Consider the following 64,165-nt stretch of genomic DNA (forward strand, 5'->3'; position numbering starts at 1 on the left):
GGATTCTATGATTCTATGAATCTATGAATATTGATTTCACACAGGTTATATAGGAAAGGATCTGAAGAGAATAACTGGATTTATGGCCTGAGTATAGGTGTTAAAAAAATCTGTGCAGGGAGAATCTGTGCAGCATTGGAGATTTGTTTATTTAACTAGACATAGTGGGAAACGAACTACTTTGTGCTTCATATTTTGTTGAAACTGGACTGTGGCATCTTTTAACTATGTTGTGTCATTGTTATGTGTTTGATTACTAATCAGTGCAACAATATTCAGACTTTTGTGTACTGTGGTAATTATTGCATCTCATCTTCGTAGGAAACATCAGGGGATAGAGTAATATTAGTAGTTTAATTTTCTTTTTCAGTTCAGGATGAGCTATATTGGAGTGTGAGATATTTCAACAAATACTGACACGGTGTACTCTGTGATATGCAAGTCTAACTCTGATTTCCATTTTAGTGCTAGTCCAATCATATGTCCAGCCAAAAGCAAAATCTGTCCCAAATTCAAATCCTAGGATATCCCAACGTGTAAATAACTCAAAAAAAGCATGTAATTGTTATAGATAACACCACCCTGAGAATTTGAAATGTCTCTCACTTTCTTGTCTTATGAAACATCCTGACTTACTGTTGTCTTTCTCATTGAGCCTTGCATAGAGAATACACAATTTCATAGATAAGAAAAGATAATCTTCTGCAACATGAAGCCCAGTGCTATAAAACTAATGTTCAGGAATTGATTTCTCCATTAAGCAATGGGGACAGCTGCCTGTGATTCTGGCTGCATGTTTGGTGGTCTATTACTAGCTGTTGGTCAGTATAATTTTGAGAATAAGAGTTTATCTTGGTTTTAAGTCACAGGAAAAGGTCTACTAAAAATAAAAAGTCAACATTAGAAAACCAAGTAAAGGGGGTCTTGTTTAATGAGAAGTGAGGAGCTGACAGATGTCACTATTTCCTTACTGTGACTATGATTCATCAAGATGGATTAGACCAAGGTAGCATTTTTTCCTTTACTAAAGGAGTTTCTTTGTATAGAATCAAGAAGTACATCAGTAGATGTTTTTCTGAGACATTCAGTAGTGTTGGTATTTTTTCCTGTCAGTAAAATGTAGCAGTGAACACCAATCCCCATTTAATAGTTCTTTTCTTTCCTGTCAGACTGAGTAGAGCAAACCATTGCAGGCCATTTGTTTCTGCATCTTCCCTGAAGACCTTGCTCTGACTCCCACAGAGATTTTCTCTGTGAAATATCTATGAAAAGCTTCTGGAGGAGTTGATGTGACAGCATGAACTGAAGTACTAGAGTATATATAAGTCACACTTTCAGCTTTAGATACTGTTTAAACTGAACATAACCATGGGTTTTAATGGCTAGTCAAAATTAACGTGTATGCTAAATTAAGTTGGGGAAAACTTGAAGGAATACTGGAGGAAAGAGAAATGTTTCACAAAACCTCCTCTAGTGAAAAGCTTGTTGTTTGACAAGTTTGAGGTCTCTCCCACTGCTTACTGATATGGTATAGTAAGGTTCATAGAGGTAAAACATCCATTCCATTGTGTAACAGAACTAGGAGACTTGTAGACTTGCTGCATGTAGACTAACTAGAGTGATCTGCTCATTTATGTTGTTTTGATTTAATGTTTGCAGTTTCCTAGTATAGGTAAAAATGCAGCTTACAAACCTCAGAAAAAAAAATTACTTTTTTAGAGACTTAAAGGAATGCAAACAGCTACTTCTCATGGAAGTATAGGGTGTCTAATAATTATCAATGACAACAAAAGTGTATGTAGTTTTGCATGTTCTCCAGGGAGATAGTTTTGTAATGTATGTGGAGCGTTGGATTTGCAAAGTAGTTAAAGACTTCTCTACATGGTAATGTATTAAGGTACAGAACCAAAAATGAGCTTTGATTATACATATATATATATATCTCTGTAAAAAACACATGCTTAACTTTTTAGGTGGATTTTAATTGGGGTACAGATGCTTTTTCCTCCTCTACGCAGCATCTAAACACTCTGTTCAAGGTGCATGTAGTACATGCCTCTTGAAGTTTGTGTGAACCAGGTGAATTGCAGGTAAAAACTGGTTTAACAGGGCAGCTGGGAGCATGCTTGCTGCAAGAAGAAAACTCCTTAGCAGAACAGAGGCAACACTGCTTGCTGATGCGCTGGGTATAATTCTGAATGTTCTGGAGTCTTCAAGGACTCCAGGTGTAACCTGATCAGCACTCAGTATTGGTAGATGTGTTTTAACATGTTTTACGTCATGTGACAGAGAAAGTGTTGGGGTTTGAGACCAGTCAGTGAATTTCTTTGTGGTCACCATGTTCTTAGGAGCAGGCCATGGGACAGCTTCTTCCAGGTGGAACCAAACAGTGGACTCAGAGGTGACCTGATTTGTGAGATCAAACTACTGTATCTCACATAATTATTAAAAATACATATTACAATCAGGATCTTGTCTTTTTTTTTTTTTTAACTACAGCACTAGTGCTTTGTACTGAGCTGTTGTTGAGCTCCCAAAATAATGAATTCATCTTTGTTGTGATACAAGAAAAAACACGTCTAATGTTTTGCACTAAGAAATTTTCCACTCATGCGTTTCTGGAAGGCAAAGCAGAGTTTTGTCTTCCAATGAAGCATTTCAAATGCAGTTTAATTATTTTTATTTGGGTTGTTATATTTTAAATTAAAATTATTTTTACATTCCTGTTGGGGAGAGGTATTTTGAGATGTGCCTGTCCCTTTGGCATCTCAGCAGTGAGCTAGCATTCAGAGAAGAATGTAGCCTTTAGCCTTTTCTTTTAATCAAACATCTGAAGACCCAGATGCCAGAGGGTGAAATATATGTATTTTGTCAAACTCTTTCATCCTTTTCTGGTTGGATTACAAGTTTAGTTTGTAGTTGAATAATGTAGGCTCTTTTGTCTTATTGGATGTGTTTTTGGAACTGCCTCTGTATCTTGAACAATGACCATTTTATTTTTCTCTAAGTGAAATAATGGTAATTATGACCTGGGAGTGTGCACTTGCAGGCTAGAAAGCAAATCGCATCCTGAGCTGTGTCAAGAGAAGCGTGGCAGCAGGTCAGGGGAGTTGCTTCTCCCCCTCTACTCTGCTCTTGTGAGACCCTACCTGAAGTACTGTGTCCAGCTCTGGGTCTCCCAGCATAAGACAGACATGGAACTGTTCAAGCAGGTCTGGAGGAGGGTCACGAGAACAATCAGGGAGCTGGATGATCTCTCCTATAAGGCCAAGGTGAGGCAGTTGGGGTTGTTTAGCCTAGAGAAGAAAAGGCTCTGGGGAGACCTTACAGCAGCCTTTCACTACTGGAGGGGGACCTACAGGAGAGGTGAGAAGGGAGCGCAGTGATAGGTCATGGGGTAATCGTTTCAAACTGGAAGACCCTAGATTTAGATTGCATATTGTAAGAAATTCTTCACTGTGAGTTGTGGTGAGACAGTGGAACAAGTTACCTTGAGAAGTTGTGGGTGCCCCCTTGCTCTAAGTGTTCAAGGCCAGGTTGGATGGGGCTTTGAGCAACCTGGTCTTACTGGAAAGTGTCCCTACCTATGGCATGGGGGTTGGAACTAGATAATCTCTCAGGGTCTTTTCAAGCCTAAACCATTCTATCATTCTATGATATGATTCTGTCTATTAGCATAATTTTTAAGGTGATGTGGGTTAAAAATCCTACAGTCTTTTTTTTTTTGCATGAAAATGCTCTCAGTGTGGACTGTTCTAAGCAAAAGATCACTGTTTACAGATAACTACAAGGGAGTAGACAGGCAAAAGGAAAAGATTAAGGTAGAAGTGGACCAGATGAGCATACAAGTCTGTTAAATAATTAAAAAATATACCATTTTATACTACACACAAAGTAGTACAACATTATTAAGAAAAAAGGCATTTGCAGAAATCATACCGCCCAAAGTTGCCTTTAGTTGCCATAGTTAGTAGAATGAAATTGCGTAGCATTTTGTTAAAGTTTAGTGGGACTTAGAAATCTCTTATTCATCTTCTAGAGGAGCATTGAATCTATTTTCATACCTGATCTTAATCTTCAGAGTACTGTCATTCTCAGAAGGCAAACAAAGATAATAAGGCAATGAATGATTAAAAATAGTCAAAAGTTACTGAACTTCAGCAGTGCTCTAAAGCATATGGTTTCTTTTTTTGTGGCTTGCTCATTTAACTAAATCAGTATCTGATCATTACTTCAAAGTAATTCTCACAGAAAGAATTTGGGAAACATTGTAAAACAGAAAACAGCCATCCCATGGGAGAAAAAAGACTGCTGAAAATTCAGAGAAGAGAAGCTGCCAGAACTGCCCCTGCCTTCTGCCTGAGGAGGGTTTTACAGCTTGGTAAAAGGGGCCAGAGGCAAGAGCCTGAGAAACTGGTGCTGCTTTTTAGGGGTGTTTCAATCTGCTCACCTCTTTGAGCTTCTCAAGAGAAGAGAGCAATGAGGCTGAGTTAGACTGCAGGCCAATCTAGCCCAGGATCCTTCTTCAACTGTAGCCAATTAAATGGAGGCTTAAGGATAGAATATGGAGTAAGATTGTGTTTTTGTTTCTTAGCTCTTAATTTTTTTTCCACGTGTTTTCATTACCACTTTCTGAGCCACTCTTAAAATCTTGGCATTCACAACATTCTTTAACTCTTACTTTCATGATTAGTTGAGTGACTGAAGTACATTTTTTTTTTTTTTTCCGTTCCTTTTAAACCTGCTGCCTATTTTTTTGCCTCCTGTTTTTGGAATTAAGAAAGTGAATAAGAAATGCAGAAATGAGTACCTTTTCTCTAGTCACTGTCTCTATGCTACTCATCAATTGTCTCTGTCATATCCTCTTCAGTCATTTCTTTTCTGGTTTTAAAGAATACTTAGAAGTTACTCCAAGATTTGTTGTCTGTATTGTGGTAACTGTTTTAGAGTCCATCATCATGTATGAATATTCAACCCGTGTTACTTTGCATTTCTTAAAATACATTTTACATGAAATTATGACCAAACGACCTCTAAAAGTTCTTCTGGCCAAAGTAATTCTGTGATTTTTAACCCTATTGTACAGCCACCTCAGTTCATTAAATCTTCTCGCAATTCCTTGCAAGTAAGAGTTCTTTTTTAAGAAATAATTTTGCACCTTCTGCAAGACTATATAAATTTTTACTTGCATCTCAATACTGCTTATTAATTTTTTGAACAAGGGAAGTCCAAGCATGGATTCCTTTGGAAACCACCTTCTTTTGAAAAAAAATTCAACCTTTTACTTCCTGTCTTTTTGCTGCTTATTTGTCCAAGGGGAGCTTTGCCTCTTATATGAAAACTGGAAGAGAGCTGCATAGTCCTGTTAAACTTACTTTGCTAATTTGTATTGATATATACTCTTGATCCTGGTGCTCATTGTCTACTTTAGAGAACTGATTTTCTTTTAAAAAGTGTTTTTAATCTTTATATTTATGCATATATTTGCAAATTCTGTTTTTATAGTAGGCTTTACCAGTCTGCCTCAGACAAACATCAGATATGTTAGGAAATCTACTCATTACAACTGAGTTGCTTTAAAACATTGCTGTCACACTTCACTTCTTATTTCTGTGGTACTATTTTAAGAAATAGGTTGCCAATCATAAACTCAGCAATTTAATATTTGCATTTATTTAGTATCTAGTCTTTCCAAGTAGTGACAATTTAAAAATTGATCTGATTGATTTTTTTTCAGCAGAATTACTTAATTCAGCCCAGTTGTTTTAACCCTTTGATGTGGTTTATTCAGGAGATAAGGTAAGGTACCTTTATAAGGGATTGAGAGAAAGCACTCGAGTACAGCCTTCCTTGCTGCTCCTGCAGATAAATAGAAGACGTGTTCAGTCTTGTACTTTTCATAACTTGCATTTCTTAAGCTTTAGTGAGTAAGAGAGAATTAAATACTAGCTTACCTACCTGATACGTTGAAAAGGGGCCTCATTTCTACCAACCTTAATGGTTGTTGTTTAACCAGCCCATTTGGAATAGGAGATGTGGTGAGGGGAGAAAGAAAGAGCACTATGTATTTTAGTTCAGGTGATAAAGCAGATTAACTGTTCTTGGATATTTTTCTTGGGTTGTACAGTAACAAATTGCGTAACATATGACATAGCCACAAAAGCTGCATGTACGGATCACAGCTTCCCTTCCAAAATAACATCTGCCCCCTGACAGTAGCAGTCTCCTTGTAGCTGAGAGTGATCATTTTGGTACAGTAGAATCCACTTGATGCCACGACATCTGCCATTTAAATGTGGGGTTTTGCTGGTTGTTTGTGTGTGGGTTTTTTTTTGTGTGTGTTGTTTTTTTTCCCCTCTTCTCTGTAAGAACCTATAGTTTTCTACCCTTCCCACTTTTTGCTTGATCATGGGGAGAAAAGAGTATAGAGAAGAAAGGATCAAAAGGAGAAGAACATGAGCCTTAACAATGGAGACATAAATCTGAGTGCTCTTGTGCCTTGTGTGCTGGTTTTATTATTTGTCCATTTTGGTGGTATAGATTTAAATCCTGTAATGTTTACGTTGCTCTGCACGTGTCTTGGGCTTCTGAGAAATGCTGAATGATCGACTAAGCTCAAAGAGCTGATGCTGCTGTATAAGTGTGTGAGGGATATTTTTTGTCAGGGCTGTATTTCAGGGAGGAAGAACCAACTAACTCCTGGTGTTCTGCTGGCTTCAGTTTTGTCTCTGATTTCTTTTTGAGGTGACTATAGGCTGTTGCCACAGGGTGTGGTGCCTTTTTTTCTACACAGCTGTTCTCTCATGGCTCTTTCTTCTTAATCTAATGATCATCTAGTCACAGGGCTAAGTCACTTCAATGGGGTGTTGCAAAACTGACCATGGAGGTGATGGTGGTAATGGGGAAATAGTGATTTTCATTCTGATTGGGTTGCTGAACCAACTTGGACCTGAGGCTGCACAGTTAGTGGGGGTGTGACAGAATACACTCATCCGTCATTAGACAGAACATCAACAGTATCCTTTATCGCTTTAAGGTTTAGTTTGTCCTAACAAATTAACCACTCTTTGCTGGAGTGTATTATCTACGTTCAGAATGGAAACAGAAAAGAGAAGGAGAACCTTCACTGTTTTGAAGATGACTATATGAGGGTTTTCTTGGAGGGAGAGAAAGAGGTAAAAAGATTTTAAGATGGAGTTTAATTATTACAATGGAACTGGACTTGATTTTATTGCCCGTGATAATTTACCAACCTTGATTTTGCCACAAAGATGAAGTGATCATGGATTTTTTAAAAAAATTAAAATATTTTCATTTTTATCTCTAAAAGAACACCTGTTTGCAGCTTATTTATTCATCATGTGATCCGTCTTGAAGTTAAGGATTTATTTATATGTAAATAGAGGAAATGAAGCTATTTAATTTTTACAACAAGTTTAAAAATTTTGTATTACAAATTGAAAATAGTTTTCTTTGATTAAAAGGGAGGAAGTTTGGAGAAACTTTAGTGTGTCAGAGTGGTATGTAATTTTTGATATGCCAGTCCTCATACAAAAAGAAAGTAACTTGTAAATCAAGACAGTGAGATCAGATAATATGTAAGATATATAAATTTTTATACTCAGTGGGTACTTAAAACGTGATCTGAGTGCATGTACAGGTGGATCAAGGGAATGAGGCTATGGATACTAGAGATTCATGGAAAAGCTGGAGGTGTCACAAAATACTCTTCCTTTTGGATTTCCTACAAGTTACTGTCATAGTACCAGTGCTTCAAATGTGCAAAGTATGCTGCGTAAAAACAAAATCAAGTATGTATTGTTTAGGGATAAACAATTTTAACTACCTTGTGGTAACACTGAAATATGTACTTTTATAAGTAACTTTTTTTCACTTTTATAACACAAATATTTTGTAATGAAAGCAAGTGTTGTTTTCTTTTCCTAAAGAAGTTATTCACTAACTTGTACAAACCAGAAATCAGTAGACATACTTTTTAAAAACAGATCTGTTTCAGCCAAAGCAACAGTGTCTTTTTTTTGTTGCTTAATATAACACTTTAATTCTTGGCAACATTCAGCTACAAGTGCTTCCGTGCAAAGAAGGTCTACGTGTCCTGAAACTTATTTGCGTGTGGGTTAAGAATTGTCAGTTCAGAAGTAAAAGAAGTATCTTCCATAATCACAGTAGAGGCCACAGCAAAGAAAAATTGCTCTCAGAGGAAGATCATGCGTGTTTAATGAGGAAAGCCAAAGGATTATATAGCGTTACGAAGAGGGTGCATGCAGGCAAGATTATTCTGTCATTTTTGGAACCTGACTGCTTTGCCATTTCTTCATGTTATGTAACAGTTTAAAACTCCTCTCTTGCCAGAGAATTTACTTCTTGTAGGTACCAGAAATGGAGAGTAAGGTCTTTAATCTTACAGGCAGATGCTATTAGTCAGTACTGCGCACAAAAGCAATTGCATGAAGGATAATTTAAATTTCATCTTTGCAATGTGTGATGAAGAAAATTTCAGCATGTGTTCAGCAAATTTTTCTTCGAGACCTGTGAAAGATTCTAGGTGGCCCAAGTGTGCATTTTCATTTTGTGTGAATTTCATGTTGTGCACAGTTGCCATCTTGCTGTCCATGATTATTTTAGTGTACTAAATCAGTACAATGTAGTGTGCAATGTATTCAGCGGGATGACTTAATTCCATTTGTGCTGAATAGACTTGTTGAGACCTAGGGCTGCCTCCTGTCATGCCATGCTTTCAGGCACACTGTAGGTGAGATTTGACTATCATATTCTTACTGCAGTATCTTTATTTTTTAGAAAGGACAAAGTTTATGTTTATTGATACTTAATTGACCAAGTTTTTTTTTTTTCTTCAAAAGTATTCAGTCTGAGAATGTTCAACAACACAAAAATGCCTAGGTTCTGTACAAGATTCATGACATTTCACAGGATTAAATACAGTCTCCAAAGTGGGGCTCTTGTTCTCAAGCCTTTTTCCTCTTACTCCTTGCTGCACAATCATCCCTGGACAGGTAGAAGGTAATATTAAAAATACTTCTGCGGAACAATGGGGTTTTTTATCTTTCAGGATTTGTCCCTTTTTTGCAGACCCTTTTGCTTCACATCATCTACTACTGTCTGGACACACCTTCATAGCTCACCTATAGTATCTGCCCAGTGTAAGTTGTTAGCTCCTCAGGGCAGATACTTGTTTGGACAAATACACATTTTAGAATGCCATACCTATTTATGGCACCACATTAAAAGATGTGATAATTATCAATGGTTAATTTTCATACCTTGTGCTTTTACAAAAAGCAGGGCTTTGTGTACAGCACTTTTAAATTCCTGTGCCAAAATTCGTAGTTTGCTCAGTTTTAAGGAAGATAATTAAGCTTCTAAGTTTTGAGGCCACTTTATTTTAAAAATTTATATCTTACAGTTCACCTACACTGAAATGAGATTTCATTACTATGTCAAAAGAATTGAAAGCTGTACTTTTGAAACCTGATTTATTGCTTATTCACATAATAAGACATTTAGCACTCGGCCATTCCTAATGTCTGTTCAGAGTGCTGCAGTATTCTTAACGTAGACCATCCCCAGATCTCTTACTCACAAAGATAGCTGCCTGTGTCACTACATGTAAGGACTAGTTGCCTGAATAAACATGTGAAGTTGGAATTGTACAAAACAGGAGATCTTGTCCTTAACGCTTGTTGGGAGGAAGACGTGCAACGAAAGGGAAACCAGGGTCTGTCAGCAAAGGAAAAATCATTTTCACTGTAATTTATCACAAAATACGCGTGCCTGTGACCATTATAGTCAGTGACCTTCTTAGCTCTCTTCTGCTTTCTTTAAGTGCAGTCCTGGAGAGAGACCACTTTTTTTGAGAGAGGACAAACATCAAAGATTTAAATGCCAAGTACTTGGTTTTGAATATAAATAGTAAGATGTGACCTTGGAATAGCACAGGAATTTTCTGTTATTTTAAACATCCTTTCTTGCATTTTCAGTTCATGGTTATACATCCTAGGGTATGCCCAGGTTTTCTAAATTAAAGTGCTAAAGTTTCAGTGTTAATCTTAAGAAATCTATATTTTTTAATATATAATAATTATATTTATAGAAATTGACAAGTGCAGCTGGAGCTAGTGATACTTGCTCTTTCTAACACTTGGTGCTTGACTTTTTGCAAGTGGGATCGTTTATTGCCACAGTTACTTTTGGATGTGCAAAAACTTGTACATATTTTAAGAGAAAACTGAATCCTGTCTAGGACAGCTGCTGGAAGTGTTTGCTGTGCAAACAGGAATGGGTTGACATTTGTATGTCAGTAGATTCTGTGGTGTACTGAACTAATTCTTAAATTGCTTTTGCTCTATTATAACATTTTGTCCCCTGACTTCCCAAAATGTTCAGTTTCTTTTTCTTCTGTTTTGAGAAAAGGAAATGTAAACCTGAGGAGTGAATCTCTGAGAGCTGTAAGCAGAAAAATCCTTAAGGGCAAGAGAGACTAATGGTCATGGGTTATCTAAATAATGATAGGTTCATTCTTTTCCCAAGAGGCAGCCCTAATGTCTTTCTGTTCTTAATTTTAAAAACATGGCTGTTCAGAAGTGTGTCTGCAGTGCCTATTTTTTCTTGCACAAAGGCAAGCTTCTAGATTCCTTAAAGTGAATGTTACCATGTGCCAAATGTCTCTGCTTAGGAGTTAAGTAAGAAAATGCCTTCTGTTGGAGTTATTTTTCTAAATAAAAATAAAATAAATTCTTAAACTTCAGTCTGAATTCTGAATTTTCTCAGCTAAATTGCTTATTTCTGATCAAAATAAATGGTAGCTGTATTTACAGGATCGCTAAGCTGACCATGAATTTTAGCCTTGATTTGGAGGACTTACTAACTTAGAGCTGCTATTGGGAGGGGACTGTCCCCTTTTGTGAGTGTCAGATGTTCCCATGCTGCTGATTTTACTAATGCTGTTCATATTGTCACTAAGCATAAAGAGAGTTATCTTCAAATACATTAGCTGAAAAACCATTTAAGCCAAATAATGATGTTCAGAGCAGGAAAAGATGCCTGCTTGTCTATGCATTGTTCTTTAAGAAAAAGAACCTACTGCAATGTAAAAAAAAAAAAAAAAAAAAAGTGTCATTTCAGAAGTCACCCAATTTAAAAAATGCAACTATGTAAATTGAATAACATAGCTAGACTTATTTTCCTTGTAATGAACTCCTGCTAGGGTCTGAAATGTAGTTCCAAGTTTTTTGTAGATCTTAACTGGAAAATGGAGACAGGGCTACTTCTCAGGGGGCTTTTTGCTAATGATCAAGTCTAGAAAACTTGAAGAAGCAAAAGGACTTCCTCAGTTGTAGTGTTTTTCTGTTTCTGGTAACAAGTTGTTGATCAGACTGTTAGCAGACAGATTTTTCCTCCCACACATCTTCATTTTAGTTGATGGTTGACCATTTTTGCAGAGGTCTCTGCCAAGAATACAGCTTATACACATAGCACTAAAGAGAAATAGTGGAAAAAATGAGTCTTTGATTAATTATAGAAGATTTGATGATTGTAAAGGACTGGAGGGAACCCCAAATGCTGCTTCAGTAATGTTTTTAAGGAGGTACAGTGGTAGGAACATCTGAGAGAGGACAATCACAGAAAGCAGGGCTAGGACTGTAAAAAAAAAGAAAAAAAAAAATGTCTTCAGTAGTTTTATTTGTCCTATAGGATGACAGTCTCTCTCAATTTTCTGTTTCTGTGGGAGTAGAAGGGAAATGTGAATGTTTGTCAGTTGTGGTTTGGAGTGCATTACAAATTTGTCATCTGAATTATGATACAGTGAGGATTTTGGTCTCTCCCCGTGGTGCTTGTGTTCCTGACAGAAAGCCCTTCCAGGGCTGATCTACTTAATCTTTCTGCTACATAAGCAGAAGCTTAAACAGAGTAAGGCTCATAGTAACTGTTAAATGTTATAATAATCAGCCTTCTTAAGTTTTTTGACTTAAAAATTTTGGCAAAATTGAGTCGGGCAGCAAATTCAGGCCTTATTTTTAGTCATATGAGAAATAAGACAGTTAAACACACCAGCTAAAGAGAAGCCAAACAAATGAGGTATTCATAACTGGTTCTTAGGCACTGTCAGCATTTCAGTCGTCTTGCCTGAACATAAGGCTTATATGCAATATCTGAAATCAGAACTTTTAATTATGGTGACATAGAAAAATAATGACTTAAAACCAGGATAATTAAAAGTTCAATTAAAATATCTTATTTGAGGCGTGTCTATGTACTTATTAGTTTTGCCTAATGGTAATTATTTAAATCATTGCAACTCTGAAGAGTGCACTTAAAAGACTGGCATGTTCCATGTATGTGAGTTCTGTAATTTGTGTCATAAATACTTGATCTAAAAGTAAAAAGCCACCCCACATCTATTTTCTTTTGCATTATGAATAGACAACCCCAGAAACAGGGTGTGTGTTTTGTGTTTTGTGTGTAAGTGATCATGTAGTGGTGCTTTTTTTTTTTTTTTGTCCCCTCACCAGCTGAGAAGTCCTTCTAGACAAGTTTTCCTTCTGTTGATAACTGTACAAAACTATTGACTTCCACTGGTTGTGGAGATAGATGACACTGATTAGGAATTTAGAAGCAGCTGTTTTGATAAATGCAGGAGAGGTGAATCGAGTTTACTGTCAATTATACAGCAAAATCATTAGGAACAGGAATTTTGAACACTGAAGCTAGCAGAGCTGATTTGAAGAACGTACAGAGAATACCAAAGAACTTGGTTTTCATAGAGTCCATGCTCAGAGTAGAGCTTTTCTTTAACTTTTAATAATATTAGTATTAGACCAAGATGTTGCCAAAATAGATGGGAAGGGTGATGTTTTTTGTCTCCAGGAGGCTCAGATTGTGGGTATAACTGTCTACATGCTCTTCTCAGTTCTGTCCTTTTCAACCCGTCTGGCTTGGTTTTCTTTTTTTTTTTTTATCATAACTCCTTGTTAATTATCTGCAGATGTGCTCTTTGATCTGAAACTTTCACCATCTAACTTTTACTTAACATCAAATTTTGTATTTCTTCACTTTTATTGAAATGTAAGGTCTCCTTTGCCTATGTGTCTTTAGTGTGTGCTGTTAAAATGATTTGTGACACTGTAGGTCACTGTTCAGACACTTAACCCAATGAGACAATGAGATACCGCCATGGGTTACTTTGCCCTTATTTCCTGGCTGGAGGGTTGAAGGTGGCTGGAGATGCACCTGCTCTGCAACTTCAATTGGAGTATTTCTTCTGGTCTTTGCTGTGGAAGACTTATCCCTCACTAAATATCAGTGTGTTCCTCAGCAGAGCTACATTCCCTTTTTTTTGTGGCTACAAAAACATAAAACAAAAGCATCTTCAGAGTGTCCAGATAATCAAAATGCTCTTTTGATGAAAGAAACGACAGAATTAGTGAGACTTCATGTCGTTTCCCATAGGAAAGGCAAATATCATTGTGCTGAGATTCTGGAAACACTGTTATGGCCTTGTCAGTCTAAAATTCTGTTTCGAATTCAAAGCCTTATGAAATCGGGAGGCTTTCTTCCATTACATTAGTGTGTTTTTTGTCAGGTTAGAAATCTTTGGTTGATTAGGCTCTATTTTCCTTAGAGAAAAAGAAAGTCTTCCTTCTAGACTCTCATTAACCAGAAATGGATGTTTAATGCAGACAGAGCTATATAGTATATCCACAAATTCACCTTTTAACCTTGGTCTTCTATACTCTGTCATTATTCTGTATGTTGAAGTGATCCCTGCCCAAAGTGTAAACCATGTTCTACGCTGCTTGGAAATCACAGATGCTGGAATCAGTTTTGACAGATAGAGGTCATCACAGGCCATGCATTATGCATGTTGTTAGCAAAAATAACATTTTGAATCTCTACATGAAACTCTGAGGGTTATTCAGTGCTGTTCTTGGATGCAGAGCTGTTGTAAGGAATGCGTGTAGCTTATTTATAAGTTCTCATCATTTCATATGTAATGGGTATTCTAACTTATTATGTACTACGTTAATTCTGAAACGTAGCCTTCCTCCTTGACTTTTAACTATGGGAGTAACTAGTTAAATGTGTGATATGGCTTATGAAATGTTTTTTTTTTTTTTTCTGTAATGTAGCCAAATTGGTGGTTTGTAAACTCTGACTCCAGCATGCTTTCTACTTCTCTAATGAGCTACAATTTAGATCATCAATTTGTGTTTAGGTCTGTGACCCAGATCTTGGCTACGAAGACTTTTCTAGGAAGCTAGGGGTTTTCCTGGTTTTCACGTTGAAGTAAATGTCAACTGGTTATTGGTGGAATAATTAGATCAGTTGACTTTTTGATTTCGTGGTTGGGAACTGCCAGACTGGTTTTTCATCTTTAAATTAGGAAGTTTCCTGACAAAAGCTTTCAGCCTTGTGGAAATCTGACCTCATGGAAGCCAATGAAATTGTTAACATTCATTATAATAATGCATGGCTGAAATCCTGACCTTATCCTTTGTATTGGAATTTTATCTGCTTTTAAATGTAGTAAGGGCTAACAATTTTGGGGCAGGTATATTTCCAGAAGTTTTCTGCAGTTGTCAGATGTTCTGAGTACTGAAGCTATACATATTGCAATGGCAGTGTCTGTAATGCTTCCTCTATTTCACATTTCAGTCACTAATGCTAAATGTCTCTATATTGTTTCTATCAATCTGTAATTACACTTAAAACACTTCAAGGTTCTGTAACGTACCACTTTTTCTTGCCTGCATTATTATATTACAGCAAATACTCAGGATTCTTAATGAGTGTATTTGTCATGAAACCACATGCCAATTAAGACTGAAATTTCCAGATAGGTGAGGAAAATATTCTTGATCTTCCCTTTCTGAATTTCAGTAAGGCAGTTACTATGCTGCCTAGAGAAATTGATCTGTTATGAGAGGACGCTAAAAGAACTTGGCTTCTTTCACCTAATAAACTGAAGGTTAAAAGGGGTGTGATTGCTCTCTATTACTGCATTATGAAAAGAAATGCAGACGAGGAAAAGGACTATTCAGACTGCTGCCTCTAGATGGATATAAGCTGCCTGTGAACTATTTTACACAGGAAAGTAGAAGACTTTCTACTTGCTACAATGTACACCATCTCAGTGTTAGTCTGCCAAACTTTCTGAGTTACTAGCATGGAATGTGTAGTTATATGGTGGAAAGAAAGTTGAGTACTCTTTAAAGCTCTTTGATTCTCTACCTCAATTTATTAACTTTTCTGTACCCCACTTCTTTTGTCTGTGCTTGATGGTTATGTAAGGGAAGTTCTGTGAGAAGAACATTTATCTGTGGGGAACATACCTAGTTCAGAATAGTATGTTCTTGTTTGTGATAGATTGATTCAAAGTTTTCATGTAGTCTTGTTTCTGGAAAATCTGATTTAAAACAGAAAAGAAAGTTTAAAATTATGTAACACGGACAGGTCCTTTTGATGATGTTTTCATACAACAAGGGAAAAACATCAGTTGCACATTCAGTGCTTTTGATCAATACAGGTTGTCTATACACATCTGGTATTGCTGATATTGAATTGAATATATTCTCTGTGACTAAAACACTCCTGGAGAGTGAATTTACCTTCAGTTGTTGTTCTTTGGGGTGGTACTCAGAATCTGAGTCAAATCTACTGTGTGCTTAAATTAGAACCAGAAAATAATTTCCCTTGTTCATACATGCATCTTTGATCAGTGGCCCTGAAGCTAGCAGATGGCATCATTAGTGAAGTGGGTGACTGAAAGCAATACAGTAATTAGTGAAGTCACAGTGTTCTTCTGTGTTATTGCAATTAATCTGGGAATCCTAGCCACGTGCCCTTCTTATTCCGGACGCTGGTTGACGCAGGGCTGGTGACGGTGTGTATACATTGTGCTAGGCAGTGTGTATTCATAGCAAAGGCAACACTGAGCGAGAAGAACTCCTAAGTAGACCAAAGGCAACAATTGGATAAAAGTAGCTAGTAAAATTACAGTAGAAGAATAAAATTTGTTGATAACAATAGTAGAGAGTAGCTGTACAAAGTCAGTGCTGTTTTGTCCCACTTCCTGTAGGCAAGTTTTAAGAGGGCATCTGAAGCAAGATAATGAACTCGAAGACCAAAACCTTGTAACTTGAAAGCCTATTTAAATGAATAGGATTATTTCTAGTGATGTTAAGAGGTGCTAGATCAAATCTTCCAACGTTTATCTGTCAGGGGACTTTCGTAATCAAAATTGCTGTAGGAATTTACAGAATTAAACATATTGGATTAGACACAGGTATTCTAGGCATGATATGTTTTGACATGATTAATTCTGTTTTAACTTTTGAATAATCCTGCTAGTTGACACAGAACAATTTTTTTTTTTTTTTTTTTTTCCCCATTTCCGCATGTTCTCTTGGCCTGGTTTTCAGAGATGTTGATGATCATAATAACCAGTGCAATAGAAATATGAAGTCCTTTTAGACCTGTTTATGGTTAATGATTTTATCAGCATAGTATTTTTAAAAAAAACACAGGACTTGCAATGAAAAGTGTGTGAGAGTATTTCTGATGACAGCAATATGCAGGTGATGTTTTAAGTATATTGTATCTGCACGCTAGAGATGTGATAAACTGAATCACCTGATGCAAGGTTTCATGACATGAGTAATTTTTTGTGCGTTTGTTTCAACTTCCAAATATGTCTCTTAAGTGCTTTACAGTTTATCACATATGCAGACCTGTCATTTATGTTATATTGAGGGAATTGCCTCGCATTAGGACTAAGTTGTCAGCTTTGCGTAGATACTTGTATGCAGCATTGTTTCTGTTTGCCGTGCAACAGATGCAACATTTGTTGTTGCTGAATCAGTAGTTGAAAGTATGAGAACCTTCAGCTTAGAAATAAAGCAAAGCATAGTACTTAGCTAAGTGGACTAATTGCTTATTTAAAAGGAGCACCTGATTATTAGTATGGCAGATAACGTGAAGAAATAGTAAATGTTGGGTGTCAGTTGGATTGAGTAATCTAAAAGATGATGTTTCTTTGCTTAATGTTCATTAGCACTTTGGATTAGTATTTATTCTCAAATACAGAGAGTAGTAATTATTGAAGATGTTGTCTTTCATGTTTCATACAGTTTAGAGGAGATCAGAGATATTTGTATTTCTTGCTACTTAAATTGCAGCAGTGATCTTGCAACAGAAATAGGTCTTTTATAGGCTTGGTGAGTCTTGTTAGAATTTTCATTATGACTGTACAGCAAGAAACTGGTTAAATATAGCAGCTCCGCTACCTTGACTTTGCATGCATCCACTCTTAGTTGTATTTGTTAATATACATTCTAACAATCTTACTGAACCAAAAGCTTTCTAGCGAAGATTAGAAATGGATATGCCTACTTATTTGTAGCAATTTTTAACACCGTATGTGCAGTTAAAACAGGGAAATTATTATAGAAAGTTTTATTTAAAGATAGAGACTGAGTTAAAAATAGATCTGTTCTGTTAAAATGCTACTTTCCTTGGCAGTATAAAGAGTGGAAAAAATGCTTTTCTAAAAGCTTTTAAGTCTTTACTATGTTTGTTATTGAGTGGGTGGTACATCACTCCATTTCAAGTGTTCTTATAATATTACAGCACTCTCTTTTAATGAAATAAACTAGCTGCCCATAATGCTTTAAATTTTTCTTTTAAAACTGCATTATAGTTATAAGAACATGGAGTTATAGTACACACAGTTTTCTCTTGTGGCTGAAATCCTGCTGCCCACCCCAGATTTGATACATGTTTGTGGAAGGCTATTCAAGTGCAGTTCCCAACAGTGATATTGTCCTTTATACAGGCAGAGAGACTGATCTTTGGGGAAGATATTTCATTTCTCAAGAACTGGATTGCTCCCTTTAAAAAAAGAAACAAACAAAAAAAATAAAAAATCACAGGTCAGCTGTCTAGATGTAGGCAGTATTGGTGTGGAAGGACTGGTGTGCAGCTAGAGTTCTTGTCTTGAAAATGAAACCTTAAACTGACCCAAGCTTTGACATGTATCCAAAAATATTGTCAAAACCTGAAAATTAAAAAAAGAAGTCTTTTGAGAAGGCTAGAAGGATTGTCATCCTTACTCTCTTGGACGTGTTCATATCACTAACAGGCTTTTTCTTTAATATTGGTGTAAAGCTGATGAGATCATCCATATTGGTGTATTTCAACACAATTTTTGTCTTGAACTACAAAGAAAGCCTTAATATTCAAACCTTATGCAGAGCCAGTGCACATACAGAGGAGAGAGCCTCCATAGATGCAAAATCAACTTTACTCCAAGAAGAGGAGAGGGCAGAGATGTTTTTTCAAAGTAGGCTGGACATGCTATAGTAGTAAGGCAGTGACTTAGTCATGTACCTGTTAAAGACGTAGTGTCTGTTTGTCGATATTGCTTTTGTAGTCTTCAGATTTCATAAACTGTCATTAACTAAGCATACATGCTGACTTATGTTCTGTTTTGTTTATTTTGTTGTTTTTATTTGTTAATTCAGGTTTACCAAAAATGCAAGTCATTCGGAACTACAGTGGCATACCACAGCCAGAGACACAAGATGGTCCACCATTGCATATCCAGACTGGGGACACTATTGAACTAATTAGAGGAGATGCACATAGCTTATTTTGGCAGGTATTGTATCATTTAGCAAATGGCTGTACTCCATTAGTCCCAGATATTAAATTCTTTGTGATATATTGCATTTGTAACTCTCTTCCTTTTTGACTGACAAAAGAATATCTTTATGGTTTACTCCAAGTAAATCTGTAATATAACTATTTTTACTTTCAAATTGTTGATAGTTCCTATATTGTGTAAAGCTTCACTCTTGCAGCCTTAGAGTACAAGTCCTGGTGAATATATCTACAATAACATGGCATTGGTAGCAGTCATTCTAGTGCAATTTTAAGAGCTAAGGAGAGGGTTTGGCACATAAATATCAAAATCCTGTGAATTTTCAGCCACTCCTTCTCTAACACAGCAGAATGAAAAGCTATATTGGCAAAACCCAATTCCAAATAATATATTCATAGGGGAGAGAAATAGCTCTGTAAAACAGAAACACACCTAAACTTTTTGATGACCTCTCAAGTCAAGTAAGGACTGTTTTTTATGAACATGGGAAAAGCGTATTCTAGTGATGGCAAAATTCAGAATCATGTGATTCACATGACTATTACTGTTACTGAGAATTATGAACAGATTCAAAATGCTGTCTTACATTCACTTTAAAGATAAATGCATTAAAGCATGTCTCATTTTCTTGATTGTTTTCTGTATTGTTCATACTAGAATCCTGCCTACTACAGATAGTATTGGATAAATCGAAATAGAGCTAACTAGAAGAATTTTCAGGATATTAATAGAGTGACAACTTGGAAGCATCTGATGTTGTCTTTTGAATTGTTCCAGTGTTTGTCTTTGTGATTTTCCTTTTTCTTTGAGAGTGTAATAAGTTAATGAATACAATTATAAAAACTACTTGTTCTTTTACATCAGTTAGATCATGTGGATTTTTTGCTGGCCTCAGTTAGGATTGAATCCTCAGCACTGAATCAGTGAACGCTTTATTCCTATGCTGCTGTATCATCTTGAACAGTATTTAAATGGGGGAAGTCATAAACAATAGAATTGCTTTAGATATGAAAAAGTATGTAAATAACTGTAACCACCCTCTCTGCTCCCCTGTAAAAAAGACCCAACAAACCAACCCACCCCGCAGAACCCTCCAAACCTGTTTTTTAGCAGATATATAGTGATATTTCACATCACTAAAAATAGTTTCAAACATGGTTTGGCAGATTTTGGCCTATGTAGTTTTATATGTAGAGCTTGGTTCTGCAAGGCCTTGAGTTCTGATCCAGAGAGGCGTTTAGGGATGCTCTTAATCTGGGACTAGCTAGGAAGTAATTATCTGACTGATACTGTTAGTACAAGCCAGAATTACTGGCACCTTGTGGGACTAATTCTATTGCCATGTTCATATACATCTGTCAACTCTATTTACTGAAATTTGTCTTAAATATTAGTACCTATCATACTAAAGAATTCATCTAGAATCTCACTGTGTTTAACTAGCAATAACTGGAAAGTTTGTGAGGCTTTATTCCAGAAGCCTTACTAATAGATTTGAATCTTAATGGAAATTGTCATCTCCATTAGCATCATCCAGGAATTTTTTTTCTCTCAAACTGTCTTGTCACAGATTGCTTAGTACAGATTTTTATAGGTCTTGTAACATCTGTATTTTAAAATGCATATTAAGAAAAAAAACCAAACAAACCTGTGAAACACAATTTATATTAAAGTATGTAGGTTTTATTCCAGAGGCGTTTTAATTTCTAGCTGACCAGCAAGATGAATACTAAAATGGATTTTTAAGTCATCTGTTGCTCAGTATAGCAATGCAAGTGTTTGTAATAGATAAATGTGTAGTTTAAGTGTAACTTTTCTGTTCTTTAAAGTATATCAAACAAGCACCAGAAGTTTCTAACCAATGCTTAAGCGATAGATTAAGTGTGATCAAATGTGTTTTCATAGATGGTAAAATTCTGCTAAGCTAATGTTTGAATGATTGTGTAGCAGTTGTTGTGCTAAGTTCTGTAGTAGCTCAAGAAGGAACACACATGAGAATCTACTTGTTATGCAGAAAACAGAAGCATGTGGGTTTTTTTAAGAAACGGTAAATGCTTTTCTGAGAGGCAAACTGAACAATCAAAGAGACAGTAAGATGGCTGGGGTAAGCATTTCTGAATTCCATGAATGTGCTTTCTGCCTTTTTACTGGTATCATACAAAGTCTTTCTCCAGACAGAATGTGTAATACTAGGGGAATTGATACTGTCACAAGTTATTTTACTCTCTGTGGTGAACAACTAGTCTTATGCTGATGCTCATGCATCCAGTTGTGCACGACTACATTTCTTTGCTCAGTCGAGGTGCAAGACCTGTGCTGCTTGCCTAGCTGGTGCTCAGCTAACATCACCTGCAGAATGAATTAAAAAAAGAAGAGGGCTGGGGGAGAGAAGAGAAAAGTTTGTGTTTTAAATGGAAATTTCAGCCCCCTTAACCACAGCACTACTAGTTTTTATAGCTGTAGTAGTGCAGCTTTGAAGTAGTCAGATTTTTATTATAGATGTGAACATTTCTCTCCTCTTCTGAGTTTGGTTTGAGTAAATTGGCACCTGCTTAACCTGAGGGGTAGGCTTTCAGGGGTGCTGCAACTATAACATAATGTAATTCTAGTTTCACAGGTTTGCATTGCAATTACCCACCATCCCCAGGCAATCATGTGTCTCAAGTATGCCAAAAGAATATAGATATTTCCTGCACTGATTCTTTCCTTTTTCAAAACCAGCTTTTCTTTGATGCAGATTAAATCCATATCAAGTAGTAGGTATTACAACGTACTTCCTAATGCGTCAGTAGTTAGTGGTCCTGCTGTAAACAGCCCAAAAGCATTAAGTATATCGTAAATATACTTAAGATACGAAATTGAAACATCAGGGAGGCAACACTGTAAAAGTGCCTCTTTTTTTCCCTTTTGGTTTGTAATTTTTTTTATCTGTCTCATTCTTCGGCAGACTTTGCAGTAAACAAAATTGGGTGAAGGACATGATAATTATAAATTTTAGCTATTCTGGCATTCTAGTTCTGTGTATGTCCTATTAAGTTAATAGCTAAGTAGGAGGCAGAAGTCTGGGAATTTAGGGTAAATATATCAAATGGCTTCAGAAAGTCTCCCGCTTTAAAACAGCTGCAAGGTCATGAATCAGCCTCTAGTCTTGCAGAGAGCATCAGTGAAAGGAAGGGACTGAAGGGTTTCATTGACCCTTTTATATATGAATTTGTATGTATGCACACACACATAATATATATTAATATAATAATTTAGAAAGACAATGTAATGGTGTATACATAATACACATTTTAAAACTAGTTCTGTCCAGTCCTTTGCTTCTGCTTTTGTGATGACCATAAGCCATAGGAAATGCTTACTCAGCAAACAATAAGCAATCAGCAATTAGGCAACATAAAGCAGAAGGAAATCAGTAGAAGTGATATATGGCGGCATAATAATTTTGCTTCTGTTAATGAATTGTTGGATAGATCTTAAATTTTGGCATCATATCTGACAACTAGTTATGGTTTTGTGTATCTGATACCAAGCACTGATAAATTTAGTTGAGATTTGTAAAGTAAACAAAATAACCAAATCTCCTAAGGATATTATCAAATTATTTGGATGAGCTCATTACTGAAAGAGCATTTTGAAATGAGCTGTTTTCTTCAGCAGTGTGTAACTGGTTCTGTTTAAGGAACAAAGCCACCCGCAGTTACCTCATGTGAAACTTGTCTTCAGGAGACAAAGCCTTCCTTGGGTCGTGTCCGTGATTGTTCCATTCAGGGTATTGCTCAAAACGCAAAGGCAGATTTTTGTACTGGTCCCAGTACTTGGGGATATTTTGTGTGACGAGTGTCTATGAGCATTCTCTGCTGCTGCTTTTGCTTTGGTCTTGATGCCTTGTCCATAGAACATATACTTGACTTGTAGCCTCTCCTAGCCCAGCAAAGTGACACATCAGCTTCAAAGAGCAGCATCTTTCAACAAATGGTGACATCAGAGGAAATTGTAGGATTGCTGTTTGGGCAGAGAGTATTTCTTAGTGCTGCACCTCTCATGTAGGTCTCATGATGTGGTTTCTCACAACTTCTTTTCAATAAATATTCAGTGTCCTCCAGATGATTAATTTTTTTGCTGCAAGTGCCATTGACTTATTGCTTACAGAATACTTCAAGTACATGAATGCGTTTACAATGCAGCTTGTGGATTGTAGTTCAGTTTCCGTATTCTGAATATGTACACATTATGATATCTCCTTGTGATAATGATTTCACTAGGACAGACCACAGCTTATCTCATAACCTTTGCTGTTCTGCTGGGTTTTTAAGCTGTGGTTCATATCATCGTGGACTGCTAGTAGTATCTAAGCCAGGTTGTGTAATGCTTGACTCTACATATTGTCCTGATTGGTCTGATCTTTACGTGCTACAGTTTTTTTTCCACGGCTGTAATGTGGCTTTATATTTTAATTTTCACTTGGGGTCATAAAAGCTCAGTTTGGTATAAATCAGTGGAAGTTGAAACATTTAAATGCCTGCAAATCAAAACTAGCTTTCATTGGAGATGTTGAGGTTTGCAAATATTTCTGGAAAAAAAACAATAAGAGATAAGACTGTAACCATCCAGACTGTATTTCTGATTGCAGGAGAAAGCACTATAAACATGAAACACTATTGGACATTTGAAATTATGTCCCTTTTTTCACTTTGAAAAGCTAACACAGTGATCTGTCCCGGAGCTCTTCAAAGTTTGATCTTTGGCTGCTTTCAAGTTGTGCACATGTGTTACTTGATGTGTCATCTTGTTCAGCTTCTTTCACTTGATATAAATATTTCAATGTCGCATAAGCCCACAATGGCATGTGGGCACCTACAAAACTAATGTTCAGTTGTGAACATTAGTTCATAAGCTTTTTCTCATTAATAGATTTTATTCAGTGGCTGGTCTTATTGACTGTGATATCACTTGCTGTTCAGATGAGATGAGTATTGGAAATAATAATTAATATTGTCCTCTTCCATCCCAGACGTTCTATGATTTTATGAACTCCCATTTAGATGGGAGACCATGTCAGACCTCTGCTTGTAAGCTAAGTCTGCACTTCTGAAAGACTCATGTTTTGGGAGTAAATAGAATATATGGATGCAAAGGGTAACCTGCATTCAAGCAGATAATGGGAAAGAGGGCAAGTAAGCTTTGCTGAACACAGGTTCAGATGTCTAAGATCATTGCTTGTTAGTGCATAATTATTTTTTTAATATAATCTCTGTTGAGCTGCTTACAGCTTAAATACTGCTTAACGTTTTTTTCCTCATCCTCCTCAGCATTCTCTGTGTATTTGGTAAAGATGGCACTTAATGTCTGTGTGTGACAAACTGTCATGATCTCCATAGGAAAATGATATATGAGTTGATTGAGTTTCAGGCATCACAATCAAAGGATGTTTTCATTTTTTCATAAAATCTCATTAATTCTTGCTTTTACTTTCAACTCCACCCTGTTTGAAATGGCTAAATTCTGGTTTGTGTGGTGCTATTAGGGTACAATTACACATTTAGTGTTCCAGAAACAAAATCAAATAAAATAGCAAAGAAATTCCCTGTCTATTTTGGAAGCACTCTTTCTCATTTTAATTTTTTATGTTGCAGGTACACCATTAAAAGAAAAAAAAATAATTCCTAGTATTGCAGTGCTTGTAAAATACTTATTCTTACTGTTATTGCCAAATCCAAATGCTGATAGTACATTATGTGCTTACAGTGGGTATATAAAATTTAATTTAGGCTAGGCAATTCTGTGGTTTTAAAATCTCTTAATTGAAAACATTTGTTTGCCAAAAATCTACTTTTTGATGCTTTCATTTCATGTATCTGTGTTCAGAAATTTTAGCTATGTGCTCTGTTCTGCTTTGAAAAATGTGGTGAGCATGTTCACAGCCAAATGTTTACTAGGACTAGAAAGGTGTTCTTATTTTACTGTTCCGTCTGGCGGAGGACGTGTTCTTTAGAAAAGCTGTGTGGTGAATTGTGAGCTGCTGAGGCATGGCTCTGTGAAGATCAGGTCACTCTTGTCCCTTGGAAGCCCAGAGTAAATGGGTGGTCCTTCAATTTCTGCAGCTGGTCTGCCAGGTGTGTGGGTGCATCTACAACATGTTTGGAATGTGTCTTAGAGAGTTGATCTTTAATTTGGTCAGTATTCTAGCACTCACCCAATTTCCAATGATGTGCATCACTTAAGGAAACCCTTAACTATAGAACTTTGTGTTCTGAATTGGCTGAAGGATTATTAGCTGCAAGCTTCTGTTGGAGTTAGCATGATTTCTCAGGTGCTGCAACTGCCACCAAATGATGGTGCAGCTCTTTGGAGGATCTGTAATGTTGCAGTGTGGCAGCTCTCTAGACTAGAGTAATGCCAGCTGAGAAGGAAGCAACTTGAAAGGAGATAATTAACATTAATGAAGATATTGGACACTGGCAGGCATTGACACAACTGGAAATCACAACCCAGGCTCTAAGACCCCTTCTTGCATCTCAGCTCTCAAAGCTCTCAGGTGTCTCAGCTGTAATTATTGCTTAATTATATAAATAGAAAAAGCCTGACCAAAACAAAAAAAAACCCAAACAAAGAGAAAAATTAACCAAAACAACACAAACCACACAACTGTTCAGTAACACTTTGTTAGAACAGCATTTTATTTTAAAGACTCTGATATACTCTTATTGTCCTAAATCCCTGTGCATGTGTTATTATTTAATGTTAATCTCTATTATGTCTCAAAAAATGGATAATTGTGTGGGTTTTTAATTTTTTTTTTTTAATTCTAGGGCAGAAATCTAACAACAGGAGAGCTGGGATTCTTCCCAAGTGATGCAGTAAAGCCTAGCCCATGTGTAAGTACAACTGTTTAATTCTGTTTGTCATCTTTGAGAAAAACTGCCTAGTTCATACCATTGCTTTATTAATCTTACCTTACAAAAATCACGTTTTCTAGTTCCCTTGTGTTCACATGATATGTTCAATACTGCTTAAAATACAGCATTCTAATACTTTTAGTTTTTGAATTTAAATAGGACATGTCAAGAAAACGTGTTTGAGAAGCAGATTTAGCTTTTGGGAATATTAATAAATTGAACTGTCTGAATTGTTTCCGGAGTATAGAACAAACACATTTTATGTGTAATCCACTTTCTTCCTTCCCCAGCAGTAAGGTGAGAATGCTGTGGTTCCAATCTATTCTCCCCAGTCACTTTGCGTTAGAGAGAAGGATTGCGCCCTATGTAGTGAGTTAAAAAATGCTTAAGAGTACAACTCGTATAGAACTTTGAATTCAGACTGCTTGATAAATGCTCTCATCTCTGGAGGTCCTTACATGCCTTTTATTTCACACAAGGATGTGCTCAATCTATAAAAGCTCCAGAGAACAAAAAGAATAATTATTTTATAATATGTACTCAAGAATTTTGTATATGGATGTGATGATGGATAAATATACTGTACACTCGTGCCTTCATTCTCTCCCCTCTATAGCCCTGTTTATTATACATTACTGTATGTCTATTGGTTGAGATAATTGTTGTAAACTCATAAACCCAGTGATGAATCATATTCCTTACTTTGCTTTAAGACAGTTTGAACTTCTTTCAAACTGATTCACAACAGTTTGACTTATTAATAGAATTGCTTCAATTAATTACAGCAATCAAGATATGCTACTTAAATGGTTTATAAGTGGGTGGAATCAGGTATTAGTGGTTGCATTTTGGTATGCCTTGGAGGCATGTGTTGTGTCTTACGTTGTAAAATATACGTGGGATCCTAAGTATAAATACATTAGTATATCTTGAGACATCTTTAGTATCCTATATTTTTAGAATTGTGTTGGATGTGTAGAGGGATGAACAGAATATTTGTAGTTACAAGGTACGTTGGAGTGGGTGAGAGAACCTATCTGGGATAAAGATGGGAATGTTACGTGAACTTAGCTTGCTTCCATCCACCCCTTGCAAAGCTGTGGACTTCCCAAGCTGTGGTGTCACTGTCCTGGACACAGGTAGTGTCTGCTACGTATTGACCTTAAATTCTTGGAACCACCCAGTCAATTTTAGTGTAGTATCATTGACAGCAACTGTAGCAACATTTTAAGAACCACCCCTATCCTTTAAAGCAGAGGAAGTGGAGTGTCCACAGTTAGCAAAAATACTCGTGGAGTGTTGTGAAGATAGCTTTCTAGTGATAAAGCTTCCTGCTAAATTTAAAACATAAAGTTTACAGGAGTGTTGAAAACAATAACGTTTTACAGAATGAATAAATATTATTCATTAAATGTTACCAACCAGTGTCCCGATCAGAACAAAAAGATAAATTGATGCTTCACCATTCTTAACTTGGAAGGATGAAATATAAACATCTTACTATGATAAATGATGTAGTTAAAGATACTGAAACATCAATCAGATTTTAAACATGCTATAACTTTCACTGTTATTATTAAGTCTAACAGTCTTTACAACCAGCTGATATAAAAATGCCCAGAAACAGCATAAAATGTAAACATCAAAAGACTTTAGGAATGAATATTGAATGAAAAACTGCTGAGCTCCAGAATATCTATATACCAAACTTCTCACAGATGTACCTATAAAAATTTTTTTTCCTCTTTGCAGTAAGTAGTATGTGTCAGCAGACATTTTTTTTTTTTTTTTTTTGTACCATATGAATCAAGTCTGGTTCTTCCTAGCTTTTCTCCAGTTTTCTCGTTCTGTAGGGGCATTGGACACATAGCACAGGTTGAGCCAAAGCCTTTGGGAATAACATTTGATTTTATACTGTTTCATAAAAATGAACACTTGAGAGATAAATATATCTCCATTCAAAATTAATGAAAAGGACTGCTCATCTATTGTTTAACTGCTCTGGAGGATGGCATTACACCACCTTTGTATTTTTATATCCTTTCCAATGTAGTAGAACTACTTGACGAATTAGGAATATTTTCTAAAAAAACCCTGTTCTGCTGACAGAATGCATGTCCTATGGGGGATAGTACAGGTGATTAATGGTGCAGTTCTTCTGTAGATGAAACGTATTATTGAAATTTCTGACAGCATGAAAAGATCCTGTAAGTGTGTAGTTGGCCTTGAAATATCTCATTTGGTCACTTGACAAGAGCATTTCTTGCAGGAATTCATTGTCAGCATACTCACAATACGTTCACTTGTTTCCAAGACTCACCATTAGAAGCAGAGGTGCCCGGGTGACACCATCAGTAGCTGTAGGGATACGAGGAGCTGTTGCTGCTGCCAGTGGTAGTACCTGGTTGTGTTAGTCTCCCTGCACGTCACAGGGGTTTGAGTACCACCAGTGCTGCAGCTGCTCTTGTTTGAGAGCCCTTTGTCTACACTAGTTAGGAGTAATGCATGTTTCCTTTTTCTCTTCAAGAACTAGACTAACCTACTGACTGTTGTAACACCCAGATAGTTTTACTGTTGTGCAAGCTGAACATGTGACCCTGGTTTTATCATGAAGAACTTTGTGTTCCACACAAGTGTCTGCTTTTTTTATTTAGACAAAAATGTGAGTTTTGGGTTTTCCTGTAAAATTCTGAATTTTATAATAAAAAATCTTGGGTTGAGAGGCATTCCGGTAAGTGGGTGTGTATTTATTTTGAGTGACTATGGTGTAAAAGACAGCAAGCAGATCTTTGTAACTCTGCAAGTTTTGGTTCATGGAAATGAATATTAAGAGTGCAGGGATGAAAATTATAGCCTGAGTAAATTTAGTTAGCCAAAATCTGTCACAAAAACCTGAGAAGTTCTATTTCGTTCTGTGGAGAAAGAGAAGTTAGGAGAGATACTAAATTAATTCCTATTCAAGGTTGTGGGGTGTTTTTTTTTTTTTTTTGTTATTTTTAAATTGTCAATTAAAAAGTGTTCTGAGGTTAACTAAGAATATACTTAACCAGTGTTTTAAGTGAAATGTTTGAAGTGCATTGTAGAACTCTAGTTTCGATGCTTCTTAAAATGAAGATGAGAGCCTTAGAATGGTGAGATTGTAACAATTCTTGCTTTGTTTCAAAAATTTAGTACTTTTGCATTCCAGTAAGTGTTCTTTTTTGAGGAGGTTGCAAGATAAGTTATCATATGTTAGTAACTTACATGTTGTTTGTTTTCTGTGTTTTTTTTATGGAGGAGGGGCTGTTGTCCCATCACTGGAGTTTATTTTTGGGTCAGCTATAAAGACTTGATAGATATCTTGGTTGATACTGAGGCCAAGTTAGTGCGGAAAAAAATAATTTGCTTATCTAAGAATATATGGCATTAGGCTATAAGTCTGCAAGATGTATGCTAAGCTTCCACTAAAATCAATTTTCAACACTCTGCAAGTTTCATACGTTGTTTTCTTAGAAGAGTAGGATAGCATACACCAATGGGAGATGGTCCAGATGAAATGCTGGTTTTCAGGGGGGTTGCTGTACTGTGCGTCTTGTGCATGTATAAACATTACCTGTGCATAAGTTTATGTCTACGTGCAACATCCGTTTTGCAAACTGATTGTAGTTTTCTTAATTTCTTAAATTGAATTTGGGAGTCAAATTCCATGTTTATATTAAAATCCAGTACAGGAGTTAACCAAGTCAAATACAAAAATATGAATGATGTTGTACAATCCAACCGGTGTGTTATCCTTGACACAGAAGATTATATACTATATTTCTTAGTAGAAAGTCTTTCTAAGGCCATACAATACTGAAAACATGAAGTGAGCTATTATACACATCACTGTAAAACTGTTGCACGTTTTAATGATACTTATCTACAACATGTAGCATTGGGATATTTTATGTAGGAATATAGAATATTTGTCCTTTTATTATAGCTTTCCTTCAAAAGAAAGTAGACTTGTACACTTGGAGACTAATTAATCATCTCTTTCTTTTAACTCGTTTCTTCTGGATATTGACAGTTAGATCTATACTATCTAATTTGTGTTGATTCAAGAAATTCTTGATACTCATTCTCTTGTATCTTTTATGGTCCTAGGTTCCTAAACCAGTAGACTACTCTTCACAACTGTGGTGAGTCCCTGTCTAGTCTTAAGAATCTCTTTGAAAGAAGCAGTCATAGAAAGACAAGTGTGTTTATTACAATTTAATTTATATTAATTTAACCTTTCTAGGCTTCTGAAGAAGACATTGTGTAATGATTTGGGAAAGCAACACCATGCATTGCCTAAAAGCATTTGTGATGTAGTAAAGTGCTTAAAGATTTTGACGTTTTGTTTACAAATCTGTAGCTGTGCAGACATAGTCCCAGAGGTCTGAAACAGAACAATAAGTGATGAGTAGAATATGAAGTGAGCAAGTAGATCTTACATGTTAAGTGAATAAAGATGAGGAATCACGTTAAACACATCTTGTGAATAATTTTGCATTTCCTTTAAAACAAACAAAATGGTGTTCTGATGTCTTCTAGTGGGCTAAAGGTGAAGTCAGAATCGGGTCTAAACAAATGCTGATTAAATTCTAATATTTGCACTATTAATAATTTTGCTAGAAGAAAATACTTCATTGGGTTGAGTCTTTCTCTTCTAAAGTTTTGTAATACTTAACTGAAACATGTTTTAAGGCTGAAACTTGGTGGAAAAAGTCAAGTATTTCGCGATAAACTTTAAAATGCATCTTTTCTAGTATGTTTAATAGAATAACTTTTTTTTCCACCAAAAATATTTAAAGCTCCTTTCTAATTGGTAGTGGTGCCTTGGTATGAAATTTTACATAGTAGTGGTCTGTGATGTTGACTGCCTTTAGACCACTTTCCAGTATGGTAAAATAGGCATAATTTCCCTGGAAGCAAGGTCACATTCCTCAACTAACAGTTTAACCTCTAGGCTTGCAAGTAAACATCTGCTGACAGCCTCTTATGGAGTCCCACCCAAACAAGAAAAGCGGAGCAAGGCACAAATCTTACGCAGTCAGGCATGCAGAATCAGTGACTTACTTGTCTTAGCTTTTGACTCTTAGCATCAGCTTCCTTCTAAGTTTGGCGTGTTAAGCTGATTTTTTTTTTCGTTTGAATTTTTAGTCTACCCATTACACTGTAGCCTTTAGAGTTTATGAATAATTATGAAACAAAACAAAACAGTGTCTTTGTATGAATGCCACATTTTTGTATAGGTATTTTTTTGACATAACATGCTCCTGGTGACTGATTCTTCACTCTGTTAAGATAAATCTGGCTAAAACTCAGAGAGGTTCAGAGGTTCTGGACCACTGCTTCTGTTTCACTTGTAAGGCATGCTTCAGAAAAAACATTTGGTTTTATGAACTGTTCAAGCCAGTAGTTATTCAGCTAATGCTCAGGCTTGAGTACTTTCCTTAAGGGACATTGTATTCAATGTGTACATAGTACTTTACTAATTCAGACTTCCCCCTTTGCCAGTGTGGAATTTTTTCACCCTTTTTTCTTCATTCAAATATCTGGAGGTGATATTCAGTTGGAACTGATGCTTTTTTGAGTCACCATTATATGCAGAATATGTTGGGACTCTGCACTGCGTATTTTAAACAACTTTCTTTGTAGCTTTGAAAAAAAAATAAGCAATTTTTATTGTTCTCTGTTACAGGTTTGCAGGAGCAATGGAAAGATTGCAAGCAGAGAGTGAACTTATTAACAGAATTAATAGTACTTACCTGGTGCGGCACAGGACCAAAGAGTCAGGAGAATATGCAATTAGTATTAAGTAAGTAGGATGAGATCTCCTATAGAAAGTTTTCCTGTTGCCATCTATGTCTAGAGGGTCTTGTTTGCTTTCATGTTTATCAATGTGAATACAAAAGTAAGAACTATATGGGAATTCCCAATTAGAATGAGCAGTTAGTTGTGACTTTTTTCTGAATACAGATTACCTTTTCAGCTGTACTTCAATAAATATATTTAGTTAATTAGATGTCAACTTTGTTTTGGCACAGATGTACGTTTTTGTCTTAAGAATTTATTTGTGTGATGTTATTGGAGCATGCCCTCAGGTAAATATTGATTGCATCTGATTAAAACCACATTTATATTCATAAGTTATTCATTGCCCATAGGTACAATAATGAAGTGAAACACATCAAGATTTTAACAAGAGATGGCTTTTTCCACATTGCAGAAAACAGAAAATTTAAAAATTTAATGGTAAGCCTCGATTAGGTTTTTAACAATGTGCTCTTTTCAATGTAGCTGTTACTGTGAGCGCTACTTTGGTTTGTGAAATTACAGAAGAGATGTGAATTTGTGAGAGATGAGAATTCTGCCCATACCTTCTAATAGTGTAATTTTCATATTTATGGTTTATGCTCTAAATGATGGTAGTATGTCCTTAAAACTAGATATTTACATTTAGGACTGCACTGTGTCCTTTGCAGTGATGTGGAAGAGAGGAAGAATTTGAATCCTGAAAGGATAATTAAAGGTCTTTGGAAGACTTTTTCTGTATAGTGGTGGTGCCTAAAAGTAGCTAGGTGAAGGTTACTTCCCAGCCCAGCACGTGTCCAAGGGTACTGCTGAACATAATGATGCCTACTGATGTGCAGGTTCAGAGGGAGGAGGATATAAGGGGCAGCTGTAGAGAGTACTGGTCTTCCTGGTCTTGGTGCATCAGGCAAAGTGCAGCGAGAGAATGAGGCTGTCTAAACTGCTAATAGGTCAGAAGTCCTTGTTGGCATAGTAGTAAACTGGAGTCAGTATTGACTAGTCTAGATTAAAGCAATTGTGTGGCTGCGTTGAACTAGCAAATCATAGTAATAATACGCAAAACATCATCTCTCTCATTAACTTTCACTCCAACTGTAGGCACAGTTCATTCCCAGAAATACAAGGTCGGTGTTACAAATGCCCAGATCAGTGAGTTTGCAATGTTACGTCAGGCTCATCTTGTACTGGGAAGGAATTCCTTTTTTTTCACTTTAATTTGAAAGAATTTCTTAATATCTCATTTTGCTCAGACGAGACTCATAAATACAAGGTGTCTGAACAAGTTATCTTAGTGCATTTGTAAAAATTTACTGGTCATGCACTTTCTGATGCATTGTTAAAGGAAGCACATTCAATACATTATATTGAGTGCAATCAGTTGGCTTAAAACTTACACTGCAGTCTTCCTACATGCATATCAAGTGTACCCTAAAACAATAAACAAAAATGAATGACAGTGCAAAACAACAGTAGGGAGAGAAGCTTTAAAAGCAGGAAGCCTTAGAAATTATTTTCATTTAACCACTGATGTGCTGTAAACATAAACATACTATAAGTGGTAAAAAATCAAGAAGAAATCTATGCTTTGACTGACCCTATTTGAAACCAGCAAAGTGTGTGTTTAGTATTAGGGCTAGGGCCCCTGAGATCTTATTGGTAGCAACAGGAATCATGGCATTCCACAAATGCATGAAGGTGAGCTGGAGTTGTGTGCTCTCAGATATCTTCTTATGGCAATGATGCAGTCTAATGCAGGTTTCAAAACTGAGCTGAATGATCAGAGATAGAAGTATAGGACTCAAATGTAGAACAGGACACAAGCGTAGATAAAAAAGGAACAAAAAGAATTTGCATTGCATCAAAGAATTGAGAGGAGGAAAGAAATTTCTAGTGTAAAGGCCTCATTGACCAATTTAGTCTGGCTAACATTCAATTAGGGAAAAGCAATTTGATAACTCAGTTTTAGAGTATTATGGAGTCTGCCCTTGAGAGATAAGTAGAAAAGTGATAGTAGTGTAAGCATTGTTTACATATTCAGTGGAAAAATTGCATTATTCTGGGTAGATGCAATAGAAAAAGTAACTGTGTCTGGAAGAAGTGAGGAACAAAAGTAGCCCGAGTAGAACTGGGAACAGAAGAAAGACAAAGCCAGCAGCCATGGAAACCTAAAGTAGTCATCTGCAGTAACAGTGTGTTCTGTACTACTTTGGAGGTAACAAAAGTAGAAGAGCTCTTGTCCATGGCTTTCATAGTATATTTGAAAAACTTCCACAAGAATAATTAAAATGTGCTGAGTATGTAAAGCAGGCCAAGGTGCAGGGGAAGGTCAGCTCTGCTACTGCTGTGAATCATGGTTATGTGACAGACTCCTGAGGAGCCCCGTCTATGCTGACAGGAGCTGCTTCCCTTACTTAACTGTTTGTAAGCTTGCTACTGTGATCTGTGCAATGAATGCTTTAGAGGCCATCTGTTTGTTGATTGTTGTCATGGAAAAATGATACTAATAACTCAGATTTTAAAAGCAAAAATCAATCTTTGTGGTCCAAAGTATTTTTTTTTTTCCTCACTTGGGAACAATTTTACTTATTTTGCCTGCAAATAAAATCTGCCCAGTTGAAATTCTTACTATCTTTACCAAAGGACATAATTGTTAAAGACTTACATGGTGCAAAAAAGGTCCCAAAAGTTTCATACTGATTATTTTCCTGTTTATCTAGAAATCCTAACTGGAATGTTGCTTCCTTCCCAATCACCCTCTCTGTTGCTCTGTTAATTTGAATGTCTGGGTACTCAGTGATGATATGTGGCAGAAAATGTGGTTGCTGATGTTATAATTTGCATGCTTTGCTGATCTCACACAACAAAGCCCAAACAGTTCTTAGTCTCCTGACCTTTCTGCTTGCTTGGGGTGCCTGGCAGGTCTGTGATTATGAACTGTTAAAAGCAGGCATAGATTTTACTTAGCTTTGGTTTCTGCCTTATAAGCAGTTTCAGAAACATGAAACAGCTTGCAGCATGGAGATTCAAGTGCTCCAGAGGTGAGAAGATAATCTTCAGGCTATTATCAAGAGCTTACAGTTTCTACACTATATTTTGGACTAAATAGTTTGACTTTCATTGTGTTTGGCTGAAATTAATATATTACTGGCTTAGGCTGTTGTAGGCTAAAAACTTTGTTAACAGGTTAATTATTTTTTTTAACTACAAGGAAATGATTGAACATAGTACTGTTTTCTTACTTTGACCTAAGCTTGGCTTGGTCAAGTTTGATATTGGTAATGTAAATGTAAGTAGAATGGAATGACTGAGTTACTGATAGGAGTGAAGGATTTACGGTAAATAAATAGCTTTGTTTCCATTTCTGACAAGGGAAATCCTACAGTTGAAGTTTCATGAATGATATTAAATACATTTGCTTTGAATTGCCTGGTCACTTTCAATCTTACTTTGTGTAAAAACTATGTGATACAGAAATTATTAGGGCGAATTCAAATGTAAGAGACAGTGGCAGGGATTGAAGATGGCAAAGGAATAACATCAGCTATCAGTATTTTGATGGCAGTTGTCTTCTTTAGAATAGAAACTGAAGTTACTTATCTATATCCTTAGTTACCTAAACTATTTAAGCCATTTTAAAATATTTTTATATATATGTGTGTGTATACATATATATAAAATTTGTGCATATATATAAAACTTGTCTGCGCATATATACGTTTCTATGTATGCACACATAAAGACAGAGGGACAATTTTTTGATTTGGCCCAAGGAGAATGTGAAATGCTGTTTTTTTGAGTCAGTGTGCACTATGGTGTAGTGTGCCTTTTTTGTCAAAACCAAGCCAACCAACCAAAAAAAAGCCCCCCACAAAAAATCTCCAAACCTCTGCTGCCCATTTCAATAGTTAGAGCCTTGAAGGTTTTCGTGGTCTGTATATCTGTTCATTAAGTTGCTGTTGGCTTATGTACAAGCTTTATGGTTTATTTCAGATCCGTGTACTTACAAATGCATTTGTAGATAAACATCACTTATCTTTGCAAAAGAAATTTGAAAAAAGCAAAGACAGTTACCATTATGAACTTAACAAGCAGCTGACCTTGTTTTCTGTCTAACTTTAGAAAAGAAAATACATGTTCAGCCTGGGTCAAAGGAGCAATAAGTGTTCACTCTGACAATAAGATTTTGCTTAAAAAACCCCAACCCAACAACAAAATCCATTTAAGTGGCAGTGTAAAAGTAGTCGATATTTAGGATACTTTTTTTTTTAAAAGTAAAGGTGTATTGTGGAATGCTGTATTATAAAATAAGGTTACTTCTGATTAAAGCTCTCATTGAGTGTACCTCAGAATGTCGAAAAGGATGTGATTTCAATTTCCAGTGACATAGTATTTTTCCTTCCTGAAAGGAACTCGTCGAATACTATAAGCACCACTCTCTCAAAGAAGGCTTTCGAAGTTTGGATACTACTCTTCAATTTCCATACAAAGAATCTGAAAACTCAGCGGGACAAAGGAGTAGTAGAACAGGTGGCAACTGTGAGTAGTACAAGTTTTTGTGTTTTATTCTCTGCCATATAAATATTAAAAGGACAATGTACTTTGAACATCTTAACTTTCTGTTTTTGACATGTAACCAATTAATATGGTAATGCTTTCAGCTAGGATTTTTTTTGAAGCTAAGCAGATTCAGATCTGCCAGGAGGTTTATAAACATGTCTAGCAAGTTTGTCTCGCTGCCAAACTTAAAATCTCCCTGATATTCAAATATCTATTAGGCATGCTGTTGAGAGATTAAACTGCATCCTGCCTATTTTTTTTCAGACATTTGCATACATGCAGCTACAAGTGTTAATATTTGTGACAATTTCTAATCCATAAAAAGACAGGGAAATAAATCGGTCTTGTAGTGCAGCCATATGAAGCAGCACCTCAGTAATACCAGAAATATCAAACAAAAGAGAAAAAAAATTGGATTTACTGTCTCATAATTATTTTTATGCCTGCCTTTTAACTTTTCAGTGTTTATTACACACCTTTAAGCTTCTGAAAGGTAATGAACTTCTGTACAGTGTAAATAGCAGTTGAAAAGTTTTGAAGTTCAGAAATAACCTGAGAAGATTGCAGATGCATGTAGTATCCTTTATTTATCCTATTACAACCTAAGTGGAAGTTCGCATGATTTTTAAGACACGTAGAAGTTCAGTGTTAATGATAAAATCTACCACATGGCTGGCCTCTGGAAAGTATATAATGTTTCTGTCAAAGAGCAAATATTAGATTTGCAGTTCTGCAGACAAAGGCTGTATCTTTGTCTGCAACAGATAATAATAGGAAAATAAAAATTAATGGAGATTTTAACAATATGAAGACTGCTGTGAAAGACCATAGAGTCCAGTGTAGTCTTTGAGATGGTGAAGCTCCTGTGTTACTTTCATCTGCTGTATTTGTGAACTTGTGTTTACTTGCTTGTCTCTGTTCCATAACACTTTTATAGCTTTGAAGACTTTCTTCCTCTCCTAATTAAAGTGAAGATAATTTAGGACAGATTATTGTAAGAAACCAGTTTGTCTCTGTGCATTTCTAGCTCCCAGTTCCTCTCTGTTTTCTTTCACCGCTTCCCAGGACTTCAGCCATTTGTCTCCCTGCTGTGCTATATCTCAGTACATTTTTGTTCTCGGTGATTCTGTCTGTCACATCCTTTCTTCTCTCTTTGTTTCTCTTCTCCTCTTGTTGTCTCTCATGCTTTCCTCATCCCTTACCCTCCTCACAGCACTGAGGTGCTTAACTGCTGAGAGGACATGCCCTGCTTAATTTACTTTGCATTTGTTTTGTTTATTACTGACCATGAGCAGAACCGATTTTTGACTTTCTTAGGCCACATGGAATTTGTGCTGTCCACCAATTTGTTAGTCTGCAAGAGCATTTATCTCGATTGCTTCATGCCTTACAGGGTACAAGACTTGAGGAACACCCTCATTACCTTCAGTCCACATACAAAGGAAAACATCTCCTTTAATAAGCTCTTTTAGGCAGTTTATGGAAGAGCAGGGGAAATGTGTAGGATACTCTAGTTTTAGTCAAGGAAAGTGCATCTCTGCTACAGTGAATATCAGCCATCTAATGTAAAAAGCTATGCTGGTGAGAACTGGCAGGTTTTGTCTTAGGCCAAACCTATCAAAAACCCCTCTCGATTCTCAGACTCCTCATATAATATCTAATAGATGTCTACAATTCTGCTAGCTTACCTTGATTGACTCTGGATGATGCTTTCATTTAATAGATTTGGCAGTTTTCTTCTGCAGTGTTAGCATGTCCCCATGAGTATAGAGTTTTTTTTGTTGAAGCAAAATTTCCATGATTAACAACCTCTCTGTGAGTCACGCTGCTCAATTTAAAAACTATCCTCTTAGTTTTTATCAAGTTGCTGTTAGAGTAACTGTATATCTAGACTGTAAATTCTGCTGGGCTGAATTTGGGAAGAAGTTGGTAAGTTTTAGGCTGCAGGTTTTTTTTAGTAGTGGAAGCATATAAGTCATGGAGCAGCAGCTGGACACTGAGTTTACTTTATAGCCCTCACTGGAGCTGCCATGTAGCTGTTTTTTTGACCTCTTCCCGTTTTGTCTGAGTGCAAGAAGAGCAGTTGTTGAAAGGAAGCCAGACAAGTCAGCTCAAGAGAGAGAGAGGAACACTTTCCCATATTTTTTTTTCCAGTTGTGCAACTAGTCAGTGTCACATTCACCAACTTTTTAACAAGCATGGGGCTGAAGCTGGTGAATGCCGTGCACTTTGGCAGTTTGAAGCTGATTTGAAGTAGTTTTTGGGCTTTGACTCAGTATTTTGCCTTATATTATTCAAGTGACTATGCGGATTTTTTAATGAGGCTAACTTTTGAAAAGGTATCAACTTCTTATTCAGAGCAGCCAATTGTTAGTATATGTAAGTGGGAAAAGTTATTTCTAAAGAACATGAGTTGAGCTACTATGGATTTTGACAGAGTTTTATAATTTTCTGCCACCAGAGTCTTTGAGATGCTGTGAAATGGAATGGTAAACCCAAATTTAACTTCACTTTCCAGAACAATGTGAGAAAAAGTTATATATTCGTTTTTTATAATTGCCATGTTTTCATTTAGCCATCGAAGGAAAGAAAATCAAGTGGGACTTAAGTTTAATTATAATTTCTAATATGAATCATAATAAATCACCTTGTAATTGCTTAAAATGTATGGAATTTGATTCTCCATTCAAGATATACTAGATTTTTTTAGGAAAAAAACCCCATCTTTTTATGGAGATAATTAATTTGGCTTCCCACTTTGGGTAGGACTTTGGTTTTTAGCCTCTGGTATGGTAGAAGTCACCAACTCTGTTCTGATATTGTACACTTCTAGTGTGGTTGGAAAAGCTGTAAGACATTTATGTTTCTCAATATAGCATTGCAAGTTAATTAGGAAGGTTTTTGAGGAAATGGTACATTCTTTGGTACATTCTTCTTAATTTTTCAGTCCTGGGCTCTTCTAGACATCATATGATCCAATTTTGTTTTGCTACACAGAAAAATACCGGTTCTTACATTAGATTAGAGGGGTGATCGACCGTTTAATGAAATAAAAGCAAAAATGGAAGAAAAGTTGACATTCTTCAACAGAATTATTTTTGGCACTTGATATGCAGAGCACAATTGTATTGAGACATCTGAGTCTTTATGAAATGTAGATTTTAATGCAACCTAAATAATGAAGCTAAGTAGTATTGGAGTGACTGCTTTTCATCACCTACTAGGAGTAGGTGCATTAACTAGTTGAATCACATCATTCTATCAATTAATGCATTAACTGTGTAAAAGTATCTGTTAATAAAGTAAAATAAAACAGGTGTCCCCCAATCCTTAAGGGAATAAAAGAACCCAGCTTTTTTCCTTAAAAGCCAACACCAAGCCCCTTATCAGTGACATTTAAAAATAGACTAATTACCTGTAGAAATCTAGTAGGATTTCCTTTCCCATATAGATTTAGCTGTCCAGAATTTCACACTTAAACCCAAAATTTCAATTATATTCGACAGAAAAATTCTCAAAAAATTAATGTATGGACAGGAAAGGACCAATCACTCGCTGTAAAGGACTTAACCTGTATTTATTTCTTCATGCTACTTTGGCATACTGTAATTCTGTTAGAAGTAAAAATTTTTTTTATTTGAAGAATGGACTCACTACTTCAGTCAAGTTGCCCTTTAGGTTTGTGTAACGTGTTTCCACACTGAGCTGTCACCTGGGGTTCCTAGCTCCAGTATAAAGGAGTTCCTCAGGTAACCTCATGTGTTCTCAGATAATCCATTTAGTATCAGAGGCAGAGAAAGGAACACCACTGTGAAGGATTAGAAGGGAGTTTGTAGTGTGCAGGAGGCCCTGGATTATGTTTCCTTTGTGTTACTTTGAGATACTAACCTAAATTGCTGTCTGTGTTGTGGTTTTGGTTTCTTATTTTCAGCTAATAAGCCATATTTTATGAACATGAAAATATAGTCTCAGTCCTTTTTATTTATGCTGGTAGTTCCATTGTCACAAACATATCTCATCCAGGTAAGATGCACAAACTGTATCATTACCTCCACTGTGGAGTCTTTGTTAATTCCTTGCATTAAATAGTTCTTGTTGCCATTCCTGCAAATAACTATTTTGAAACAAAATTACTTTGTTTCATGTGTAGTCATAGGAATAAATTCAGCGAAGCAGCTGTTTGTGATGAATACATCCCTACTACATTTTTAAGGAACACTCTTGGTCAGTAATTATAGATACCATGCAGCTTGATTTGGAGGCTACGTGATCATTTATCCCATTGAGGATGGGCTTCCCTTTCCAAATCGCAGCTGGGAGCAAAGATCCCAACTTGATTAGGTTCTCTACTTTATGTTTCTTCATTGCCTCTTACAAAAGACGGACAAAATGCGAGAACACGTCAACAAACTGTAGTTCCATTTGAAGCAATTTTGTGTTTAAAAATATGTTGACCCTAGGCTTGTTGGCCACAGAGCAAGAGGAAGCTTTTATAGGGACTAGGATGACGTGTTGTTTCTGCCTAGGCCAAACTTTGGCTCTTTTGCTTGCTTCAAGGGTTTTCTCTCAAGTCAGGGAAAACTGCAAAGACACGCAATACTGTTGGGCCTTAGAGGATGAAGTTTAGTTGTGGAATTCCTATTGATGTTAATGATTACCAGGGCAAAATGCATACTTTTCCCCATGTGTATTGTGAGATCCCAGTTCAGCTGGTACTTAAACGATATTCCTAATTAAGGGCATGTGACTAGTCTTCCTGGGCTCCAGAGGAACTCTTAAGTATGCATGAGTTAATACTTTTGTACTGTTAAAAAGTGGGGCACACAAAATTAAAGAAGAAAATTTTTTCTATTAAATCTGAAAATATTTGCAAGTCTGCAGTTTTAATTTGCTTCTCTGAAACCCTGAATGAGTGTCTTTTTTCTGCTTTACTCTTTGAAAAATGCAATTGTTAAAAATTAAATCATAGATCCAAATTTTCTGGTTATTACAGTCAATTTCCTTCCAGACATCCTTAGTAGAGAACCTTAGTTTCCTTATTATCAATGAATTATATAGTTAAAAAACTATTATTTAAATCTTGTGCCGATATTTCAATGTTCTTTTCCTTTTCTCTTTTTCTTTCTCTAAGCCCCTTCTTTGTTCTGTGGGTTTTCTTTTGTAACTCCTCCAGACTACAGCTTTGTTCCCCCTTCCTCCACTCCTTTCTGGTCAGGTACTGCTTTACTGCTTTTATATTTCTTCTAAATTTGCTTCTATTGTTTCTGTGTGCAGCAAGTGAGGGAAGGGACGAATCTAATACTTCAGTACTTCTTACCCCATAAACTGAGTTATTACATGTTATTCTTGCAGCAAAACAAAAATGAAACTCTTAAACTTTTCAAAACCTCTGTGTTACAATAAGCAGTTTGAATAGGTGTTGCAATACTTAATAGTTGCAGCAGATTCCATCAGTGATCACTTGACAGTTAATTGCTATGTAGTTGACATCTATGAGCTATATATATATATATATATATTAAAGTATTTGTTCAAATGCAGAAACTCAAAAATTGTAGATGAATAATATATTCGTCCCATCCCTGCAGGAAGCCATACTGCAGCAGCAACTTAGAAAACAATAGATTTTTGTAGAAAATGTTTTCTTTAAATTCTGCATTAACATTGTTAATTAACTTTACCCACCTGTTTTCTAAATATTGTTTTCTTTATTCCTATTTAACCTTCTATGGCTTTAATAGATGCAAACATTTTAAACTAAGAGACTGCATAAAAACCCTTAAAATAGTAGCAGTGGTAGTCTCACTTAGTGCATCGGTGTGGCTGTGACTGGCTCTGGTATCTTAGGACCCTGCCAAGAGGTGAGCTGCAACACTGGACTGTGTGATGTACTCTAGGTGGTCCTGCTCTGGCAACTTCCAACCCCTATGATTCTATGACTGGACAATTCAAGAACAATTTTGCTGGTAGGAAGGTAAATGCCTCTGAGAAGCATATGGAAGAAGCTACTACTATTGAGGACACAGTGTTCACTCACGTTACATTGACACGCCTCTGGGTGCAGGGTATGGAGGACTTGGCATAGGTTTGGCAAATCAGGATTGAGGCTGTTTTTTGGACTAGGGAAAGGGTGGTGTCTAGTATGCAGTAATACAGATGCAGTCACAAAAAAGATCTGCCTAGGACATCTGAGTAGGCAGTGTTTTACTACTGCCCACAGAGGTCAAATTTCTTACTACTCTGAGATGGATTCTTAAGGCTTTCCGTAGTTTTTGGCGGGGAAAAGGATGTAGGTGGCAGCTCAGTAGTAGGATCCCTAGTATGTTTACTTGTGCTAAGAGTGTATCTCATGAGCTCTCTCTTGATTCATGCCAGGGATATCACTCCCAGTGTCCTGTACTGATTGTGAATGTTTGGCCCTTCAGTTACTCACTGTTTTGGAGTCTGTGTCTTCCATTTCTATCTCCTTATGTAGATTTTTTCTGGGGCAGATACTTTTTACTTCCTTTCAGTAGTCAGGATGTTGACTGAGAATCCAAGCTTTAAGGCACTTTTTCAGTTGCCCTTTAATTATCTGAAGGCATACATCTTTAGTGAAGATGAACAGAAAGCCATTCTGGTACAGCCATTTACCCTGTGGTCATGACATTCAGCTGGGATGTCTGAAACATCTCATTTGAATCCAAGAACACAAGGAGTTAAATTTTGGCCTTTTATTGTCAGTAAATACTTTGAGCTTCTGTCCTTCTGAATGAGAACAGAAGATGACTTCTTCATTTGTCTGCACAGTATTTGATTGTAAAGTCCATTCTTACTGAAACTGGTATCTGTTCCATGAAAACAAAATTGTGAAGTGGCCTGCAGTGATAGAACAGCAATCAAGACTCAGGGTTGCTTTAAGCCTATCACACTTTTTCATACATTCCTATGTATGGTTTGAACAAATTATATTCACTTTTTCCTATGGAAAAACTGACTTATTTTAATGTTTTGCATATCACAATGTCCTGTGTAAAGTAATTGTATACGAGTACAAAATATTAAAGAAAACTGTTTATCAGTAATTCTTAATTTCAGTATATCTTCCTGCTTGAATGGGATTTCATGTTCTGATAGGCTGCATTACTTGATGGGTTCCTAGTCAAACCATCTTTTTCTTTATATAGCCAAAGAATTTGCCCATATATTCCAGGGGGCATTAACACTAATACACCAGAGCAACCCTTAGGAGACATGGCTGCAGAATTATGAGAAGGCCATACCAGAAGGAGAGGGAAACAACTACTTGCAGCTTTTATCATGTTACACTGACCCTTATGGAATTTAAGCACAGGCAGAAACATGAGCTAGACCACCTTGCTGTGATCACATGGAGCATCTTTCGTTTGCACTTCAGTTCCTTCAGCGGTGGTCCAAACTATTATTAAAATTCATTTGCAGCACATCTATCTCACTGTCAATGAGACACTTTTGTAACATACTCTAGCATGAATCAAAGTTCCTTGTCTTTTCTGTTCTTCTTGTTTTTGCAGAAGGAAAGACTAGGTTAAGCAAAAATGTATTTTTCTCATTTACACATGTACTCTTTATTCACCTCCCTTGGATTTCTCTATTTCCTGTTAATCCTCTGAGTATCTCCCTCCTAATACACAAGGTTTATTTATTACTGCTTTCTCAATAGCTTCTTTCATTTTTTCTTGCTTTTTCGTTTTTTCCTCCTCTTTAATTTCTCATTCACATTCTCCTATTGGGCACTTACTTTCCATCAATATCTGCTGTTAATCCCATTCTCTCTCTCTCGTTGCTTATTCTCCCTTTGGCTATCTTCTTTCTCTCCTTCACCCAGTGTTTTTTTCTCCCATCTGTGAGGTTGTCCTTTTTACATGCTGACTGTCTTCCCCAAGTTCCATTTATCCTGGGACAGCTCTGCGTGGGAATTCAGGGTTGGCAGTCTCTACTCAAGTTGTTTTTGTGACTGCGTCACCAGAGAGATATGCTTAATATTTAAAAAAAACAAACAAACAAACGAAAAAAAAACAAACCAAAAAGGCACTGTCATTTTGCTGTATTCCATCACTCTGTCTTCCTTCTGTATATTTCCTATCACAAACATCACTTTTATTTGATAATATGGATGATGGATTCTAAGTTGATCTAAATTGTGCTACTTTCTGCATCAAGACTTTTGCAGATACATGGTTTTGATTTCTTTTGCTTCTTTCTCCTTTTTCTCTCTGGCTTCACAATGTGAAAAAGAAAAGTCCTCCTTTCCCCAGATCTGCCCCTCTGTTTTTTACTATGCTAATTTTCGTCAGTCTTTTCCCTCTTTATTATTCTTCCATGCCTTTCTTCCCTCCAGCTCTTTCATATTTTCCCAAATGTGTTCACCTTTTTCTTGTGTAATCTTCTTCCTTGCCCCTTTATCTCCTTTGTAGAATCTGAAGTGATACCCTGCTCCCCAGAATCACTTCTTCCATCCTGTGATGCATCCCCAAATCTGCCAGTGATATTGCTGCACACCTATAAAAAGGGTTAATGACCTTACAGTCAAAAACTTGCTTTTCTTTTGTTTTCTCCCAAACAATTGCTGCCCATGATGTGCTCTTTGCCTATAAAATGGATTACTGCAATGCTGATAAGGTGTAGGACCTAACATTCATGTCAGGATCTAAACAAGTAGCATCTACTGTTGACTTACTTAGAGGGGAAAAAGTATGTTTGAACTTCATTATACTTAATATATCACTTAGATTTTTTTTTTTTACAACATGTTTATATTGCAAATGTAAGCCGTAAATTGAGATGCTGATTTTCTTTTATATGGCATCCTGTACATCCTGTATCAAGTGTTGGATAAGCATACTCTGCATAAAGCAGTCTGAAATGCTGGACTAAAGTTTAGTGACATGATATAAAAGAGGGCATAATCTGCTGCTAAAACAGTTGTTTTTATGCATTCCATTTTCGCAATATGTCTGTAGATTTTAAACATAATATTTGTTGTTACTGTAAAATAAATTGTATTGTCTCTGTAAGCTAAAAGTATTTGAATATATAATGATTTTCATGTATTTAGTACAATTATGCCATAGCCTCCCTTTCTATGACCAGTGGGGTCAGAAGTAATCTTGAGTATAAGCAGAGCTGAAACTGTCAGGATTTTCTAGCTCATTTGCCATCTTTTGTGTTCCTGATTTAAATTCAAGGCAACTAGCTATGAACTTACAATATTATGCTGTTGAAGACATTGCTAAAACTAGACTATTAATGGTATTTCCTAAAGCCGACTGGGAATTTTTAAGAAATTGGACAAGGTTCTGAGAAAAAAAGATTATTTATATGTACATAATATCAAGCCATACATCATGATCCTATGATGAATTCTTCTGAAATCTTTTCATTAGGAAGCTTGCTTGTGCTCGTAAACTACTACCTCCAGCGACTTACACAGGAAAACTATAGCACTAACGAGCAAAAAAACCAAAATGCTTTGGCCAAGTAATCCAACTACAAAATGCAGTAGGGTAGTAGATATATTTTGACAACTCCTTGAGTCAAAGACCTTTATTGCTTTGATGACATGCCCACTTTCCTCTCATTGGAAGAGTCAAGGTTTTCTTTTGCAATATTGGACATTCTACATTGGAGTTGAAAACGGTAATACTGTTTGGGAGAAGGAGGGGCGGTGGTTTTTGAAATGAGGCTTTTTTCACATTTGCTTTTAAAAAATATTTCTCAGCTTTCTACTGCTTACAATGTCTGTTCGTGGCATTGACAAGATGTTTACATATTGATGTAACTAAAATTTTTGAAGTATTAATTTCACTGAAACTTAGGAAAAAATTTGTAAGGAATTTTTTTCTTTCATGAAGAGTTTTGTAGAACAAACTCATTGGTAATTTACAGAATAAACTTCTGAAAAGGATAGATTTACATCAGCCAATGCTCATGCAGACTGTAAGAATGATCCATACACATATGCTGTGGAAACTACTTTTTTGCTCCTGTTAGCTTCCAGTTTTAAATGCATTAATATTTAACTTGGAAGTTGATTTTGAAAGAACAGCACCTTATTCTGTTTGTTGTGCTTCATTAGAAGTTTAAAGTTAAATCAACTGGAAATGCTAATAATTCTTTTGGAAAGAAACTAGTGACCTGTAAAAGATGTTGATGCGTGTAACTGGCAGCAGGTTTTATTATGAAGCACAAAAAATAAAATAATTGCAAATGTTTAGCAGTTTTGAGGTGGGGAATATTTTATTAATCTAGTTTGACTTTTCCCTAAAACTAAAAAGGAATATTTTTAATATTAAAAAAAGTCATAGAAAATCCCTCCAACTTCTACACCATTTACCTGTATTTAAACCTTCTTGCTCTGTGTAGTCAGATTCTTTCACATTTGCATAAAGTTAATACCAGTGTATGTTGTTGTAAAATGATTGTTTCATATTTTATGTTTCATATTTTATAGTACTGCTATTTACATTACTTTAGCAGCTTTCAATTAACAAAGCCTCATAATGTCAACATCTGTTTCATTTCAGTGCTAAGCCCAAAGGTGATAGGCATTGCCATAGCCAGGTATGACTTCTGTGCAAGAGACATGAGAGAACTATCCTTATTGAAAGGGGATGTTGTAAAAATTTATACAAAAATGAGTGCGAATGGCTGGTGGAGAGGTGAAGTAAATGGAAGGGTAAGGTGTTTTCTGTTTTTTCCTTTGTCTCATTTCTGCCTTCACTAACTGATTTTGTAAAAAAAAAAAAAAAAGAAAAAAAAAAGAAAAAAAAAAAGGGGTGTTCCTGCATTGTAAACCTCGTATATTTAAATTCACAAGATACAACATGTTCTCATCTGTGTTTCATAGGAGCCAGGCAGAACTCTTGCCAGGCAGCTTTTCCAGCATCTAAATTAAATGGTTATTAAATGTGACCTACCAGGCTGAGTATCTGGGCAAGATTATATGGTTGGAAAATAACCAGGTTTAATAGTAAAGCTACAGCTGAACTTTATTGAACTGTTGCACACATGTATTTGGGGTCAAAAGCTCAGGTTCCTGGTGCTGTGGAAGTCTGCTTAGCAGTTTAACAGAAGCTTTCTTGCAGACTACAATGCAGTGAAATCAGCCACCTTCTCTTATAGGTGACTGTTTCTTTCATCTTTGAAAATATGGCTCATATGAAGTGGCATATTTAGCAGGGATTTTTTAAAAAGTCATTTTGCACTGCACTCTGAAACTTTGATAGAAGATAAGTTTCAGTTTTGACCTATAAAGGCTGTATTGTTTCAATCTTAGTGTGTTGCTCTTTAATGCAAATTAGTCAGCAGTATTTGAGGCTGCAGTTGCCGTCTCTAAAGGGCTGAGATGCAGGGTCAAGGAATGTGGAATATAAGAAAGTAGATTGGCTGTAAGCTGGAACTGAAAGTTGCAGATTTGGTTGAATTACATATCCAAATTTACTGCTTTATGTAATCTGGAGAACTTTTTCTTTATATACATGAGCCTGGTGGTTATCTTGAGGTGGAATGTTCAATTAGACGAAGCAGGGAAGCAGAAGTAATAGTAGTTATTCTATATACATTTTAATGCAGCCATCCCCACATCCTAAAGGACGCCCTCTTGTATACTTCCTTCTGGTAGCTTTCACAGCCTGGACTTTGAGATCATAATCTTATCTTTGGCAGTATTTTGGCAAGGTAGTCTAAACCAAAATTTATGCAGTTGCTCCCTCCAGTCATGCTCCAAATTTGGTTTTGACGTCTTTCATGAGTATTAGATTGAATTCAGTACAAAGAAGTCTAAGTGGAAAACCTAAAATGAACTAGGTAAGACAATAAGAAATATGTGACGTTGATTCCCTCTGTTTTACATAATCCTATCTGACACATCATTAATTTCAGAATGGAGATAGCATTATAACTTCTGAAGAGTAAAACACTGGACTCTGCCTTCCAGTTCTATCTTATTTGAAACTCCTGTTGGTGGCAATGGAATTTAACTCTGTGTAAAACAAGCAAATCAGTCACTCTTCCCTTTGCAAGAGGATTCCCTGGAGCCTGTTAATTATTTAACCACTCAGTCAAAAAATAGTGGCATCCTGTCTGTGATAGAACTACTTCTGCTCTTGGCATTTCTAGACTCTTTCTGATTGCCTAGACTTCAAATTTGGGCCAAAAGTTTTTTGTTTCGATTGTTTTGGTGCTTTTTTTTTTGGGGGGGGGGATGGAATGGGGGCTTAGTATTCAAATTCTCAAATCTGCAAGTTAGTCTTTTATTCAGGGTACTTATCTTAATTGTGGCAGCTCAATCAAGTTTATATTTGTAATCTTACGTTTACTGAACATGCCATGCTTGTTTTGTCTAGTATAGCTATTTATAAAAAGCAAAATTGTGCAGCTCATGTATTATTTTGTTGTTCTTTTCCCCTTTTTAGGTGGGCTGGTTTCCGTCAACTTACGTTGAAGAGGATGAATGAATTAAAAACTTTCCTCTGCTGACCAGCAGTTTCAGGGATTGTAAAAATTTAGTATCTTCAAAGTGTTATTGGTCTTGTTAAGTATTTAAACAGCAGCGTTTTTGTCTGTCTGAACCTTCCACTCTTAATGTTGGGATTTATACAGAAGTTTTGCTGACAGATTATTACCTTGCTGAGAGCTGTGCAAGAAAAAACCTGCCGGTATTCCATCACTGGGGATCAGTACAAAGACCAATCCTCACCCTCCCAGAAGATCTCTGGAAAATAAATTTCTTTATGCTCCTTTTCATTTCACCCTGTACTAAACCATGAATACTAGCTATGGCTGAATATTTAATAAGTCCCTTTTCTTGTAGCTAACATCTGTGATGGTACCAGCAGATGAAGGCTTATTATTCCTTATCACTGCATGCAGAAAACAGAGTTCAGTTATTCCAGTGGGCATAAAGTGTAGTCAGTAGACTTGTCCTGAAACATTAAACTGCTTTACTTATCACCTTACAAACAGTTTTACACTCACAAAAACAGTCTGAAGAAAATATGTAGTAAACATGAACAGCATTCATGCATATGTAATTAGTTAACTGACTGCTTTGAGGTCCTGCCTAAATCTTCTAACAATTGGTTTAAAGACAACATTTTCAAAAGGTGTAGGGATGTGGTATTGCTTGAAAAAGTGTCCACAAAGTGGAGCTGTAGGATCCTTTCTTTGTTGTTCCAAGTCTTTTTGTGTGAGATTTTGTCACTTAAGCTGCTAACCATAGAGGTATACCTGAGGATAATCATGACAAGATCAGTTCTGAAATTTTCAGCATTAACATTAGATAAATAATGTAGACCTATTCTGTAGAATACATTCATGTGAGATGATGTCGCTTCTCAAGAACAAAACTGTTTATCTTAACCTCTCGATTGACTCAGATGAACTCTGATGCTTCCAACTCTAAACTGTCTTTTCCTAGTTGGACAGGAATTTATATCAGTTTTTGTGCTTTTAGAAGGTAATGCAAAGGGAACTTGCAGACTTCTTTGTGCCCTTTCTGTTTCTGTTCCCTGGGATGTTAACAGCAGTTCAATGAGTGAGTGGTTTTCTTGCAGTGTTATGAACATCCCCAAGGAAAATTGTGTCTAGGTTAGCTAGCTTGAAACATCAGGCTTTGTGTGATTTTGTCCACCCCTTGGTGGAGCATTGTTTTAATATATTTACTGAGGGTCAGAAGTGCTGTAGTTATGAGCTAAAATACATGTGGGTGATGTCTTCAGCTGTACAGTTTCAAATATTTAGATAATGTCTAACCTGGCTTGAAAAAGTCTGAGAAAATAAAGCTCTTAGGTGCATTTTCTTTCTAGGGTACACTGACCAATCAAGAAACTTAATTCATCCTGTCTGACATGCTCTCTTTTGCTTTTCCCTGTCCTCTTTTCACATAGGCATCTTGCAGTTAGTGTGCATAGGTACTGCATGATTTAAAACTGCAGCTTTTCCCACTCTACAAGCTACATAATATCTACTGTTCTTCCACAGAGCTGCTGGTACATATTTCAGAATGGTTTTGGCTGTCCCCAGTGTTCTTTGCTTCTTTCTGGCCGCCTCCTGGCCATCAGGAAGAATCAAGCACAGCATAGAGGATTCACAATAATCCTTTTCATCTCTGCAAGAGATCTCTCTTACACATCTGCTACACCTAGCATACACTGTGGTCTGACCAGATGAAAGAGATGATCTTCTAATTACAAATCCTCCACTTGAGAGATTCAGCCTTGCAGATGGAACTCTGCTGATGCTCTAACTTTTCAAAGATTTACCTCAAAATTATGTAAACTGTGATTGTGTTGAGTACATTACTTGATGGAACAATTGAGAGCATTTGTAAGTATGTAGATTATGCATAAAACATTTTGTAAATGATGTGTACATAGACTAGAATATACCATTTTTGAACATATTTTGCCATGCAGTTTTATTGTCTGTTGTGAGCTTGATCCTATATTCCTTAAGCAGACAAAGTTGATTCTTCCATGGTTTTGCCTGCTCAAGGGGTAGAGGAGTAGGCTCTAGGCCTGTGAAGTGTTTAGTGCTTTGCTGTCATATAGTTCTGAGAAGAGGCAGTTTAATTCAATACGAGTTGAAAAATATATCAATCATTTTAATGAGCTTGGTTTTAGAAAAAAATTTGAGTAGTGTCTCCATCCTAAAGTTGGTGTAAAGCTTTTTAACAAATTCCTGAGACCAGTAATGGATCTTTGTGAAGAATGAAAGCCATAGCTAAACTTTTGTCACCTAAATCTACATATTGTTGTCTGTGTTTAATGCCCTGTATTAATTGAGTTAATGCTGCATCTTAAACTATATTTTGAGTACCAAAGACTTCCTAAATATTCTGGGGTGTCTCTTTCATGTGCTGCTTTTGCCTGTATAGAGGTTTTGTTGTCATGCAGTGATGGAGTCATAGTACTTTAATTTGTACTATTTTGTAAATATGTTAAATATAATAAACTGGCTAAATTTTTTTTGTTTAATGGTGTGTGTCAAAATGTGTAGTTGGTTTGTATGAAGATTATGCTTCGTTTGTCTAACCACCTTCTCATCGTGAGCTGAAGTTGATAATGTTCTGGTTTGGTTTCCCAGATTTGTATAATCCTTGTTGAGTTATGAAATGGAGCTGGCAATGTAAATGGGGTAGTATAGCTTTCTTTGAGAGCTTTTTATTGTTGGGATAATTTGCCTTTTGCCACATCCAGGTTTTTTTGGTTTGTTTTTAGCTATAGAGAACATTGTGGAATCAGTCATACACTATGGATTTTTGTCTGTCGAAGATGGTACTTGTAGGTTTTTGATGGAAAATAAGTTCTTAAAAATTTTCCTTTTATGTGTCACGTTTCATAGCAATGTGCGTCCTTTTCCGCATTCTGTTTTCTTTGTCTCATGTGAATTAACGTACAAATTCATGTTGAATGGAGCCCAAATCTGAAAATATAATCTGTCTCTAATTTCATGGGCTACTTGATAACCTTTTCATGGGGTAACCCATTATAACACAGTATAACTTTCATTATTAATATATTTATAAAAATGTTTCTGGACAGGTGATTAATTCAGCAAGGTCAGTGATGAGACAGTTGCAATGTCGTTTCATTGTGTCCCTTCTGTTTTTCAGTAGAAGAGATTTTCTTGTGGACTGCCCTCCTAACTGATAATTATTAAACTTAATGAGGCATTTACACGTCTCCACAGATGTAAGGCATAATTTCTCTGTCACCCATGAACATATCACATAACTAAGAGTCGCACCTAACGCGAGAAGCAAAAACGTTTCTCAATTAAGTTCTCGTTAACAATATCACACTCACTCACAGACATCCTCCTTCCCCTTATATGCGAGATGTGTGTCCTCTAATGGGTGAGAAATTGAGAAAGCACTGTAATTAGGGCATAAGAACCACTTGCAACTGTGTGATGAATAATTTTTTCAGTTCTAGGGCTTGGAAGCTTATTTGAAAATCTCAGCTTGAGGAAAATCTAACTTGAACAATGAAAATTATGCCAAGCAGGATACCTTTCTCCTTTACCTCACAGGCAAGCTATAGGTGCTCGATGAAGGAGAAGAAAAGGTTGTTTCTCAAGGTTTTAGCAGTTCATAAAGGTAATAGAGAGGTGCTGTGTAGAAAAAAGTGGGACTTATTTATACAAAATACCCAGCCTCAGACCCAGGTTCTGTTCTGGTGACTCTGATGTTCTGTGCAAAAGTGTTTGTTTCTATTTCACAATCAATATTGACAACATTTTGGAAAAAAGAGCTACAACGGTAGATATAATTCATGCGCTAGCAGTGCCACACAGTTTCACCAACAATGTTGATGCTATGGTGCGTTAACCCTTGTCTCTTTGCTAGAACCTGGGATACTAAGAGCCCAGGTTGCTATGCTATCTGAAATGAAAGTTCCTCTGTTCAGAGAGCACTGCTTATTCCATTAGAGTGACAGGGGAAGCACTCCCTCCTCTTCATTTTATTGCGGAGCGTGACATACGACATGGAGCATCTCTTTGGTTAGTTTTGGTCATCTGCCTGGTTGTGTCCTCCCTCAGCTTCTGTCCACTGTAGGGGAGGCCACAGAGAGGGCAATAGAGAAGGTGCTGTGCAGTGCTGTTAAGCAACAGCTAAAATATCTGTGTGTTGTCAGCACCATTTCTGTTGTAGATCTAAAACACAGCACTGTAAGAGGTGTCATGAAGAAAGTTCATGTCATCTTGGCCTGTTCCAGTACAGCAGTAAAATGATGGGTTGACATGCTGTGTGTACGTGTAACACACGGTGCTTTAGCAAGCCACAGTAGAATCTCTTCTCATCAAAGTCAGGTAGAGTCATCTGCATACAATTTTGAATCTTGGAATGTATTAATTTAAGAGAAAAAAGCTAATACATTCCTTACTCTTTCTTGAAATGTGCCATGGAATTTTAGGTGTATACTAGACATTCACTATATGGAGGAAGGGTAGTTTTGAATAATTTAACTTCCTAAAGCTGTGAGATTAGGTGTTAATGATATCCACTTTTTCAGAAAATGCCAAAATGTATGATGCATGTATAATTAGCTAATAGAAATATAGAAAAGATGAAGCTTCAGAAATTGACTGCAGAAGGGTGATTCATCGTATTATCTTAGCAACTTCCTTTTCAAGAAAAAAGAGTAATTTGTTTTTATAGCAAATGAGATTTGGGTTTCTAATTTACTTCTATAATTCCTGATCTGCTGTAGTGTATTCTGTCCATTCATTATAGGGATCTCTGCTGCTTATATGACTGTGAAGTTAGATTTTATTTAATAAGCCTCCTGAAATGTTTGAATTACTGGTGACTTCTTCTGGGTTTATTTTTTACCTGCTTATGTGCTTTTCAGAAAATACGTGACTTCATTTTAAAATGTTCCAATCTGACCTTAAGTAAGCTCATAGTTAAAACAAATGGCAGGTTCAGAGGTGGCTTTTTGCCAAGGGGCATGAGGCTGGTTTGCTTCTTTCAGAACTGTTTTTTTTTTTAACATTAATAGCATAATAAGTGGCTTCAAGGAAAACTGAAATAGAAAGATCGGAGAACAAGAAGTAAAAAGTTGGTACCATAGCATATGTGTTAGAAACAACCTAGGGTATGATAACTTTTTTTAAATGGTAGCCCAAAACATTAAATATCTGTTGATAACATTGGATTGGAAACAGAAATTCTGTAATGCTTCTGCGTGGCAAAACTTTGCTAATGTGATAGAGGGATCAAGGACCCTTGGACTTGGTCCCAGTCTTAGCAGATAACTGTCTTCAATTAGTTGCATTTTTTCCCAAAGCAATTAAAAGATTTCTTCAAAGCGATGCAATATTTTTCCTAGGATTATAATTCTTAATCATGTGTAAGACTAACAGAAATATGTGTAGTTGAAGGAACCTTTTGGTCTGGCAGTTTTACAGTCAGTGTCCTTGTAGCTTGTAAGCTATTAGTAATGTGCAATGTAATGTTCCAGGAGGCTCCCACTGTACGAAGTTACCAGGTGATAGACAAACACCTTTCCTACCTCTTCTTCTGGCTTTTTTTTTTTTTTTTTGTCCAAAGTTTGTTTTCCCTTCCCTTCCTCAAGTGTTATTTAAAGCTGATATCTCAGAAAGACGAGTTAGTTAAATATAGTGTGAACACAGTGGCTGAGGAGCTTTTTCTCCTTTGCTTCTCTGCTGCTTAAGATAGACTCAGAATGACTGTGAGGATGGTATAGAGGAAAAAAAAAAATAATTTTAATGTAATAGAGGGGATTGCTTACCTCAGAGGAAATTGTAGCTCACTTTGGTGTATCTCTGAATATAGCTTCATTAAACTTGGACTGCCTTATGTTTATGGATGAAAGATTAGATTCTCTCAAACTGTGTTGTGTAATGTTTTGGCTGTGACTTTGGTGTCATCTAATTTGATTGGTTTGGCTGAAAGAATATTTGAATGTACTACACACTGAAAAAGGAGGCCTGTTTTCATTAATTTTCTCCCACCTCCCCAAATCACAAAGACTGTTATAAAAATTCAGCTGAGGTGTGGTAGAAGTCAATGTACCCAATCCCATAAGTGTATAAGTTGTTGACAATATTAACATGAAGAGGAATAAAATACAGCAGATCATAAAAGCAGTCATGCCTGATTTTTATTTTGGTAATACTGATTTTATTGTTGAGGGAAGGATGGGATAGGACTTTCATGGCTTAGTATTTGAAGTGCTTTATTCACAGGAACAGTTCCAACTAAAGGATGCAATGGCAGGCCTTCTGTTAATAGTTACTCTACAAAGAGAGATTCTGTATTTTTACAAATATATCTGATTAGATTTGGTGAAGACAGGAATTAGAGGACTGAAAGGCAGATTGCTCTCCAAATTAGTATGTCACTGTGATTTTTTTTTTCATTAATTGGAAAATCAAGCCCTAGTGATCTACACAAAAATCTAGATACAGCTTTTCAGTCGTTGCAACTTTGATTCATGCTTTTGGGGAACACAGCTTTTTTTCCCCTATATTTTCCTGAACGCTTGAATACAGGCTTAGTCTTCCTGTCACCAGAGTGACACTCCCTGTCACTGATTACAGCTCCTCAGATTTATACAACACCAGATGTACAAAAACCTTTTGATTTTATATCTTCTGGGGCCTGCTAGTAAACACTCATAGAAGTACAGAAAAAAAGAGTTAGGGAAAATTTTTCTGTTCACATTGTTTCTTTTGCTTATTACCCCAAAAAGCATCATGGCTTTAGAAAAAAAAATAGCTTCCAAAAGATATGGTTCCCTCATTGCACATTCTTCACTTGCAAATCTCTGAGGGTCTTAGTCTGTCTACAGGGAGTTGTTTTACATTGTGTTCATGGGTGTCCATTTCAAACATGACCTTGCCCCAACAAACAAATTCTTGGGAAACGCTACTTTTTCTCATCTACAACATATATTTAAAATGTTTTCCAGTGACATCATGCAAGCATGGGTTGCATGTGGACTGGAGGATAGGATTTTAATTCACCTAGATACTGCTAAATTGGTATCAAATTTTATAAAATCTATGATTTATAAAAAAGGTTGCTATTAAATAACTATGAAGTTATATTTACAGGTGGAAAGAATTGTCTACACCAGTTAACACTGGGCAGCTTCTGGCTAAGCAGCAGTACTGTATTTAAGAACCAAGGGAGAAAAGTAAGAGTGAATCATGGCCAGAACATAAATTAACAGGAATTTACTGTGAAGAAGGTAAATACTGTCTTAGTATATAGGAATGGGAACATAGTCTATAAAATATGAGGTAATCATTTAGCTCATTTCTGGTAAGGCTTCAGCTGAAGTACTTTGTCCAGCTTTGGGCACTAAATTTTGTATAAAATACAAGTCTAGTTGAAAATATTCCTGAAGCAAATAACCAGGAAGCATGAATAATCTGGAGTTGTTTGAACGGAATTGTAGAACAGGCTAAGGGTGAAAGGTTTTACGTAACTTCAAAGCCACTGAACAGTTCTCCATAGTCAGTGTAAATAGTAACAGAAAAAAACCAAGCTTGAACTGGAGCAAGGAGATTTAGTTTTTAGAGAAGTTTTCTGAATATCAAGCTACTTAGATGCAAAATTGTCTGGGGAAATTTTGGAATATCCAACACTCAAGTTTTTTAAGATGTAATTAGCTAAATGTATGTGAGGGGAAGTTTATATATAGTTAAAGATGCCCAAGATAAATACCACATGTTCTTCTGGAGTTCTGTACTACCTTTCTGTAATTGCCTTTCAGTGCTTCAGTCAACTGCTGGTATTTGCTAAAATCCCATAGAAATGTTATACCAATGTGGAGAGGAAAAGGTAGGCAAAAGGCAATACGGTGGACATCCAACATAGAGCGAGCAGATTGCTAAATATGCAAAGAGTTTGAATGCTTATGAATTAACACAGTGTCTTCAGGAGATGTAATTGGCTCATATTTAGCTCACAGTAGTGTGAAAAGGTGTAAACCCACAGTTAAGAGTTGGCTCACAGTAAGGAAGTATGAGTTTATAAGTTTATTTTTATTTGAACATAGTGTTGCTGTAACATATGCAGTGTTGTCAGAATCAAAGCTTTTCTTAAATATGCATCAATTTTGGGGAAGGTTACCAAGGAAGGCAGCTCAGGTACCATGTCTTTCTACTTGATTCCAGACAGATGGAAAATGAAAGACCTGAGAATAAGATGACTTTATTTCAAGTGTCCTTCCTTCAAAGAAACTACATTTTTGTAAAACAAAACTAATATGTATAGTTCTTACACAGAATTTGCAAAACTACTATAATACTGAAATTGTCCATAGAGAGTGGCAAACAAGCTATCAGTTTGACTGCATTCTTTTTTTAATGTCAAATGATTGAATACCAGTGCTAAGATGAATTCTACCTGATGTCTGAACGCGTCTTTCTTGTTTGACTTCCTACATTAATCACAAATAACAGTGTTAACTTTTGGCATGGCATCCCTTCTCTGTTCTAAGTGTGTATAAAGAGATGCAATGGTTTGGCTTGCATGCAGCTGAATCTAGGCTCAATTTTTGGCTTGTCATGTGTATTTTGTAGTTATCAGCAGAATAAATCAACAAGCACAGAAAACAGCTGCAGTTCAAATAAAAGGCATCTAGTCGGTAAGACTATTTAATAAACCCAAGCATTTTCTCCTTCTGTCTTTTAATCAGGAATGCACTGTGAAGAGAAAAGTTTTATCTTAATGTCATCGCATGAGCAGTTCTAATTACTAATAGAATTCGTCAAACTATTTAGTAGTGTGGTGACATCAAGTAATAATTAATAGACTGTGTGTTATGTGGCTGCATGAAGTGACAATGATAACCTGTGACACAACAGAATGTGCCTGGAGAAGGACAGACGTGTGATGTGCCACTGTTCTTCCCTGTGTCACTGGAGGTTGGCCTCTCTCCACTGACAAAACAAAACTGAGTTCAAACCCCAGAACCTGTTAATGTGACTGATGTTTGGTGGACATATGTGTTTTGCTACCTATTAGCCTGAGCTTTGCCATGGTGGCTAAACCTCTTGTCATTGCAACTACTTATTTTGGAGCTGATATTAATGGGTCCTTGGGTGGTTTCATCCTCACTTTAAGGAGCTGGCAAAATGTCAGGATTTGTGCAATCTTAAAATAAATTCTAAAAAATATGTTATCTAGACACTGAAGTTACAGCTGTACCTGCATGGTAAGCTTGCATTACATGGCATGCATCCAGATGTGTATGCAGAATATTCTTTGTGGTCTGTGTGGTCAGTATTTAGAGTCTTGCTGCTTTTAGGAAAAAATGGGGAGCAAAAATTGTATTTCAGTGACACAGCTGGTATACTTAGGAGTATACAAATTTTTCTGTTTTCCAGACCAAGAATCAGTTTTCTTTCCAGAGACTGAGGTTTCTGGTGAACAGTTTGTTAAAAACTCAGACCTTTTAAATCTCATTTGTTTTTTTTTTTTTTTTTTCTCTGCCTGTATATTGCTTCCCTGGTTCCTTGGGCTTTTTTGTTTTCTTTCTTCATCTTCTTTTCCTCTAATAAGATGAATAAGAGAACAGTTAACTCCGCTTTCCTGTAATACCCAGAGAGGCCTTTTGCCAGCCTGTGTTAAGTTTTCACAAGGAGTTACCTTGCCTTGGGCAGTCATTTCTTATTATACTTCCCAGTGCAAGAAGCATTTAACTTTTTTTTCCATACAGTCAGTGTGAAAAATGCTTAGTAGAACATTAACTTCAACTTGTTGAAGTGTATGTATTAAATCAGCTCAGAATACTTTTCAGCACAGTAACACAGCATAGTATGTGTATATATGTGTGTATATATATAAAAATATGAGAAAACACACAGCATACAGGTAGTAGCAAATTTAATAACAGAACACTTTCTTGATCAAGTATAATGAACATTTCCTTTTATTTGAAAGTGAACTTTTCCTGTAGATAGTGTATTTTTCATTTATTTGGAGAAATGTTAACATTTTATATTGAATATTTTGGTAAGAGCAGAATCCAAAATAGAATCACCATATCACCTATTCAGTGGTGATATTTTCTTATGTTTCTTCATTTTCTTACATAAGAGTTTATAAGACATACTGGGTTTGACTTCTTGTGAGGCTGGGAGAAAGTTTGTTGTAAGAAGGGACTGAACACATTTAAAAAACTTTCTGTTGAGTAATAGAACGTTGCAGAGTTTCTTTTATTATTTGAAAGTATTTTGTGCAGTTCTACTTCTGTGATGTATTGTGCTCATGCAACAAAATAGCTTGTGCTAAGTAGAGGGAAAACTGTAAACTGAAATAATCCTTTAAATTCAAGATCAGAATACACTATTACACTTTCTACCATAACAGTAGAATCATATTATATTTTCTTTTAAGCTTCTAAGATGATAAAAATGTCTGAAGCACAGACCATGGGGGATGCAGAATACAGCCAACAACCTCAGAAGCAGCTCGAGCTTGACCAGAACTGATCAGTTGTAACTGTGGACCTTTCATTGTCAAAAGGACACAGACTGGTGCAGACTGAAGCCATACGGATCAGTCAAAATGTGTGCTCTTGAGGATTATTCAGCTGCATGATTTTTAGCAGTGATGGTGCCTGAGGCCATGTCTTAGAGTAAGTCATAGTTCTCTGGCAATCACATAAAATAACTGTCCAGAAAATTACATTCCAGCTGCATCTCAAGCAAACTGATCTTCAGTGCATAGGGAGGAGCACGTCAGCATCCTTGTATCACATGTGTGAAAGCTGAGGTTAAAGACATAACCCCAAAGTTGCACAGAGGTCTCAACTTTGATTACTGCAGTGGGAGCTAAACAGTCCTAAGCCCTGAGTGCAAAAGCTACAGTAATCCTAGAGTGTCAGAAATAAAGTAGGTCAGAAATCAAGACCTATTGCTTCTACTCAGCTTTGTCATCCATTAAAGGAAATGCTTTGTGAACAGCTTTTTGGAATTTGGATGCCAGATATTTTTGACAGAACTCACTAGGATGAACAATATGGTGAAAAACAGTTTGAGGAGGATTAATTGTGACTCACTCCGCCCTCTTTAGTATTACTTGCTTGAGGTTTCTGATAGCAAAACCAAGTATTTCTGATTTTGTTGGATTCAGTTACAATTCACTCAAGGGGCAACAAAGCCCTGTTAGCTGAAAAAAGACTGGTCTGTCTCTCTGTTCTTGAATTCTTGACACTGAGAAACTAATATAATTCTTACAAAACATGTCAGAGTTGTGAATTAAAAAAAAAAAAAAACAAAACAAAAACAAAACAAAACCAAATCCATCTAGCTACTTTCATAGTAGTAATATGGTCAACAACTATCCTACATGTAAGTAAAACAGCAGGTTTAAATTAAGCTTACGCCTCAATCCAAACATACTAATATGAAAAACATGCATCTAGCAGAACTAAGAGCTTCTATTTGTAGAAGTGTTACCCACTAACCAGGTGAATAAGAAGTATGAAACTTGAAAATTGAAATCTGCAGGTACTCAGGCCATTTGAAGGGAACCAAGATTTTATGATACTGCAGTAACTGTAGTCTTGGACAAGATGGTGTACACTTTTAAAGATACTAAAATATTGCTGGGAGTTTGTAATTTATGAGTATTGCAGGAATAGTCAACAAGGATTCTAGGATGCTTTCTTTAACCTGAGGGGAAAATGTTTTAATAACTCCAGGGTAGTGGCTGTGACAAAGATACCACTTGCATTGATCATTTCCTTCTGTCCTAGTATGGATGGAAACGGTCAAAGACAGACTATGCCTTCAGTAGCAAGAAAGTTTTGACTGGTGTGTGCTACTCCTCAGAGTGCCTTGGACCAGTGAATGCTTGCTGGTTAGTAGTTAGATAAATGTTTTAATTTTTTTCTTTTTTAGAATTTTCCATGTACGTAAGATTTCCTAGTAGGTATACAGAAAGGACAATATAACAGAAAGCTGCCTGAAGGTTAAGTGATCACATTGAGCAAATTTCTTTTCCTCTTATTTCCCTTTCCCTAGTCTTCCTTTTAGGAGCTGTTGAAAAAACGTGTTTTTGCGTTGTGTTTTCAGACTTGCAAAGTTTCCTACCTGACAAAAGAAAGTGCCTTGGTGGTTTCTGTGTGCTGTATGAAATGTTGGTTTGTTTAGCTTGCTTCCTTGAAGGCCTGCTGCTATGTTACACTGGAGCTGAGTGACTGTTTACAGACACCATTCACAGTAACCATGAATCCCTGGTAAACATCCAGTACTTTTGCCTGGTTTTGCATACAAATCAATAGTCTTTTTGCAGCTGAGTAGATCATGTAATTTCTAATATAACTAAACAAGCAGCAGCATAATGATATCATCTAAAAACAAGTGCTAGAACTAAACAAATGGTTTTATTGATTCTTTTAGGTTTAATTAAAATTTCAGAAAATCCCCACCCTGCCTCTTTCTTTGGCCTTGTGAATTATCAATAGTGTAGGCACAGTTTCCTTGTTAGTTTCTGGTACTTTAAGAACAAATAACTTCATACTGAGACTTAAGGATATTTTCTGCAATCTTTATACATGGGAAAAATAGATATTTGTAGAAAAGAGATTACTAACCCAAAGGCTTCTTCTCTTTTAAGGTCTCCCTCACCATCATAATCTTGGAAATGGTTTGATTTAGAGAATTTGAGAATTCTGTTGCTGAAGAATAGCATAATACTGGTGAGGAGTGGGATGAGGGCAGTGTGCACACAAGAAAAATGTAACAGTGACAAAGCAATGGGGCTGAAGGAGTATTTTGAAGGCTGGGGAGAATGCAAAGGGATATTTTAAATTCACTTTTAGGAAAACACCCAAGTTTCCAACTACTGCAAACCAAGTAACAGCTAATCAGTAAGGTGATACAGAAGTCAGTGGCTTGTGAAGAGCTGCTTTAATGATACCTCCATTGCCTGTTTGGCCCACAGCTGGCATGAGGATCTTCTGAAATGTTTGAGCAGATTGGTGGCTGGCATAAAAGGAATAATCTCCAAGTCTGCATTGCCCGGTACTGCAGATAAGTGGGCAAAGTCCACTCATGATTTGCATCCATTATTCCTCAGGGGGAGACGAGGAACTAGAACCAGTGTAACTTAATGTAGGAAATCAGATGCTACTGCTATAAATATACGCTGGAAGATGTCCAAGTCTGTTAATTTGTTATGCTTAGTGCAGTCCTATAGAGACAGGATTCAGGGGAAGCTTTTGATCAATATTCTAATCATTGTTGTGGTGGAAAACTGCTAGTTGGAGAGAGAGATCTCTGCTAGGATTGAGAAGAGAGGAGTTTAGTTGAGGGCACCCTGCAGGGTGCAGCTTAAACTCATACTGGAAGGTAAGAGACATTTTAAAAGAAAGACTTATAATTGTAGTATGCAATGTCCCTGTAGGAAATAGCAGCCAAGTGCAATAATAAATGAAAGAGGAAAATCCTATGGAAGGCAGTAAATCAAAAAGTAATTGATCAGAATATTTAGAGAGCTTAATGGCAGTTATTGAAAGTGAGGCAGTGGCATACTGCAAAAGTCTGAGGTTTGGAGGGTAAAACTTGCAGTACTTACTGTTCGGCCCTCTTCACCACAAAGGGTATGCTGGAGGAGCACAGCAGCTGACCTCAGAGGACATGGCCTTGTTCCTCATTTTGGTATGCTGTAGAGCTTCAGTATTTTCAACAGCTTGACAGTTTAGGATTAGTTTGAAATTGAAAAACTATGCCATTGAGCCCTAGATTTGGTGGGAATGGAAACTCACTAGGAGCTCTACTGGTTGTTCCTTGGGCACTGAGGGCACTCTACTCTCCAAGTGCTATAACTGCCATTTTCATTTGATTTTGTGGCTTTTACTGCACTGAGTGCTTATTAGAACTAAATTAAGGTCAGTCAGGCTGCTGATAATTCCAGCAAAGTTACACGCTTCTGTCATCTCTTCTACATTTTTCACTAATAATTTCATGTTTGATTTTGGTTATATTTTAACATTTCCAATTGAAATGGCAATTGTTCTTTGTCAGAACCCAGCCATTACTCTTGTCAAAAAGACATATGAAGCATTAGCTCAAGGGCAACTGCTAATAACTACATAGGTGACATTTGGTTACAGAAGATGGGCAAGTCTACATATGTCTTTGTCAAGTGGTCGTCAGGGTTTGCATACTGTATAGTTTACACTGTTTGGGAGTGCTGCCGAACTAATCATCCAAACCCAAAGCAAAATAAATTCCAGTTTGGCTTTGGTACCAATTTGCTGTAATTAACATCTGCTCTCTCCTGGGTTCATTGGAGTGTATTTATGTTCATTTATAACTGCAACTGAAATGAGCTTGCTGAAGGGGATGTGAGGGGGAGCATTTGTCTCTCCCAACCATAGAGCCTTTCTAAGCTGTTGTGATGACAAAGCTTTCTGATTATTGAGAGGAAGGGACCAAAAAATAATTTCTTGCACTATTTCAGCCTGAGCAAGATATGTTTTCCTTTGCTAGACCCTACTGTCCAGCTCATGTTCTGTTTGCTTTCACTTGTTACCTCTCGAGAATGTTTTGGAACATAAGAAAACATCCTGTGTTTTGTTTCATGGCCAGTGACCGGAGGGCCAGATTTTAGGGTATTCAGGTGGATTTGGGAATCCTATGTCCTATCGGCATCTTTGGAGCCTTAAAAATAAGGTTTTACTAATATAGCTGAAGCAGGCCCAGGTATTTCTCTGTTAAAAGAAGAAGAGTAGGAGTTTGTATCAGCTGTGCATGAGGGAGAGGAATAAGCTACTGTGCTGATATGATGGAAATATATTTGATTTCTTTATGAGGAGAGAAATTCTCATGGCAAAGGTTTTATTTATTTATTTTAAGACTGAAGTATGCAGTGCTCCTCACATCTTAACACACTAGCATGCCTCCATGTTCTCCCAGAGTTTGACTTGATACATTTTCTGCATAAATTTGTGGCTATATTGAAGTCAGCGGCAGAACTCAGAAGATTTCTGGAAGTGGGATTTCACACAGTAATAGAGATGCCTGTGCTAATTCTGCTTTCTGTAATTAGTATACAAACTTCGTTACCTATGTAATTGGCCTTTAACTCTGTGCTCCTTTGCCTTTCTTCACCTCATTCAACAATGATAAGGAGAATAATGGATTATTTTACTTTACTTTGTGGGTGTCCCGATCCAATGTTGGGGGAGGTTTCGATATGGTCCCAAGAGGCGAGATTAAGACACAAACGAGGTCAAATGCCATATACCCAATACAGTTTTTATTACAAACCGAGAAAAATGTTAGAAAAGAGTAGCGATAGGACAGAGTGAAAATAAAAGGCAGAAATTAAGCAAGCGGTCGGTAGAGATTCGCCAGAGCAGTTACCACCACGGGCCCGCAGCGCGCCGTCGGGCTGGAGCCGTCTCAGCTTCGGGGGTGGGCGGTGGAGCAGCAGCGAGGCGGCGAGCAGGCCGGAGAGCCGTGAGCAGGCCACAGGAGAAGGAAAAAAGCTCTCTGTTGGGCAGGTGAAGAAAAACAGAGACCGAGGCAGTGTCCACGCTGGCTTAAATAGGGTGCAGGCTGGGTACTGACGTCACTGCTCCAGGTTGGCACAGGCTCCTTTAGGTGAAGTGTGCCTGCAGGGCTTCAGGCTGAGGGGCTGGCGGGGCCGTGCCCCGCACCGCGGGTGACC

General features: G+C 36.6%; 1 protein-coding gene across 1 annotated transcript; it reads left to right on the plus strand.

Annotated features, from left to right (window-relative positions):
* Positions 1-14,932: 14,932 nt before the first annotated feature.
* Positions 14,933-49,177, plus strand: LOC103777402 (guanine nucleotide exchange factor VAV3-like). Its single transcript, XM_008944953.1, has 9 exons — positions 14,933-14,954; positions 18,558-18,697; positions 25,513-25,578; positions 29,728-29,762; positions 31,310-31,426; positions 31,776-31,863; positions 35,829-35,958; positions 46,524-46,675; positions 48,414-49,177. The coding sequence occupies exons 1-9, from the start codon at positions 14,933-14,935 to the stop codon at positions 48,453-48,455; spliced, it is 792 nt and encodes a 263-aa protein (XP_008943201.1). The 3' UTR covers positions 48,456-49,177.
* The last annotated feature ends 14,988 nt before the right edge of the window (positions 49,178-64,165 follow it).

This window comes from Merops nubicus, unplaced genomic scaffold, assembly GCF_000691845.1.
Source record: "Merops nubicus isolate BGI_N331 unplaced genomic scaffold, ASM69184v1 scaffold38477, whole genome shotgun sequence".
NCBI lineage: Eukaryota > Metazoa > Chordata > Aves > Coraciiformes > Meropidae > Merops > Merops nubicus.

What these genes read in the sequence shown, in the direction of transcription:
- LOC103777402 (XM_008944953.1), top strand. Translation starts at nt 14,933, where the DNA reads ATGCTGCCTAGAGAAATTGATC. An exon ending in GACTACTCTTCACAACTGTG is followed by an intron (nt 29,763 to 31,309) that starts GTGAGTCCCTGT and finishes TCTCTGTTACAG; the next exon opens with GTTTGCAGGAGCAATGGAAA. An exon ending in GAGGTGAAGTAAATGGAAGG is followed by an intron (nt 46,676 to 48,413) that starts GTAAGGTGTTTT and finishes TCCCCTTTTTAG; the next exon opens with GTGGGCTGGTTTCCGTCAAC.